We start from the raw sequence: 71,381 nt of genomic DNA, 5'->3' as shown, positions 1-71,381 counted from the left end.
GTCCCCCACGGCTGGGGTAGACCTGTTGTCCCTCCGGATTCTGGGTAGACCTGGTGTCCCTCTGGAGCTGGGGTAGACCTAGTGTTTCTACAGAGCCAGGTTAGACCTGTTGCCCCTCCAGATTCCGGGTAGACCTGTTGTCCCGCCAGAGCTGGGGTAGACCTGTTGTTTTGTTTGAGTGCTCAATTGTGCCAAAGTCTCCTGTCACATGAATCATCTGCTGCAAGCATGGGGTACAGGTGCAGAGCCTGAAAGGCCAAGAGGGACAGGAGAGCTACTTGATGCCCTTGAGCATGCTGAGGGGGAGCCCAGAGACACTGCCATGTGGATCTTAGCATCCAAGCAAGAGTGGCTGAGTGGGGAACTTTGCCCTCAGTGCTGTCCTGAATCCAAGTGTCCCAGGTGAACTGTGGCACTGGGGCACACCCAGGAAACACTGCCGGGCCCCCCAGAGCCCCAGTGAGGCAAGGGAGCCTGGCCTGCCCCATGGCATGTGCCCAGGCAGTTGAGATGCTGAGGATCAGGGTGCACTTCAGCCCAGCCTTTGGTGCCAGGGCAACAGCTGCCAGTGCCAGGAGAGCCTCCTGCTCCTCTCCTGGCCCAGCATGATGGAAAAGGGAGAGTGGTGCTGCCAGAACTAATGCACAGCCCCAGCAGGGGGTGCCCACAGGGCATGGGTCTGTGCAGGACCTGGGGCAGCTGCAGACTGTCTCCCTCTCACTTTCTCCTTCCAGGCAGTGCATCCAGCTCCTAAGCAGGAACATGCACTCATGCTGAGTGATTCCCTCCCTGCACCGCCAGTGCCCATCGGCTTTGGGCCAAGGCTGCCCAGCTGCCAACACCATGACATGGAAAGGTTCAACAGACAGAATCTGGCTTGGCTCTAAGGGCCTATTCTGCTCCAAACTTCCCCTCTCCAGAATGTCCCTTTTACCACAACAGCTTCTGTTCCTTCACTTACCAATCCTCCATGCTTCCAAAAGTCTCACCAAGATATGATAGGGTAGGTGGTCATCACTCTCTTCCTCCTGGCTGCAAGGACCTCTTTGTTGCTGAGGGAAATGTTGCAGTCTGTTGTAAACTTCCTTCTCCAGGTGTGCCAATACCTCTCTTCCCCTTCCCCCCTCGCCCCCTGCTGGGCTGTCAATCAGATTTAACATTCCAGCAAGACGTCGTGTGGTTGGTCAAGTTCAAAGGATGCCCCTCAGGCCCAGGGGCCATTGGCCTGTCTAGGTGTCATCCCCCCCTGAGACCCTGCCCCTCTCACCTGGTTGGGTGGCTCACCTGTTCCCTCCCCTTCCCCTGTCCCTGAGCTTAAAAAGGTGATCAGGCCATGCGGTCAGGATTCTGTTGGAGCAGTTGCTCACATTCAGACCTTTGTAACCATGGAATAAACCTCTGGATATAAACCCTCCAGCAGAATCCATCTCCTTTTCCTCCTCACCATTTGCCTGAAGCCTTTCTCCTGACGTAAACGGAGTTCCTAACTTGTTCCTAAGTTCCTAAGCCTGGACTTGTTCAGTGCCCAGCTGCAACCTCCAGCAAGCTAAAGGTATCTCTGGGGTGATATACCGCAGTTGCTGCCTTTGGCCCAGCAGCAAGGGTCAGACTGGCCCAGGCACAATCTAACTGGTAATATTGGGATTCATATTCCAATATTTTGGCATCCCTGGGGTTGGTTAAGCGACTCTGCAGCCCGAGAACGGACTCTCAGTACCTCGGAGAAGCTTCTGGCAGCCGTGCACCCAGCTGAAAAGGGCTTTGGTTGCATTGCCCTCAGCTAGAGACTTTGGGAATATTCCCAGAAGAAGTTTCGTGGACTGTTCAGTGCCTCTGGAAAGCCCAGCTCCTTTGTAGTGAGCAGATTTTCCAGAGGGAGGACAGGGTAGCCTCTTTCGCCCACAGAGAGGTCCTGTTCCAGTAAAGAGACTCGCCTGTACCCAGCCAGCTACAGCTTCCATTTCGAGTGAGTATCTCTGCTCTCAGTGGAGCAGAAGCTCAAAAACAGACTCTGCCGTGAGTTCTGTTCCTTTTTTGCCTTTGCAAATTTGGCTTCCCCACAGACCGGAATTCATTGTGTTCTAGCTCTTAGCTTTCTGCTGCATGTGTTACTCTCTTTTGGAATGCGCGCCGGAGCGGTAGTGCTCTGCCCTTCCCCCCGGCTCTGCAGCGCAGCGTGCTCGGCTCTCTCCACGTGGTCAAGGGATATCTGTCTCTCTCTCTCTCTGTGCGGGGGGGGGTGTTTTCTGCACGCGCGGCGCGGGGGGCCCCGGTTTCGGCTTGCCACGTGGCGTGGCTGCTCTCTCTGCTCCGCGGGGGGGCTGCATTCCACGGTGGGGGAGGCTTTGTTTCTGCCTTGGCTCGGCAGGGCGTGCCCTGCTGCTGCTGCCCGGGAATTTTAAAAGCAGTATATACAGCTGCATTGTGAAGCTTTTGTCTGCTCATTATCGCTTTCCTATTTGTGTTTTTTTTTAGAAATGGGTAGCTGATTTTGGCTTTGTTTTTGGTCAAGCGGGATTAGGTACTTTGCCTTTTACATCTAACAAGGGTTCCAAACTCAGCATTGTACAAAAAGGAGTGTTTTATAATATTGTTAGCATTTTAGACAGTGGTAATGTGAAGTTCTCAAAAGGAAAATTGAAACAGTTTATAAGATGGCTTTTCCTGCACTTCCCGAAAATGTCCCCTGAAGAAATCCACAATATTCAATTCTGGGATAAATTTGGAAATGAATTGATAACCTTAGGATAATCTGGCAATGCACCCTCAGCTAAATTTGTGTTTTGGAGTTTACAAATTCGAACAGCATTGCTCAAACAAAAGGAAATGGAGAAAAAGCCAAATGTAAAACCATGTACCTCTGCTCTCCCTGTTTCTCCCTCTCCTAGCTCTAAAACCCCTAAACGTCTTACCCCAAAACTTGGTATTTTAAAGAGAGTGCACTCCTTGGGAAGTTGACTCCCAGAGTCTGTTAAAATGCCTGAGTTGCCCTGTCCACAAGGCCCTGGCGAGGCTGCGTGGAACCTTCCCCAATCCCCTGTGTCCCCTCCTCTGAAACCCACAGTATGTGTCACCTTTCCAGAGAGCAGTGATGCCCAAAATGGCCCCCAGTCCCTAGGGGGTCCACAAGATGGTGGATGCCACGTGGCATCTTCCCAAACCTGGTCTTCTTCTTCCCAAAATCCTCTTAAGCATCCCAAAACTCCAGCCCCATGCCCCTCTCCTCCTGTTCCTTGTGATACCTTCCCCCCTCCCCCTCCCTTTCCTGCAATACCCTCAGCTCCACCCCTCTACTCCTCCCAGGGGGTGTCTGCTGACGTGATGTCACCAGGCATCCCCGCCCCCTGCTCCCCCTTGATCCCGCCCCCTGTTCCTAGGGTGTCCCCGCCCCTTGCCAGCCCCCTGTCCCCACCCCCTGTACCCGTTGCATCCCCGCCCCCTCCCTAGGTTCCTACAGGTGGGACACACTCACTGCCTGTCCCCAAACCTGTATCTGTGATCCCAATGCTTCCAATTCAAGTGATACAGAGCTGGGAACAGCAGACCAAATGCATAATCCCATGTTGTCACTGGCTCCTGTTACCTTTCAGCCTGCAGCTCAGGGAGCAGCCCCAACTGCTAATTGGAGTTCTTTTGGATGACAATTGATTAAGGACATCTGTAAATTTCATAAAGAATACGGTCCACACAGTCCATATTTCCGTGGCCTTTTAAGTTCTGAATTGAGTAGGACTGTAGTGATTCCACATGATTTAAAACAGCTTTTTTCCTGTCTCATGACCTCCACGGAATTCAAATTATGGGAATTAGCATGGAAACAACTGCTAAAAGATGCTCTCCCAGGCTTGCATGCTGATCCAAACACAGCCAAAGACAACAGGGGTAACCCTATCACCATCAAGCACCTCTGTGGTGAGGGCCAATGGTCTTCTCCCTCAATCCAAGCTACTGCAATTCCTGCAGAAACACTCGAGAAAGTAAAAGAAGCAGCTGAAAAAGCATTCTTTTCCCTACAACCTGAGGGGCCTTTTGAACCCTATAGTAAAATTAAACAGCTACCATCAGAGCCTTTTTTGAAATTTGTAGAAAGGTTAACTAGAGCTATTGAAATACAAGTTAAAAAAGAGAATGCTAGGGAAGCAATTTTAGAGGAAATGGCATTTACTAATGCAAATGAACAGTGTCAAGCGGCAATCCTGGGCCTTCCTATCGAACCTCCTGCAACCTTAAAAGATATGCTTCTAGTGTGTAACAGGAAAGTGCCTCTGATGAGTGTGGCTGAAGACACCAGACCAAGGCTGCTGCCAAGACCACCTCAGCGTGTTGCCGTTGCCAGCCCTGCACCTTTTCCCTCAGCACAGCAGTACCCTGGGCAGCAGCGGAGACCAGCAATGGCTGAGCCCACAAAACCATGCCTGCTTTGTAACAACCTAGGGCACTGGAGTAACCAGTGCCCCCTGAAAAGGGAATTTGATGAATTTAGAAATGGCAGGGGAGGAGAACTACAAGCCCTCCCTGGGGGTCAACAACAACAAAAAAACTGAAAAGAGAGCGCCCGCCTGCCAGGCGTGCAGACACAAAAAAGAGCAGGCCAAGGGAATAAGGGTAGCAAAACAAATCAAGCGCGCGATAATATTAATGTTTGTGTAAGTGAAGCACGTGCTTCAAAGACTGTGTATGATTTAGGTGATCCTGTGTTAACCACGTCTTCTGTCAATGAGCCTTACAGGTTGCAGCTGACAGAGTCACTCCACCTGAAGGACACTGACTTGCATTTTGTCTCTGTAAATCCTGAACAGAAGGGTCCTGGACCAGCAACAACAGGTTCTGAAGGTGGAACCTCCCCACATCCGGTTATCCAGGGCGCTATTCACAATCAATTTTCTGAATTGTTCTTTTGACAGCCTGAACCCACCCATCCTATGCCACTTTGGGGGGAGCAATCATAGGTTAATGAAAGAAAAACCTCCAGTTTTATTAAAGGACCCTGAGACTTGGAAAATGGTGGGACCTTACAAATTGGTTACTTGGGGACGTGGATATGCCTGTGTGTCCACCCCCTCTGGTTTAAGGTGGGTTCCTTCCAAATCGGTAAAACCCTATGTTCCCAAGGTCTCAGAGAAATCTACAGAAGCACCCCAGGTTGCTCATGCTGCCTGGAGAAGAAAACGCCGCACGTGTTCTCTGGAGGAAATTCCATTTAAGCCTCCTATCTGGAATAGTTTATAATATATGTTTGTTTCAAGTTTTTGTACCAGTTTAGATCCCACTGTTCATGTGTAGCCTCGAGACGCCATGAGACCAAGCCTGCTTCTCGTCCTACTCGTGATCATCCCACCTGTGACCTCCTGCATAGTGCCGCAGCCCAAACCACATATGGACTACCTCGACAAAGGCTCTCGGACATCAACAGAGAAACTGACAACTGGCTGAATGGACTGTTCAAAGGCTTGGGACTCTTGGGCTGGTTGGGATCTATTCTGAAAACTGTGTTTTTAGCGCTGTTTATTTTAGTTAGTGTAGTTGTTAGCATTGTTTTTGGACTAATCAAACGCATGGTCCTCAAGTTAATTTCAAGCTCATCTCCCCCTCCTGAGGCCTACCATTTGGAAGCCCTCAGTGCTCCAATGGATGACCTGGAAGCCTCAGTGGAAAACACTGACCCTCCTGTAGAGGAAGAACTGATTTACCAACCATGGTTTGGCAATCATTCTGCACCACAAACACAGTCCTCTTCTTTTTAAACAAAACTAGGGGGAGATGTTGTGGTGTGCAGTAATGTCCCATTTTGTCCTTCCAGATCACTTTCCCAGGTGTGCCTATACGTCTCTCCCTTCCCCCTTGCCCCCATGCTGAGTGAGTCCTGTCAATCAGGCTTAACATTCCAGCAAGGCATTGTGTAGTTGGTCAACTTCAAAGGATGCCCCTATGCCCAAAGGTCATTGGCCTATCTGGGTGTCATCTTCCCCTGAGACCCTGCCCCTCCCACCTGGTTGGTGGCTCACCTGTACCTCCCCTCCCCCTGTCCCTGAGCTTAAAAAGTTAATGAGACCATGCGGCCGGTGGTTCTGTTGGAGCAGTTTCTCACGTTCAGACCTCTGTAACCATGGAATAAACCTCTGGACATTAAACCCTCCAGCAGAATCCTCTCCTTTTTCTCTTCACCATCGCCTGAAGCTATTCCTCCTGAGGTAAACGGGGTTCCTAAGAAGCCTGGACTTGTTCAGTGCCCAGCTGCAACCACCAGCAAGCCAAGGTATCTCTGGGGTGATACACCGCAGTTGCTGCCTTTGGCCCAGCAGCGAGGGTCAGACCGGCCCAGGCACAATCTAACTGGTAATATTGGGAGCCTTTTTTCCAATAGAGAACCTAACCCTATCCCACCTGTTTCATCTGTCCCTATCCCATTACCTGCTCCTCACCCACCTACCCCTGAACCTGTCTCATCTAATACACCTTTCCCTCTTTATCCTCCTTTCCCATCATCGCCTGATCCCTCTTCCTCGGAAGATGAGCAAAACCTAACTGTGATAGAATGGGGAAAGAGGTATGCGAGTAAAAAAGATAGCAATGGTAATGAATCAGTGACCCCAATAGCCCATAGAACCCGGGCTCGGGCAAAGCTTGCTCCAGTTGTGCATAGAGATGGCATAAGAAAACAAAAACAGACTGTGATTGCCCCCTTGCGACAAGGTGTCGGAGTGGAAGGGCCAGTATTTGTAAAAGTGCCTTTTTCCCCAGCAGACTTAGTTATTTGGAAACAGTCAGCCGGAACTTATAGAGAAAATCCTGATGTGTAGTAAAAATGGTTATGAAAATGCAAAATCCTGACTGGGATGACATACAAGTAATATTAGATACTCTGATGGATTCTACTGAAAAAGAAATGGTACTTAAGGCAGCCAAATAGAGGGCAAGAGAAGATATTAGAAATGGGCTGGTAACAGGGAATTTAGATGTGAATTTCCCAATTGAGGATCCAAATTGGGACCCTGATTTATTGTGCGATATGAGGAGATTACGGAAGTACCAAGAGTGGATCCAAACAGGAGTTCAGAATGCTGTGCCCAAAACTATAAATTGGTCCAATCTATATGAGGTTCGACAGGAAAAGAAGGAATCTCCCACTGCGTTTTTGGAGAGGCTTAAGGAGGTAGCAAGGAAATATACAGACCTCCAAATGGATACAGAGCAAGCAAAGGTTCAGCTCGCTCTCATATTCTTGGGCCAATCACAGGATGACATTTGTAGAAAATTGCAAAAATTAGAAGGGGAAGAATTAAGGAATTTGGATAAGTTACTCGAGGTCGCTTGGAAGGTATATAACAATTGGGAAAAAGAAGCTAGGAAAAGGCAGCAGCAGAATCTTTTGGCAGTAATACAGGGGAGAGGGAACCCAAATTTCAGGGGACATAACAGGAATGGTCAGGGTAGGAGACCAGTTACCCAGGGGTTAAGCCTGAATCAATGTGCATATTGTAAGCAGGAGGGGCATTGGAAGCGAAATTGCCCAAGTTTGAATAACCAGTTTGACCAGGGCAATCAGTTCCAGCAGGCTACCAAGGAGATGGTCCTGGGGGAGTATACCAGCTGACTAGACGTAGAACCAGTAGAACAAGTTAAGGAACCTGTTGTAAATATACAGTTAGGGCATAAAGAGGTCAGATTTCTAATAGATACGGGAGCTAGTTTTTCTGTATTGAATGATTTGGAAGGACAAATTGGGGACAAGGAAACGACAATAGTCGGTGCTACAGGGAAAGAGGAAAAACAGCCTTTCCTGCAACCCCTAGATTTGTGTTTTGGAAACAAGGTTTTAGCACACGAATTTTTATATGTACCTGAGTGTCCAATTCCGATTTTAGGGAGAGATTTGCTAGCTAAACTTGATGCAGTAATAACCTTTGAAAATGGAGAGCTTATAATGAAAATACCTGAATCAAAAACGGGACAGATATTAATGATCAAAGAAAAACCTGTCCCCTCTATCCCTAGGGAGGGAGAAGATGCAGTGATTCCCTCTGTATGGGAGACGGATATACCAGGGAAATCTAAATTGGCACAACCAGTGCATGTAGAGTTAAAAGAAGGGGCAAGGGCTGTACAAGTCAAACAATATCCCATAAAACCAGAAGCACAGCAAGGAATAGTAGATTATTGAGAAATTCTTGAAATACCAAATTTTAGAAGAATGTGAATCAGAATTTAATACACCAATATTTCCAGTAAAGAAGCCAAATGGTGAATATAGATTAGTGCAGGATTTGAGAGCAATAAATAAAATAACAAAGGACATTTATCCAGTGGTAACAAATCCTTATACATTGCTAACATCCATAAAGGAGATATATAAATGGTCTACTGTAATTGATTTAAAAGATGCCTTTTTCTGCATCCCCCTTGACAAAGAAAGTAGGAAACTGTTTGCCTTTGAGTGGGAAAACCCAGGGAACGGAAGAAAGACCCAGCTCACCTGGACACGATTACCACAAGCATACAAGAACAGTCCCACCCTATTCGGAAACCAACTGGCAAAGGAACTGGAGATTTGGACTGAAAATGGGCAAGTACCAAGAGACCAATACTTATTGTTGCAGTATGTTGATGATATACTAATAGCTACAGAAGAAAAAGCAACCTGTATAAAGGTAACCATTGAGATTTTAAATTCACTGGGAATGGGAGGCTATAAAGTATCCAGAGGAAAGGCACAAATCGCACAACAGACTGTGATTTACCTGGGATGTGAAATTTCACAAGGGCAATGAAAACTAGGTACTAACCGTATCCAAGCTATTTGTGCTATTCCAGAGCCCCAGAATTTACATGAGCTGCGAGTCTTCCTCGGGATGGCAGGATGGTGTTGCTTGTGGATCATGGACTATGGACTGATTGCGAAACCCTGTATGAAGCTCAGAGGACGCATTCACCTGGGGCAAACCACAGAAAGAAGCCTTCCTAAAATTAAAGGAAGCACTGACAACTGCTCCAGCATTAGGGTTACCTGATCTGTCTAAAGATTTTCAGCTGTTTGTACATGAAAGGCTGCGCCTAGCACTAGGAGTCCTGACCCAACGTCTGGGAAGCTGGAAAAGGCTGGTGGGCTACTTTTCCAAACAACTCGACAACATAAGTGCTGGGTGGCCCTCATGTCTGCGGGCAGTCGCAGCTACTGTGATCCTGATACAAGAAGCCAGGAAACTTACTATGGGAAGGCACATAGATGTCTATGTACCACACATGGTAACCACTGTCTTAGAACAAAAGGGGGGCCATTGGCTATCTCCCAGCAGGATGATGAAATTCCAGGTAGTCTTGACTGAGCAGGATGATGTCACATTAAAAACAACTAACCTTTTGAATCCAGCTTTGTTCCTAGGTACCACAACTGAAGAAGGCCCATTAGAACACGACTGTGTAGAAGTAATAGAGTACACCTATTCAGCAAGAGAATACCTGAAAGACATCCCACTAGAGCAGCCGGAGTGTGAGCTGTTTACAGATGGGAGCAGCTTCGTGGAAAACGGAACCAGATATGCTGGATATGCGGTAACAACAGTCAATACAGTAGCGGAGGCAAAGGCATTACCACCAAATACATCTGCCCAGAGGGCAGAACTGGTTGCTTTAACCAGGGCACTAGAATTAAGTGAAGGGATAAAGGTAAATATCTGGACTGACTCAAAATATGCCTTTGGAGTGGTGCATGTACACGGAGCACTGTGGAAAGAAAGAGGACTGTTATCTTCTCGGGGTATGCACATTAAACATCAGGATGCAGTCCTGCAATTGATAAAGGCAGTACAAAAACCTGAACAAGCGGCAATCATACACTGCAAAGCACACCAATCAGGAAACTCCAAAATCTGTGAGGGAAATTGAAAGGCAGACTGGGCAGCATGACAGGTTGCTCGAGAGGTACAAACAACAATGGCATTGATACCTTTGAAGCTTAATGTATCCCAATTCAATTTGCCTCCAAAACCAAAATATTCAGTAGAAAATGAGAGACTGGCACGTTTGCTAAACGCACAAAAGAATTCAGAAGGATGATATGTAACCGCACAAGTACAAATAGTGGTACCCCCTTGATAATGAGAGAAGTCCTACAAATTAAACATAATGAATGTCACTGGGGAGCAGAGGCATAGGTAAAATTACTAAAGCATAGTTTAATTTCAGTACGGATGTTAACAATGGCAAAATCAGTAATGTCAAAATGTGATATCTGCTTGAAATACAACCCAGTGGCCAGGTGACAGGCACAGCTAGGAAGAATTCAGATAGGAATAGAGCCAGAAGACTATTGGCAGGTAGATTTTGTAGAGTTACCAAGAACTCGAGGATATAAATACCTGTTAGTGGGGGTTGACACATTCTCTGGGTGGCCAGAAGCCCTTCCCTGTCGCACGAACCAAGCAAAGGAAACAGTTAAGTGGTTACTACAGGAGATTATTCCCAGATTCGGGGTACCCCTAGGGGTATCATCAGATAGGGGACCCCATTTCATAGCTACAGTAGTAAGAGAGGTAAGTAGATTGCTGGGGATAAATTGGGACCTCCACACACCGTGGAGACCCCAGTCAAGTGGACAGGTAGAGAGGATGAATCAGACACTAAAAAAGCAAATCAGTAAAATATGCCAAGAAGCCAAATTGCAGTGGCCCCAGGCTTTGCCAATAGCACTGTTGAGGATTCGGATAAAGCCTAGGAGTGGGATGTCAGTCAGTCCTTATGAGATATTGTATGGGAAACCATATGAATCTCCTGAGCCTAACCCTAATGTACATGTCACAGGAAAGCAGGAAGTGTATAATTATGTTCTGTCTCTTGGGAAAACTTTAGCTCAGCTCTGGAGTATCCTCGTGTGGAATAGACCACTGACTCTTGAGAACCCAGTCCATAACATACATCCAGGAGACAAGGTGTACATCAAGAACTGGAACGAGGAACCGCTGAAAGAAAAGTGGAGTGGACCCCATCAGGTACTACTGACCACCTTTACAGCAGTCAAAGTAGCCGGCGTGGAACCCTGGATCCACTATACCCGAGTGAAGAAAGTCCATCGAGGATCACAGACTGTATAAACTCTGGAATGAACAAAGGCTGCAGATAAGACATGTTTAATTGCTTTCAGAATGCTATCAGTAATTGTGCTAACGTTATGGTTATTAATATCTTTGGGATGTGGAATGCAAAATGGTCAACTAACCACTCTTCATTCTAGAATGAAGAGAGAGGTACAAACGGAAACACAGGTGATAAAGGTTTCTAATGCAGTTCGGGCTGAGAATATAATGATTGGATTAGTCAAAGATTTTGCCAAAATGCAAAACACCAGCCGAATAACTGCCTGCCTGCCAATACCAAAGGCAGCAGGAGACCCAGTAAATTGGGGAATCATAACATCAAAACTACCTGAAATACAAAAGAACAAAATAATTACATGTAAACTGGTACCCGAATCGAGGCAAGTTACAGAAACAACTCTGGTATGGGAATGTGAGGCCAAGGATAAGAAAGATCAGATAGAACCATGGGAAAGTGCATGGTCTGTGAGTATTCTTCAAAGATTCCAATATACGGCAAACACCCCTTGGTGTATTAAGTGGGAAGGCCCCGAGAACGCAACAGATCCAGCAATAACGAACACTGACACTAGTAGCAGAACGAGGGCAGACAAAGTAAGTTGGTGGGCATGTAATAAAACTATGACTGTACTTCAGATGATGAAGAGATAAAACAGATGCCACCCCTGGCAATAGCCCTACAAATTGGTTGTGCTTGCAGAGGGATCAAACACAAACAAGGCAGAGTGAATTATAAAGTAATTATAGGGTGTACCAGGATTACAATCCGAGGTCCAGGACAATTTGTATGGGCAGCAAGTGATGGTACCTGGACAACACATCTGCCTGTAGACAGGAAAGTAAAGGAGATTACTTTAGGCCTGCCAACCTTATGTCCAATTTGGAAAAAGTCCCCATTTAATGGAAAACATGAACTTCTGCAGATAAGAGCAAGACGAGAAGTTCTAGATGATGAAAATCCAGATGACACTTGGCAAGAACCCTCTAGTGGAGTGAAATTTGGATGGGCCCTAGAGTCATTGCTTGGTCCTATAGCAAACTATAAGAGCAGAGAGATGCTGTACAAACTTACAGGTCAGGTAGGTAGACTGGCAAGAGTTACCCGGGAAGGATTTAAAGAATTAAATATACAATTACAAACCACCACAAAAATGACTTTACAAGATTGATTGGCCCTAGATATGTTACTCCTGAAAGAGCATGGAGTATGTGGATTTTTAAAGGGACAAGTTGATCATTGCTGCATTCCTATCCCAAATGTAACTGCAGATGTAGAATATGACATCAATCAGTTGAAACAAATAGATCATGAAGCACAAGAAGAGCAAAAGGATTTGACTACAAGCTGATTAGGAAAAATCTTTAAAGGATTAGGGGGGAATGTGAGTTCATGGATTAAATGTATCATTGAGAATGTGATAATCTTACCAATTGTATTCTTAGCAATTTGGTTAGTTTACAGCATCTTAAAGGGAGAGATACAGAAGAAAACATCCTGGAACCAGAGGATAATAAAGGCACTAACACGAGATCCACGCCCACCATCTTCTGGTTCTCCAGTTCGTAACAGCATCCACGACAACGTTTACATCAACCCTGGATTTGAAGAACCAAGTACGAACTGAGGAATAAAGGACTGTATCAAGTGAAAACATTTACACCTATAGTGAAGTGAAAATGCTTTCAAAGGGGGGAGAATGATAGTGGAACCCTGGAAAAAGTTAGAGATAGAATCTAAAATGTTAGGCTTTGTGCTTTCCCAGATCAACTACACCTGCGTACGCAGTATGATAAATTATATAATTGTTAGATGTGATGATTGTTTAGTAATACATGTAATTATTATATAACCATAAGAAGAATAGTGAGAAACGATTTGGAAATTCAGAGAGGGTCTAAATTTATGTATACAATAGAACAATATAAGTTTAATAATTAACATGAAAGTTATGTAACGATAGAGTATAAAACATGATCATTTCGGATGTATGGTCAGAGTCAGATTTGGGTTGAATATACCCCGATTCCCAGAGCTCCTAATAAAAAGCACCGCATATAATCCCCCATGATTATGTATTTTTGAATGCTAACAGCCTCAGAGGAGGGACCCATGCTGTTTGTCAACGGTACTTGGGGTCAGAGAACAGTGCCAAAACTCACTGTGCCAAAATAATTTCACAGTCTGGTTAGTCTGGTTAAGAAAATTGTTAGAGAGATTCCTCTCCCCAGTTAAGGTGATAATGAAATCAAATTCAAAATGAATTTTATTGAACAGTAAATGGGAGAGAAAAGGGGGGGACAGGAAGGGAATGACAGGAAAAAGAGCCCTCCCCTGGAGCAGGGTAAGTGTGATATTGTCAACCTGTGTGCCTGGCCTTCCCAGAGTGGAGATTTTACAGCTGAGCCAGTTTGGGTAAGGGGGGTGGTGTTCACCCCCTGAGCAGGGATTACCCCACTGTTTCAGGTTGCCATGCAAGATGTAACCAAATGCATGTTTTTAATCCCCATCTTCATCAACTGTTATAAACAGGTGGGGCAGTGTTTTTTACCTCTTCCATGACTCAGCCCTGATAACGCCCTCCAGGGGAGATATCTCCTGTGAATGGGCCATTGTGTGACACTGCAGGACTGATAAAATTCCATCATCCCATTGTGGGATGCTCCGCCCAGGGGGAGGATCCAAGCATTCCTACCTGGATATAAGCTGACACTTTGATACACCAGGAGCAGCTTGCCTACTGGATTGCCAGAGGACAAGAGCTCCAGAACCACCACTGGGCCTTCAGAGGAAGACCAGACCCTTCTACAGGATCACTGCTTTGACAGAATCATGTTCATCTCTCCAACAGGACTGCAGCCACCATTTAATTACACTTCAGTCACCACCCTCACCAGCAGGTTATATCCCGACCCTGTCAGTTTAAGGCAGTATCATTGCCTTGATCTTAATTTTCCTCTTAAATTGTAATTCCAGCTTAGACCCTTCCCCAGGTTTGCCTTCCAGTACAAAACTAAATGTGCTCATCTGTTGTTTTCCTCCAAAAACAGGATTTCCCATTTCCAAACCTTTGCCAGATGGAAGAGGAGGCTGCAAGGAAAAGGAACATGCCCCAGGACACCCAGGCAGGTGAGGAGGAAGTCAGTGCCCCTTTCCCTCTCTCTCCTGTTCCATCTCCCAGCCCAGGTCGGCTCCCAGCTGCAGGACAACCCTGCTGCCAATGCCATCCTGCCAGAGATGCACTAGGGGGATCTCCTTCCCCTTCCCTGTGGCACGGAGGCAAATCCCATCCTTTCCTTGTCCTTCCTCTCCCAAGGAAGGAGCTCAGGATGGAGACCAGAGAGGACAAATCCCCACAACAGAAGCTCATGGAAGCGGCTGTTTTGAGTGGCTTCATGGCACAGGAATCCAACGGGGAGGAAAATCCCCAGAGATCCCACAAGAGGAGGGGCTCCAAAGCCAGCCAAGGGTGCTCTGAGGAGGAAAGACCCACCCTGTGCCAAGAAGGTGGACAGAGGTTGATCCAGAGCTCGGAACTGGTGGTCCATGAGCAGCTTCATGATGGGGAGAAGCCACACAAGTGCTTGGAGTGTGGGAAGAGCTTCAGGCAGAGCAACCACATGATCAGCCACCAGATGATCCACACCAGGGAATGGGCCTACGAGTGTGGGGAGTGTGGGAAGGGCTTCAGCTACAGATCCGCCCTTGCCATCCACCAACACATCCATATTAGGGAGAGGCTCTATGAGAGACCCATGTGTCAGGAGAGGTTCAGATCAGCTCCCATCTCATCCACCACCAGCAGATTCACCGAGGAGAGGCCCTTCTGCTGCCCTGACTGCGGGAAGGGCTTCAAGCACAACTCCACCCTTGTCAACCATCGGCACATCCATACCAGCAAGAGGCCCTATGAGTTTGGGGAATGTGGGATAAGCTTCAGCTGCAGCTTCCACTTGATCCACCACCAGAGAATCCACACTGGGGAAAGTCTATACAGTGGTGGGGAATGTGGGATGACCTTCAGTCGGAGGTCCCAGCTGATCATCCACCAAATGATCCACAGTGGGAAGAGGCCATACAAGTGCCGTGAGTGTCAGAAGAGGTTTCAGACCAGCTCCAATCTCCTCAAGCACCAGTGGATTCACACAGAGGAGAGGCCCTTCCGCTGCCCCAGCTGTGGGAAGGGCTTCAAGGACAACTCCCACCTCATCACCCACTGGTGCATCCACACTCGGGAGAGGCCCTACAAGAGTCCCCAGTGTGGAGAAAGCATCTCCATGAGCTGTCACTTTACCAGACACCAATGGACACACTGGTAAGGGAAACCCTGCAAATGCCCCAACTGCTGGAAGAGCTTCGTGCACTGCTCCAGCTTCAACACCCTGGGAGGATCCACGCTGGGCAGAGCCATGGTAACTCACATTCAGTGATCTGTGCTGGGAGGACACCTGGCTTGCTATCCTTTTGGTTTGGTCCCAATTTCCTCTTGATTTTTCTTTATCGCTTAAAAACATCTGAAATGGGATTAAAAAGAAAGAAATTTATCAAAGATGTCGAAAGTTCCATCAGTTAACAGTTACTTGAGAAGGCATTTATAGTTTGGGGACATATTCTGGAAGATTTGTGGGTTCTTGGGGCATTTCAGGAAGTGTTCTCCATATATTTGCACTCCAAAAGTAAAGAGAAATTGATCTGTCACCCCAAAATGACTCAGTCCCACTGAAAACACCACAATCTGACCCCAAAGGGCTCAATCCAACCTCAAATTGCCTTGTTCCCACCTCAAAAAAAGTCAGTCCTATGCTAAAATTACTGAATTCCACAGCCTCCAGGGTGAGATGGGATTGGCTACAGACTGGGAGAAGTGGGATCCAAATTTGAGGGTGTGGGATTGGGATTGTGGGACCTGGGTGTGTGGGATGCATTTTGATAGTAAATAAAATTTTCAGAACTATTAGTTTCTGTCCCATTAATTTTCCATCATTTCCAGTTTGTTTTTCAGAGTGCCACCTTCTCAGCTGATTGTGTTTGTGCCCTCCTTTCCCTCCTGCCTCTCTTTCCCTGCTCTGTTTCTCTCTCAGTGTCTCCCTTGACCCAGGGCAGCTCCCACCACAGACCCTGCCCTGATTTAATTCCCAATCCACGAGCTACAACAACCATGGGGGAAGTTATGAGGGCTGGCAGTGAAATGTCACTGTAGGATCTTGCTGCGCTTGGCTTTTATCTCCTTTTAAGGTCTTTGCATCCCAGGGCAGGAACACCTTTTCCTGGCTGTAAACTGGAATTCCAGCCCCTGGGAGTGTGTTCCATGGATCCCAGAGGGGCATTCCCAGGGTTCCCAGGGTGCTGCTCCTGCCGTGCCTCCCAAGGCAGGGAGTGCAGGGCCAGGGTACAAGGTCCAGCAGCTCCAAGTGCAGGGCCAGGGTACAAGGTCCAGCAGCTCTCTTGGTTCTGCAGTACCACAAGGGCCCCGGGTCCATGAGTTTCCCTACTGCCAACAGCGGTTCCTTGGTTCCCATGATGCCCTGCTGTGTCACCATGGATATTTGGTTCCATGAGGTTCTTCTGTGTCACAATGGCCTCCCTCACTCCATGAGCTTCCACAGTGTCACAATGGCCTCCTTGGAGGGGCAGTGTCACCATGGACTATTGGCTCCATGCAGCCCTGCTGGGTCACCATGGACTCCTTGGTTCCATGAGGTTCTGGGGGTGTCTCCATGGTCTCCATGGATCCACAGTGTCACAACGGACCACTGGATCCACCTGGCCCTGCTGTGTCACCATGGCCCCTTGGTTCCATGGGACCCCAGGGTCACAATTGACTCCTTGCTTCCACATCAACCCCTTGGTCCCAAAATGGCCCCTTCATTCCATAAGGAAGACAAAATTTTTGTAGAAACATTGAGTAAATCCTGCTTAACACGCCTGGGAACATCTGTTGTAATTCAAGAGAGAGGTTAAAGGTGAGGATGGCACCAGCAGCTTCCATCTGCAACAGAGATCCAGGGAAAAGACAGGGACAGAGAATTCAGCTGGGAGACTCAGAGAATTCTGCTTCCAGAGATCACTTCTCCTCACACTGTCCCTTGGAGAAAGGTGACACCTTTCCAGGGCAGCCTGGCCTGAGCAGGTGGTTCCTGAGTGGGGTTTGTTGTTTCGGAAACCTGCTCAGGCTTTTCCATTTTTTCCTTCCCAGAAGGAAAACTTCTCCTGGGCCTGTGTGCAGGCAGAGCCCTGAGGAGAGCAGGTGGGACATGGTGCAATGGGCTGGGATATGGAGCTGCAGAGCTCAGGGGACAAGGTTCTGCTGCAGGGCACAGGGATGTCAGTGCCAGGTGGGCCATGTCAGACATGGTGAGGCTGGGGGTGAGGAACAGCTTATCCAAACAGGGTCAGCCCTCAAGGGGCTCATTCTTCTCTGTGCCCAGACCTCCTAAGCATCAAGATCACCTGGGAATGCTTCTATCAGCTCTTTTTGTAACTGGAAAATAAAAAATTACTCACTTGATTAATGAAAATGTCATGAGGTGCACTTTGAAATCTTCCTCCTTAAAGATGCTCTAAACAGACTCCAGTGTGCTGCACAAGGCCTGGAGACATGAAGACCACTGAACGAAGGGAAAGAGCTTCTGAGGGCTTTCTGCATTTTAATCAGCCCTTACATGGGTTGAGACTGAGTCCAGGACCCTCAGGCACTGAGAGAAGGATGAAGAAGCTGCTGAAGGAGTCAGAAGCAAAACTCCAAGTCCCTTGGAGCATCACTGGGCCCTAACGAGGGTAGGAAGTGCCAAAGGCTCCCCAGGGACTGATGAGGGCAGATCCTTGAGGCCAGGATTGCAGGGAGTCAAAGGCTCTGAGCAGGGAACTGCAATGTTGAGCAAGGCCTGGGCTGACTGTGGGAAGCAGAAAGGCCAAGCCCTGAGCGCAGACTGGTCCAGCAGGGCCTGTCCCTCAAGGATGGCTCAAGGTTGTTTGTGGGGCAGGGGGATGTGAGGGCAAGAAAGGACAAATGTAATAAACCTTTGTGACACTGCAGATCCTCACGGAACCAAGGGGCCAGTGGGACACTGTGGGGACTCATGGAAACAAGAGGCCACTGTAAGCCTGCAGGGCTGGAACACCCTATAACACTGAAATGCTGGGAGTAACCAAAGGTTCATTTACTCGAGTTTTGGTGCACAGGAGAAACATCAAACAGATAGTCTCAAAATGGACAGATACAAAGAGTATTATTGGTAGGAAGGGGCCACAAGGATCATCAAGTCCGGATCTTAAGTGAATGGCCCACACAGGGATTGAACCCACAGCCTCAGTGATGCCAGCACCATGCTCTAACCAACTGAGGTAAGATGTCAAAATAACACAAAATTTTACTGACAAAATATAGACAGTCGAGGAACTTTGGCAAATTTTTTAATACAACATCCACTTCAACATAAATCTCTCATCATAGCTTTAACTTCATTAAACTTAGCCCATTTAACCTCAAAACCTTTAACCCGTATGATATTAAGTTACCCAAAATAATTTCAGGTAAGTAGGATTAGAAGGAGAAAAAATAGAAAATAACAGAAAGACAGAAGATGCTTAGAAAGACACGCACATATAGAAAGGCACCAGCTACTCAGGTTCCAGCATCACCAACACAGGAACCCCAGGAGAAGGCAGGATCCACACCATGAGCTGGCTTCGTGCTCTGGCTTTTAACCCCCTGGGCCTTCATGGGCCTGCCCCTGGGGTGGGACTTCCAGTTGCTTGTCCAATCAGAGTCAGGGCAGGCACCAGCTGCTCCTGGTGTGTGATTGATTGACAGCTCAACCAATCAGAGCTGGGTTAACATCACCCCCTGCTGTGTGATTGACAGCTCTGCCAGGCCAGAGCTGGGGGCGGGGCTCTGTCCCACCACAAAGCAAGGCCTGACCTAGCCCTGGCCCCACACGGGCATTCTGAGCATCCCAAGGTGTCTCGGGACATTGATCTCATCCAGCCTCTGACAACAACCACGGTGACACTACGGAACCTCATGGGGCCAAGGGGCTGTTGTGACACTGTGGTGCCTCATGGGATCAAGGAGACCATTGTGAAACTCGGAGGCCCCAAGAAACCAAGCGTCCATGATGACCTTGTGCAGCCCATAGTGTAACAGACGAGCCACTGTGACATAGCAAGGGCGCATGGAGCTGAGGGGCCACGGTGACACATCGAGGCTTTGTGGAACCACGAAGCCATTGTGACATTGCAAGGTCCCATAGAAGCATGGGGCCACTGTGACACTACAGAAGCAAGGGGAACATTGTGACACTGCAGAGCCTCATGGAACCAAGGAGAGACCATTGTGACACTGTAGGGTCCCACCAAACCAAGGGAACATGGAACAGATCTGGCTGGCTGGGCCTCCTGGGGACCACCCGACAAGTCCAGCTGACCTTGGCATGTTGAGGGCTGCTTCTCATCTACCCCTGGAGCACTGGGGCTCTGGGCTTTACTTCCTATGGGAGAGAACTGTCCTTCTCCTCCAGTGGCCCATGGCCAAATTGTGATTCCTTCTCTAAATTTCCTTATATGCACAGATTGTTCCCAGATGAAATCTGCCAGGAGAGACAGATCTGGCTGCCTTGGCCACCCAAGGGCCACCTCTCATCTGCCTTTCAAAAGCTGAGACCAGGGGGTTTTCTTTCTTATGGGAAAAAAACATCCATCTCAACCAGGCACTCATGGCCAAAACTGGGCAACTGCCTCTAGAATTCCCTATATCCAAGGATAGCTCCCAGACAAAAGCTGCCAGGACTAAAAAGTCTGGCTGGCCTTGGCTTGCTGAGGGCTGGCCCTCATCTGCCTCTGAAACACTGGGGCTCTGTGCTTTCCTTCCTAATGAAAAGAACTCTTCTTCCTGTCCAGGCACCCACGGCCAAAACTGAGATTCCACCTCCAAAATGCCCTATCCCCAAGGATAGCCCCTAGACAAAAGGTGCCAGGAGAGACAGGTGTGGCTGGCTTGGCCTGAGGGTGGCCACCTCTCACCTGCTTCCAAAACACTTGGACTTTGTGCTTTTGTTTGCTGTGGGAAAAAAACACCCATCTTCACCAGGTGCCCATGGCCAAAACTGGGATTCCACCTCCAAAACTCCTCACATCCAAGGACTGCTCCCAGGTGAAAGCTTCCAGGACAGACAGGTCTGGCTGCCCTTGGCCTCTTGGGAGCTGCCTCTCACCTACTTTCCAGAAACTGGGGATTGGTGCTTTCCTTCCAATGGAAAAGAACCATCCTTCTTCTTATGTCACTTGGGTGAGAAATTGAGATTCCTCCTCCCAAATTCCATATATCCAAGGATTCTTCCATGAGAAAAGCTGCCAGGGCAAAGAGATCGGGCTGGCTTGGCATCCAAGGAGCCACCTCTCTCCTCATCTGCCTTTGAAACACTTGGGCTTGGTGCTTTCCTTCCTTTGGAGAAGAACCGTCCTTCTTATCTACACAGAAATGGCCAAAACTGGGGCTCCCCCACCCAAAATTCTGTATATCCAAGGGTTGCTTTCAGACGAAAGCTACCAGGACAGAAAGTCTGGCTGGCCTAGGCCTCTGATGGCCACCTTTCATCTGCCTCTCAAACACCGGTGTTCCGTGCTTTCCTTCCTATGGAAAAAAACCATCCTTCTCCTCTGGGTGTCCATGTCTGAAATTGGGATTCCATCTCTAAAATTCTGAATATCCAAGGGTTGCTCCCAGGCAAAATCTGCCAGTACCATCAAGTCTGGCTGGCCTTGCCCTCTGGTGGCTGCCGCTGCAACACTGGGGCAGGGTTCTTTCCTCCCCATGGAGATCCCTGGGACACTGTAGGGCCTCATGGAACCAAGGGGATCATTGTGGCACCACTGGAGCCCATGGAACCAAGGGGCCATGGTGACACAGAAAGGCTCCATGGACCAAGAGACCATTATGACTCTTTGGGGCCTGATGGAACTATGGAGACCATTGTGACCCTTCAGGCCCTCGTGTCACCAAGGGGGCATTATGGCACCTCAGGGCCTCATGGAAACAAGGGACCATTGGGACACTGTGGGGCCCCATGGAACCAAGGGAACATGGAGCAGGTCTGGCTGCAAGTACTGAGCCCAGCTGGGGTCACGGAACAATCAGCAGGCCCCAGGTGAGATATTAACTCTTTCAGTGCTTCCATCCTCCCTCAAGTGAGAGAAAAGGACAAAGTGCAGTCCTACAGAGGAGCAACATGAAGACACCAAGGTCAGTGAAGGGGAAGTTGAGTCCCAGATGGGAGGGATGAGGAGATGCCTTGATCTTGGGGCTGAAATCCTCTTGTAAAGCAATAGAGAAGGATGTAACTGATACATCAGACTCTCTTTTTCCCTGTATCGCATTGAAAATTATGGGGAACTGACTTGTTCAGCAAAGACCTCCATGCTAAAGTAAGCAAACGTTGAAGTAGCTGTGATCTCATGAGAAGTTAGAACATTGAAAAATGGAAGAGTGATGAGATCCTGTGCCTTCACTGAGAGAAGAAAAATATCTCTGTTCTCAGAGATGAAGATTACTTCAGAAATAGATGAGGAGATAATTTGCTCTTAAACAGCTCATCTTTAAACTAATACCCCACCAAGTTGACATGGCTTATAAACACAACTGTAAAAGAGCTTTGAAAAACTGGGAGGGGTGTCACAGTTGCAGATTTTTCTGGGCAGTTGCTATTCATGGAAATTGAGAGCCACAAGAGAAGTGTTTCTTCTGGAGAAGTCTCCATAGCATGAAAGAGAGACTCCTCTCCCTAAGTGAACTCAAGAAAGACTATTCTAGTTGGGGTAAACTGACTGAAAATTCTAGGTTTGTCTCTTTATATTGTCAGTAAGAAAGAAAAGGTTGTAGGGAGACGAGAAGTGTTCTGAAAGTTTTGTTCTTCTTACTCTTTCTTTTAGTTGCTCTTAATGAACTTTTCCTTATACCCTCTTAAAGTTTTGAGCCTGCTTTGCCGTTCTCCTAATCTTATCACACAGGAGGAAATGAGTACGTATATTCTCGTGAGTGTACTGGTAATTAGCCAACACTGAACCCACTACAATAATTGCTGCATTCTCCAAGAAATCTCAAATTGGTGAACGAAAACCACTACAGAAATATTTCTGAGGAGCTGCACTGCAGCAGAGGGAAATCAAGGCAGAGCCATGGTTTGTCAAGACTTGTTTGATCCTAATGAGCTACGTGGTGCATTTGGAGCTGAGCCTTGGAATCTCACGGCCTGAGAGGAGATTCCACAAACCTTTCCAGGAGTCAAAGTCAGAAGAAAACCCCAAAGTGTCTCAAAGCATGGATGGGTCCCACTGAGGTCCATCCCCTACACAGGCTCCTCATGGACTCCTTGGAGGAGAGAACTGGAGGCCAGGATGGCACAAAAACTTCTAAGAGATTCAGTGTGGAAGGGAAAATCCAAAGTACTTTAAAAACCTTGAGTATCGCAAAGTATTAATGAGCACCACTGAGTATCAGTACAAAGCTCTCAAGGGATTCGTTAAAACAGATAATTGGGGCTATGATTGCACAAACCTCTCAGAGAGTCTGTATCAAAAGGGAAACACCAATTACCTTAAAATAACTGAAGTACCTGAAAGCATTAATGAGCCCCACTGAGTGTTGTTACTGACAAAGCCTCTCCAGGGACTAATTACAGCAGATAATTGGAGGCCATGATTGCAGAAACTTCTCAGAGACTGCCAGGCAAAAGCCAAACCCAAAATCCTTTGAAAAACCTGCAGTCCCTTCAGGGAGCATGAAGGAGCCCCAGGGCCATTCCTGATCAATGCTCCCCACGGACTCTTTCCAGCAGATCCTTGAGGCCACTGGGATGTGGGCTAGGGGGGATGCTGAGGGCAGGACAAGGGGCTGACAGTGCCCAGCCTGGCTGGGGCTGTGCCAGGAGGCCCCAGGGCCTCAGGACAAGGTGTGTCCTCCCAGCCCTTGGTGGCACAGACCCTGCTGTGCCCCAGGGCACCAAGGCTTGGCTTCTCTTTGTCCCCACCTGTCATCACTGCCTCCAGTTCTCTGCTCTGCCTGGGGCCTGGGGACACTTTCTCAGTCGTGTCCCTCAGTGGGAGCCATTAAAACTTCAAGAAACTTTGGAGTTGGATTCTGACTGGAGTTCTGGAGAGGTTTCTTCAGCTCCCTCTCAGGGACTGATGCTCAGAGCCTGAGCAAAAAGCCCCAGAGGTTCATTCAAGTTCTTGTGCTGTGCCTGTGCTGCTGAGCTGGCCTGGGCTCCTGGCACAGACTCAGCTCCTGGTAATCAAGAAGAGCTTCAAAAGCACATTTCTCTTGATGAGCAGCTCTTCTGCCAGCCCAGCAGGGCTGGGGCACTGCCTGCAGCCACCCCGGGCACAACACAGAGGCACAGAGAGCTTCAATCAGGCAGGGTTGGGAAGGTGCTGAGAAGTGCCTGAGGCAGAATCACTGCCAGTCCTTGGCACAGGAACCTCTGGCTGCAGGACAATGCAGCTGCAGCTCCTGGAGCCATCTCCTAAACCTGGAACATCCCAGTGCCTACAGACCCTGTGAGTACATTCTCTGATTGTCTTTCGTGCAGAGCAGCCAGAGGTGCCCAGGGATGTCCTGCAGCCCAGGGCGCTGTGCTGTGGCAGGGACTCTGCTGCCTGCCAGGGACAGCTCTCAGTCAGCCCTGACAGCTTCTCCCAGCGCTGGGGAGAAGCTGTGGGGGGAAGGAGCCACCCTGAGCAGGGCAGTGGCTGCTGCTGAGAGGGGCTGGATGGGGCAGGCTGCTCTCAGCTCCAGACCAGCATGCATACAGCTCCAGAGCACACTTCCCAAAGAAGGTAAGCCTGGGATTGCTGTAAAGATCAGGAGCTTTCCTGAGAGTGTTTTCAATTTCTTGCTTGGAGAAGGATGGGAATGTTGGGGTGAGGACAAAAAGATTTTTTCATTTTATGCATTTTTCATATATTTGTAGCTCTATAAATTACTTTTACATAGTTATAAATCTATAATCCTTATTTAAGTCTGTTAATCTCTTAATGAACTTTATTACTATTATATACTTCTATAACTATCATCCTGTATTTTCTATTATTTTCCCTAAGCTTTTTCTATGATTTTAGAAAAATAAGCTGATTTTCTAAATACATTCCTGAAATACATATAGTATACAATACATATAGTATCCTGTATAGTCTTATTATCAGGAAGAGGACCTACAAGAACATTTTGATTTTTGACCAGAATGTGAGCAGTCATAACAAAAATAGAAGGCAAAGAAGCCCTTGGACTTACTTCAATGGATTGAGCCAGGGGTGTGCAACTGGGGTAAGTGAATCTCCTGTTGGATGTTCCTGTAAATTTTCTTTATTAATCAACCTTAATAAATTGTGTAAATGAGGGCCCGGGTGTTCCCCATCCCCACTGGGACACCTGGAAGCTTCCAATAAGTGTCTGGTTTTTACTTTACTGTTCTAACACTGTTGCAAGGGTTTTTTGATTTTTTTTCTCTTCTGATTATAAAAAACAAGGGGATGAGAGAAAAAGAACAGGAATTGTAATCCCAGAATCCCAGGACATTCTGAGTTGAAAGGGACACACTGGATCATCCAAGGAATGTTTGCACATTTACAGAGACTCCAGAACTCTAACTTTGGATGGTCTGTCTCTATGCTGGGAGCCTCCCAAAGGGCCCTCAGCCACTCCTCAGCCCTGGGCAGCAGCAGCATCACCTCTGCAGGGCCCAGCAGGGCTCTCCTCAGCTGCCCTTGCCCAGCTGCACACAGCGCCTGCCCCAGCCAGGGCCCTGAACACAGGCAGGCTTCTGTAGGGCCCCAACCAGGGCACACAGGCAGGGATGGGCTCTGTGAGCGCTGGCAGGGACAAGGCTCCTCTCAGGAGGGAATGTGCAGGCCCAGGGAGATGCTCAGGGAGGGAGAGGGGGCTGAAGAGAGCAGTGCTGGGGGCAGGAGGGCACTGTTGGTGTGTGGGAGGTGCTGGGCACAGCTGGGCACAGGAACACTGTCCTGAGTGCCCGGCTGTCTCTGCCCTGCCTTTTCAGGCACAGCACCACAACATCTCTTGGTTCTGCCCTGCCCTGATATTGTCACTATTATCTGCTGCTCCCAGGGAGGCTCTGGCATTTGCAGCAGCTGAGTCAGGCACTGCCCTTGGCATTCCTGCCAGGCAGGGCTGTCCATGGGAATGGGGTGTCCAAGCTTCCCTGGCACCTGTGGGGCTGTGGGCAAAGCAGTCCATGGGAAAGGGGAATGAGCTGAGCCCCCTCCCTGAGATCCCAGAGATCCCAAGCCTGGGCCACTGCCTTTCTCTATTCACTGCTGCACACGGCCAATACATTTTCCCTGCCCCTGTGCAATGGCAATGCCTTGGATCAGTTCTTCTGTGAAATCCCTCAGATCCTTAAGCTCTCCTGCTCTAAATCTTATCTCAGGGAACTCGGGGTCATTGCAGTTAGTGTTTGTTTGGTATTTGGCTGTTTTGTGTTCATTGTTTTTTCCTATGTGCAGATCTTCAGGGCTGTGCTGAGGATCCCCTCTGAGCAGGGACGACACAAAGCCTTTTCCACCTGCCTCCCTCATCTCACTGAGGTCTCTCTGTTGGTCAGCACTGTAGCAGTTGCCTACCTGAAGCCCCCCTCCATGTCCTCTCAATCCCTGGATCTGGCCCTGTCAGTTCTGTACTCAGTGGTGCCTCCTGCCCTGAACCCCCTCATCTACAGCCTGAGGAACCAGGAGCTCAAGGCTGAAGTGTGGAGACTGATGACTGGATGCTTTCAGGAACATTAAACTGATGGCCAATTTCTGCAAATCACTTCTAATGAAATCATCTTTGATACTTCTTATTGGCTTCAGTGTGGAAGTTTGTTATCTTTGCTCTATTTTTTCATACTATCCACAAAGAGGTGTCATTCTTTCTGCCATTTCTCATTTTGTTTCTCTCCACCTTCCCTGTGGCCACAGACTGTGTCAATGAGGGGCTATGCTCTTGGTGCCTTTAAATGAACTAAAAGATTCTCCCAGGAGAGTTTTCTGCAGAGATGCCCTTTTGTTGCCTTCTCTGGAGCTGCCGCAGCAATGTCTGTGTGCAGAGCTGGGGGCAGATCAGTGCTGGCACAGCAGCTGTGCCCAGCAGCAGCAGCACTTTGTGTTGCCAGTGCTGCTGCCCTGGCCCTGCCCCGCTGCCCTGGTAGCCCTGGTGTTGCTGCAGGGCCTGAGTGCTCTCGGGGCTGGGCACAGCCCTGGGGGTGGCAGTGCTGGGGCTGCAGCAGGGACAGGCCATGGGCACTGCTGGGCAGCGCTGACACCTCAGGCCAGGACCTGGGGGCTCCAGGCTCCTTGCCCAGACTCTCTCAAGAACACAGGCAGGCCAATGCTCAGCACAGAAAACCCCCGTGAGCAGCCCAGGCTGGCCGTGGGCAGGCTGGGGGCAAACAGCATGGCTGGGGCTCTGCAAGGGCCCTGGGGGAGATGGGAAGGAGCAGCAGAGCAGGGGCTGATCCATCCCCAGTGCGCTGCACAGCCCAGGGCAGCGTCCCAGAGCGTCCTCATGGAGCCGCCAACAACATCCCCCCTCTGCAGCCCTGGCCTCTCCCCCAGCTCACACAGGTGCCCCATCCTTGCAGGCACGGACACGGCAGCACTGCCTCAAGAGCCCCCGTTTGCATTGCACACAGCAGGTGGGAGCACCCCCAAGCTGCTGCTGTGGGGACATGAACCTGAGGGAGCACAAATGCCATCAGCCCCTGAGGCCAGCAAGGGCTGGGGACACCAGGGAAAGCACTCAGCTTTGTCCTGGCGTCTGCAGTCAGCCAGCAAGTTTGTTCCCATCAGCTTGGAGTTTCCTGTCCCACTGCAGACGCTGTTGCTCAGAGCCAGGGCTGCCTGGCAGCCACCCCCAAACTGCCCTGAGCATTTCCTTTGCTTCACCTTTGCTTTCTTTACTCTTCCTGTTACAAATTTCTTCCTATTACCCATGCCTACTCCCTCTCCTGCAAACAGCCCATCCCTGTTTGCCCTTTCCTCTCTGGCCCCACTCCCCATTGCAGTTCCTGACTTGGCCCCATGGGAACGTCCCTTGGGCAGCGGGATCATCCTGCAAGTGCTGCAGGAATTGTCTGCAGGCTCCTGCAGTGCCTGGGGCTGCTCCCTTGCCAGAGGCACCCCAGGCCAGGGGGGCACATCTGGGCTGCTGTGTCTGGCTATGGGGCTCCCTGTTCTGGGCAGTGAGGAGGAGCTGCAGAGGCTCTGCAGGACTGACAGGATGGGCTTTGGGGCTGGCAGGAGAAGCTGAGGGACCTGGGCTGCTGGAGCTCCTGAAGAGGAGGCCCAGGGCTCCTCCTGCAACTGTTCCAAGGGTGCTTTCAGAGAATCCCAGAATCAGGAAGGTTGGAAAAGTCCTTGGAGATCATCCAGTCCAACCTGTGCCCTGACACCGCCTTGTCTCCCCTGAGCCTCCTTTTCTCTAGCATAAACAACCCGAGCTCCCTCAGCCACTCCTCCCAGGACTTGTGTTCCAGACCCCTCCTCAGCCTTACTGTCCTGCTCTGGACACGCTCCAGCCCCTCGATGTCCTTCCTAAATTGGGGGCCCCAGAACTGCAAAGAGCACTCAAGGTGCTGCCCAACCAGTGCCACGCACAGAGGAAAATTGGGTGCTCTGCTCCTGCTGGCCACACCATTTCTCATCCATAGGTGTCCCAGGGCTTTCATGAGGGAAATGGTGGGGAGGAGGTAGGAACAAAGTAGGATTGGTTGTCAGCAGCCATGAAGGATCTTCGTTTTCATCTCTGTCCAGACTGCATTAGAAGGTGCTGGGGGTCAATATCAATTGTAAATTGTAGATATGAACCAATAAAGAGGAAAAGGAAAGAGGAAAAAACATTTCTCTCTGATTTTTTTTTAAAGATAGCAGATAAACTTTTACTATATTTTAGAAATGTGTACACCACAGAAAAATTGAAAATCTAAGTTATTCCCAAGAGCTTTCCTTGTTCAGGTCCTTTGAGCAAATACTTATCAGTTTTTGTCACTGAATTCCTGAACTGAGGAGATCCAGAAAGAAGAGGCCTCTGGAGTAGTAAAATTCATCAGCAACCTCCAAATGGCTGAGGATCCATCCCCATCAGAGCAGCAATTAGTAGAATTGGGCACAGCTTTGTGGCTGCCCCAGCTCTGGCATGGGCCCTGGGCCTGGAGCAGGAGCAGCTCTTGAGGGCCCCAAGGCTGCGGCTCTTGTGCTGCCCTGGGTAGATGGGATGGCAGCAGGGGCTGAAGAGCTCTCAGCACCTCAGCCTGAGGGGAGCAAGGCAGGCAGGGAGCCCCCTTTGGCCTTGGCCAAGCACCTTCCCCCATGGCTGGGGCTGAGTCCTGTGGCAGCTGCAGCTGCTGCTGTGCCCTTGCCAGGGGCTGAGGCCGTGGGGCAGTGCCCAGAGCAGCCTGGCCTGAGCAGAGCTGTGGGGCCAGAGCCGGCTGGGCTGGGCTGGGGAGAGGCCCTTGGTGCTGCCCAGAGCTCAGGGCAGCTGGCAGAGCTTGCAGGGAGCTGGGCTGGGCTCAGAGAGCCTGGCCCAGAAACCATCAGTGTCCATCTCAGCCTGGCTGAGTGTGCAGGGGCAGGACTCAGGCCAGGCCTTGTGGGGCAGGGCCAGTGCCTGTGCAAGGCATTGCAAACAGGCAAGCGGCCCAGAGAGGAGGCTGCTCTGTGCCTTTGGTAGCATGGACAGAGCAGGGAGGGGGCCCAGGACATTTGTCAGTGCCAGTCTCTGTGCCCAGCCCTTGGCAGCCGTGGCTGCTGAGCCCAGCTTTGTCCTGGGCTGAGTTTGGCTGTGGCCCAGCTCCATCCTCCTGCGGGGCTCAAGGCCTGTTCCCGGCCATGGCCAGCCCTGGCTGCCTCTCTGCTGGCCCAGAGGAGGGCAGAGCCCGGGGCAGGGCTGTCTGTGCAGCCCCACAGGTGCCACGGGCTCTGCAGGAGCTGGCAGAGGCTGCCCAGCAGGGAGGCCATGGGGCACAGAGCCCCAAGGCTGCTGTGGGCACCACGGCACAGGGGCCATTCCCAGCCGCAATGCTCCTGGCCTGGGCTGGGCCTGCACAGGGGCTGGGCCACCATGGCTGGGCCAGCACAGGGCCACAAAGGGGCCACGCAGCCGCTGCCAGGGCTGACAGCAAGGCCAGGCACACACAAGCAATTGCTGAGCATGGGCTGCATTGGCCAGGCCTGACTGTGCCTAAGGCAGAGCTCAGCTGTCCTTGGGGGCTGCAGGAACAGTCCAGAGCCCAAAGAGCCTCCATGGCTGTGTTGGAGATCAAGGCTGCAGGAGGGAAATGCAGGGCTGCTGCGAGATGGGGAGGGCATTCAATTCCAGCACACACCTCCGCTCTCTGGGATCCCAGCACCATGCTGGGCCCTGTTTCAGACTGGAGCAGAGTAGATGTTGATGGGACAGGAGCCCTGCGGGGCTGTCACGGACCTGCAGCTTGCAAGGCGCTCTGCTCTCCCTCAGGTGCTCTTGGAGAGATCCATTCGAAGTTGGGCACCTCAGGTCACAAGTGGCACTGCCTGTTCATGGGCGCACAACTGATGTCTGCCTGGAAAGGGGCTCAGGTTTTAATACCTGTTAGTTTCATCATATACAAACAAATCTTTATTATCTGGGTCATTTGAGTACTTTTAAGAAATGGCACAATTTTCCCACCAGGAACAGGAATTTCCTGGAAGTGTACTGATGGCAGGAGGAGAAATACTGATCTTCCCTTCTACTGGTGTGACCAATATTTTGTTTATTACTTCCTCTCCCTTTTCCTTCAGGTGTTTTCAGCTCCTCTGTTGAAATGGCAATGTCTAAGGACATCTCTTCTATTACAGCAGGTGGATCTATGTACTTCTACTGCTCTCTGATTTCCTCCTCTAGATGCTCTCTGGTCATTCAAGTGCCCCTCAACTGGCTGGCTTCATGTTTTGAGCTGGAAAAAATTGCCCAATATTTCTGAAGTTCAAATAAATATATAATAAATATCCTTTTAATTGTGTTTTTATCTATCACAGAATTACCTTATGTCTTTGTCTAAAATTGTTCATGTACAAAAATCCCTGGGGGACGGGGCACATGTCAGATGCTGCTGGGACAACACAGAGAGCTAAGGAAAGAGCTGTGATGGTTATTAAACTGTTCAAATGTTCAAATTGTGTTTGTTGGCATGAAACCTTTCCGTGCCTCTGAGTGTCACCAGTCCCTGAGCCCAAAGGACACAAACCTGATGAGTTGTGGTTCCCACTGCAGGGGCTGCACTTGGACCTTGGCTCTGCACAGGACAGCTCTTCATCCCCTTTCTCTCTTTTCCTTCCTCTGGGCATGGAGGGAGCTCCTGACTTCAGCCTGTGACTCGTGTGTGCAAAGAGCAAATCTGGGCAGAATCGGGGCAGGGAAGGTTTGGGGAAACATTTGGATCTGTGCTGGGCACAGAAGGTGTTTTCCATTGCTCTGAGACTGTCAGCTGTGGAAAGTAGATTTAATATACAGCAGAGAAATGATGTTTGCCTTTGATGGAGCTGTACCTTCCCCCGACTTTGTTGGCTGACAAGAAATGAACATCCCTCTGTGTCTTGGACAGCTCCTTCTCCAAGGAAAGCAGGTGGGAGTTGGAGCCAAGGATCTGAAAGCTGCAGGTGCGGCCTGGGCTGGAGGGAGCTCAGATTTGCACAAGGCTGTTCTGAGTGCCAGGGCTTGAATGGGGAATTGGTGGGGTGGGGGTAGGGACAGAGTCTGATTGATTGTCAGCCATGGAGGGTCTTGATTTTCATATCCATTCAAACTGCATGAGGAGGTACTTGGATTCAGTGACAATTGGAGATTGCACATATCAATTTATGAACAGGAAAAAATCCTATACAGGATGTAAAAAATATTTTCTCACTGTATGTTTAAATATAATGCATTCACTTTGAACACACTACTGAAATCTGTCAAATTAACCGCAAATGATTTGAACATTAAATTGAATTTTCCCCTGAGGCTTGGCTTGTTAAGGTGTTCTGAATGTCAATGAGCCCTGGGACACTGAATTCCTGCACCGAAGAGCTGAAGGCTGAACAAGCCTCTGCAGCAGAAAAATTCAGCAGCAGCCTCCAAGGTGCTGAGGATGTCAGCAGCCCCCACTGAGGCCATCCCTGCCCAGAGACCGTGGGGGAATGGGCAGACAAGGAGAGCGTCCCTGGGGCAGCACAACTCAGAGGCAGCAGCGGCTCCAGCTGGGAAATGGAGTGTGGAACGTGGCTGGGAAAGCCCTGCCTGGGCTGTGCCAAGCAGGACAGACAAGCCCTTACTGCCATTCCCCAAAAAACTCCCTCAATGAGACATTTAAAAGGAATTACAGTTGTTTCTGTACTCTTAGTTGGATGTACCGGAGAAATACCAACAAGAAATTCTTAGGAGCTCCAAACAACTAAACAGTCTTTATTGCGAACTTTAGAAAAGCAGAAAAACTTTGGCAAAGGTTTATTACAACATCCAGTCAACAAAAAACACTCCTGAAAGCATTACCTTGGCCCATTCAACTTCACAAACTACAAGACTGTTCAATGTAATGTTAATCAAAATTTGCAAGAGGGAATTTGAAAGAGAGAAAGACAAAAAAGATACAGAGGAGTACACACAGAGCTACAAACTCCTGGATTCCAACACTGTTCAGATGGAAATTCCAGGAGGAGGCAGGGTCAAGATGTGTGCTTGCCTTGTGGTCAGCCTTCTGTACCCCTTGGTCTTCCTGGGCCCTTCCTCCAGGTGGGACTTGGGGTCATTTGGTCCCTCAGGAGCTGGGCTGGGGCTCCAGAGGTGGCTGTGGAGCATTGTCTGTGCTGTGCCAGGGACTGACAGAAACTCCTGGGCTGGGATAGAGGCTCTGGGGGGATTGGGGTTCCAGGGCAGGGAGGGGCTGGGGTTCCAGGGCAGGGCAGGGCTGGGCTTACAGAGCAGGGCAAGGCTGGACCTCGTCCTTCCTCCCCTGTGACCCCCCTCCCAACAAAATGTTTTGAGCCAGCAATCTCCTCCAGTCTCTCACAACAGGGAATGTTGTAGGTGATATCCCAATCTTGGCCATGGGCACCTGGACTAGAAGGACAGCTCTTTCCCATAGGAAGGAAAGCATAGAGCCTTCACCAGTTTTTTGGGGACAGATGAAAGGTGACCCTTGTGAAACCATTGCCAGCCAGACTTGTCCTGGCAATCTTCCTATTGGAACAATCCCTGGATATATGGAATTTTTGGAGGTGAAATCCCAATTCTGGCCATGGGGGCCTGGAGGACAAGTCCAGTTATTTTCCATGGGAAGAAAAGCATGGAGCCCCAGTGTTTCAATAGCAGATGAGGAGACTCTCAATGTGTCAGGGAAAGCTGGACCAGTCAGCCAGACTTGTGGTGAAGCCAGACCTGTTCTATGTTCTGCTAGTTTTGTGGGACCCCACAGTGTCACAATAGCCTGTTGAATTCAAGAAGACCTGCAGTGTCACAACGGACCCTTGGTTCAATGGGTCCAACAGTGTCACAATGATCCCAATGATTCCATGAAACCTTGATGTGTCACAATGGTCTCCGTGGTTCCCCAGGCCCCACAATGTCACGTAACTCCGCTGTTCCATGATCCTGCAATGTCACAATGGACCTTGCACCCTGGGGCTTTGTGTTGTCACAATGGTCTCCATTGGCTCCACAGTGTCACAATGGACCATTGTGACAGAGGGGCCCCTGTGTCACCCTGGAGCTTTGGTTCCATGCAGCCTTGCAGTGTCACAATGAACTCTTGGTTTCACAAGGCCCCAGAGTATTACAATGGTCCTCTTGGTTCTGTAGGGAGCCCCAGGGTCACAATGAGGCCTCATGAGCCCTCACAGTGTCACAATGCTTTGCTTATTCCCTGAGGCCTCATAGTGTCACAATGGTGTCCGTGATTTCATGAGTCTTCTCAGTATCACAATGGTCTCCTTGGTGCCATGGTGCCCTACAGTGTAACAATGGCCCCTTGGTTCCATGAGGCTGTGAAGTGTCCTAATGGTCTCTCCTTTAGATTCCATGAGGCTTCTCAGTGTTACAATGGTCCTTGGTTTGATGGGGCCTCTCAGTGTCACAATGTTCCCTACCTTGCATGGAAGCACACAGTGTTAGTACAGTCCTCTTGGTTCCATGAAGCCCCACAATGTCACAGTGGTCTCCATGATTCCATGATTCCCCACAGTGTCACAATGGTCCCTTGGTCTCACAAGGCCCCACAGTGTCACAATGGTCCCTTGGTTCCATGGCCCTGTGCTGCTGCATTCCCCCTCCCCTTCTCAGGCCGCCCCGCCAGCTGAGAAATGCTCCTTGGGCCTTGGCCAACAGCCCCGGGGCTCAGCTCCTCTGCAGCACATCACAAACACTGTCTGCTCCAGGCACTGCTGCTGCCCAACCAGCTCCTGGTTCCTTTAGGAGCAGCCCTGGGAACTGTTTTTGTTTCCTCGGTGACACAAGATCCCTGTTCTCACACTGCCAAAGAAAGCTGTTGGTGCCAAGTGCGGCCAGGATGAACCATTGCTGGGACTGCAGCCCCTCTCTTGGAGACCTGCAAACAGCGCTCCAAAAGGGCTCTTGGAGCTCTCCTGGGCCAGCGACTCCCTCTGAGTGGGGCCTCTCCCAGCCGGGAACTCTCCCATTTGCTGCACTTGGGGATCCTGAACAACAACGGAGCCTGGGCCAATCCCCCCACTCCTCCAGGCTCAGCCCTTTTCCCTTTGCTGGGGAGATGCCAAAGGATCCACAGGGAGCATTTCCTGCCCTCAGGGGAATTGCTCACAGGCGCCTTGCACTGACTCTTTGTGTCTGTGTGCACACAGGAGTGCCTGTGCTGGGGAAATGTGTCAGAAATGCTGCTCTCTGAGGGGCTTGAGTGCCTTGGATAGCTGAGTCAGTCAGATATCCAGATATCAATAAGTAAGGTTAAGTCAGGAGGTCTATGCAAAGTTAAATGCTGCTAAGAGTTGTTCTTTTGGTAAGTTGTTAAGTTTAATTTAGGTTATTAACTAAGTTTTGTTAAGTGGTATTCCTCTGTTTAATTGTAAAGTCATAGGTTATAAGTTAGCCTAAATACTGTTAAGTGCTGTTCTTTTGCCAAATTGTGAAGTTGAAGGTATCAGTAAAGGGTAAGGTATCAGTTAAGTCCTGTTAAGTTTGAGCTCTGTTAAGCTTTTAGGCTGTATTCCTTTGATCCTTGCCCTCACTGTCCTTGTGTCACACACACACACACACACACACACACACACACACACACACACACACAGAGGGACAGACAGTTCTGGGTTAATTTCTGGTTTGATTGCCTGGATTCTGTTTGGTTTTCTTGTTGCTTTGTTTCCCTGGTATGCCTGAAGTGTCCAGTCAGGGGCAGAGTGATTCTTGACAAAGAACTTTGTGCTGCTGTCCTTTAATATTCAATCTGGTTTTTGCTGCTCCCTTGCCAGAGATTTTTTCAGCGCTCTCAAGGCCTCATTGGTAGCAGGGTGAAGGAGCCCTGGCTCAGGCTCTGGCCCTGGGGAAAATGGGGACATTGCCGGGGGGTCCCTGTCCCCCTGTGCCACCCCCAGGGCCCCGGCCCCTCGTCCCCGTGTCAGGCTCTGAGGTCGATCTCGTGGAACATCCTCTGGGGGAGGCTGCGGGGCTGGGGGCGGGGGGAGCCGGGGGGACAGGGGACCCCGCTGTACACGAGCAGGGTTGGACTGCTCTGGGGGGAGCTGTGAGGGGGGCCGGGGCAGAGTGACCTCCCCAGTGACCTCACACAGCCCCTGTGAAGTCACACAGTCTGCTGTGATGTCACAAAGCCCCCCTGTGATGTGACAGAGTCCCTGTTGTGCATCACAGCCACCGATGAAGTCACAGACCCACCTGTGATGTCACAGCCCACTCTGGGATGTCCCTCAGAGTGATGTCACAACACCCTTGTGATGTCAAAGAGCCAGCTCATTGATGTCACACTGGAATGTTATGCAGCTGCACTGTTATGTCACAAATTCACCATGTGATGTCACAGTCTGTTCTGTGATGTCACTGCCTGATCTATGATGTTACACAGTCACCTGGTGATGTCACAACCCACTCTCTGATGTCACAGAACCACCCTCTATGATAGCAGGATCTGCATAATGGCCATACACCCTATTCTATGATATCACAGACAGCTGTGTGATGTCACAATCCTCTCAGTGATGTCACCAAACCCTCTTTGTGATGTCATACTTCCATTCTGTAATGTCACAGCACACACTTTCACATCACACCCTGCTCTATGATGTAATACATCTATGCCATGATGTCACAGCCTGCTCTGTGATGTCACAGAATCCCCTCTATGATGCTCTATCTGCTCAGTGATCTCACACAACAAACTCTGTGATGTCACAGCCCAACTGGTGATCTCACACAGCGCACTCTGTGCTGTCACACAGCCCCTTGCTGACATCCCAGCTGCTCTGAGCCTCTGTGACACAGCCACAGAGGTGCTGCTGTGACACAGCCCCCTCTGGGCCATCCCACAGCCCCTGCCAGTGCTGAACCCCTGTGAGCTCTGTCTGTGCCCTGCTGGTGTCTCTGAGGGGCCCTGGCAGTGCCCCAGCCCTGCTGGGCTGTGCACAGGAGCTGCTCCTGGCCAGAGCTGTCTCTCTGCAGCGCTGCCCTTGCCAGGAGCTGCCTCTGGGCCAGGAGCCCGGCCCAGCTCAGCGGCACAGACACAGCACAGGGACTTTAATGACCCTCTGGGGCTTTGGTGCTCTTTGCATCAGACTCAGTCCCATAGAGTGTGCCAAAAAATTCTCAGGGACTCAAAAGGGAGTGAAACTTAAGTTTCTCATACTTTAAATAGATCCATCTGAGGGACAGGCCTGGGAAAGTGTCCCCAGGTGTTCCAGGTACAGCAGAACACAAGTGGCAGGGATGACAGATGGGGACAAGCAAGGGAAAGGTGTCTCTGGTGCTGAGCAAAGCTGCGCCTCTGTCCCACCCCAGCAGTGGCTGCCAGTCCCTGGCACAGCACAGGCAATGCTCCACAGCCACCTCTGGAGCCCCCAGCCCAGCTCCTGAGGGACCAAATGAGCCCAAGTCCCACCTGGGGGAAGGGCCCAGGAAGACCAAGGGGTACAGAAGGCTGACCACAAGGCAAGCACACATCTTGACCCTACCTCCTCTTGGAATTTCCATCTGAACACTGCTGGAATCCAGGAGTTGGTAGCTGTGTGTGTGCTCCTCTGTATTTTCTTTTATTACTTTCTCTCTTTCTGTGTTTTCTTTTCCTTCTTCTAATTCCCTCTTCTTGCCAATTTTGAGTAACTTAAAATTGAACACGCTTACAGTTTCTGAAGGGGAAGGGGACAAGTTAATGCTTTGAGAAGTGTTTTGTGTTGATTGACTGCCATATTAAACCTTTTGCCAAAGTTTCTCTGATTTTCTAAAGTTTCCAGTAAAAGCTGTTTTGTTGTTTTGAGCTAAGAATCTTTTGTTGATATTTCTCCAGTGAGTCCAACTCAGAGTACGCAAAGAATTGTAATTAATTTTAAATTGCTCTTTGAGAGAGTTGTTTAGTGGATGGGAGTCAGGGCTTGTCTGTCCTGCTTGGCCCAGCCCAGACAGGGCTTTCCCAGCCACATTCCACACTCCATTTGCCAGCTGGAGCCACTGGTGCTTCTGAGTTGTGCTGCCCCAGCCCCAGGGACGCTCTCCTTGTCTGCCCATTCCCCCACGGTCTCTGGGCAGGGGTGGCCTCAGTGGGGGCTGCTGCCATCCTCAGCAACTTGGAGGCTGCTGCTGAATTTTCCTGCTCCAGAGGCTTGTTCAGCCTTCAGCTCTTCAGTGCAGGAATTCGGTGTCCAAGGGCTCATTGACATTCAGAACAGCTTAACAAGCCAAGCCTCTGGGAATAATTTGATTTCAGTTTTCAAATCACCTGTGGTTAATTTGACCCATTTCAGTAGTGTGTTCAAACGGAATATATTTTATTTACAAAGATAATGAGAAAACATTTTTTAGGTCCTGCTTGGGTTTTTTTTCCTGTTCATAAATCAATACGTGTGATCTCCAACTGACATTGAATCCAAGTACCTCCTCACCTCCTCATGCAGTTTGAATAGAGATGAAAATCAAGTCCCTTCATGGCTGACAATCAATCAGACTTTGTCCCTGCCCTCACCCCACCATTTCCCCCACCCCAGCCCTGGAACTCAGAACAGCCTTGTGCAAATCTGAGCTCCCTGAAGCCCAGGCTACACCTGCAGCTTTCAGCTCCTTGGCTCCAACTCCCACCTGCTTTCCTTGGAGAAGGAGCTGCCCGAGACACAGAGGGATGTTCATTTCTTGTCAGCCAACAAAGCCAGGGGAAGGCACAGCTCTATCAAATGCAAAAGTCATTCATCTGCTGGATATTAAATCCACTTAGCACAGCAGAAAGCCTCAGAACAATGGAAAGCACCTTCTGTGCCCAGCACAGATCCCAAGGTCCCCCCCAAACACTCTCTGCCCCAATTCTGCCCAGATTTGCTCTTTGCACACATGAGTCACAGGCTGAAGTCAGGAGCTCCCTCCATGCCCAGAGGAAGGAAAAGAGAGAAAGGGGATGATGAGGTCTCCTGTGCAGAGCCAAGGTCCATGTGCAGCCCCTGCAGTGGGAACCACAACTCATCAGGTTTGTGTCCTTTGGGCTCAGGGACTGGTGACACTCAGAGGCACGGAAAGGTTTCTTGCCAACAAACACAAATTGAATATTTGAACAGTTTAATAACCATCACAGCTCTTCTCTCAGCTCTCTGTGTTGTCCCAGCAGCATCTGACATGTCCACCATCCCCAATAGATTTTTATGCAGGAACAGTTTTAGACATAGATATAAGAAAAGGTAATTCTGTGATAGATATAAAGACAATTAAGATGTTGCCTTATGTGATATTTATTTAAATTTCAGAAAGTTTGGGCAACTCCCTGAAGCTCAAAGCATGAAACCAGTCAGTTATGAGGCACTTGAATGACCACAGAGCATCTGGTGGAGGAAATCTGGGACCAATGGGAAGAAGAAATATCCAGCTGGTCTGGTGAAGAGATGTCCTTAGACATGGCCATTTAACCAAGAGAGATGGAAGCACTTGATGAAAAAGAGAGGGATTAAATATTAGACTGATTATTTGTGGCACAAGTAGATGGGAAGATCAGTAGTTCTTCTCTTGCCATCAGTACGCTTCCAGGAAATCCCCGTTTCTGGTGGGAAAAGGTTGCCATTCCTTAAGAGTACTCAAATTGCACAGATAATCAATATTTGCTTGTATATTATGGAACTAACAGGTATTAAAACCTGAGCCCCTTTCCAGGCAGACATCAGTTGTGTGCCCATGAACAGGCAGTGCCACTTGTGACCTGAGGTGCCCAACTTCGAATGGATCTCTCCAAGAGCACCTGAGGGAGAGCAGAGCGCCTTGCAAGCTGCAGGTCCGTGACAGCCCCGCAGGGCTCCTGTCCCATCAACATCTACTCTGCTCCAGTCTGAAACAGGGCCCAGCATGGTGCTGGGATCCCAGAGAGCGGAGGTGTGTGCTGGAATTGAATGCCCTCCCCATCCCACAGCAGCCCTGCATTTCCCTGCTGCAGCCTTGGTCTCCAGCACAGCCATGGAGGCTCTTTGGGCTCTGGACTGTTCCTGTAGCCCCCAGGGCAGCTGAGCTCTGCCTTAGGCACAGTCAGGCCTGGCCAGTGCAGGCCATGCTCAGCAATTGCTTGTGTGTGCCTGGCCTTGCTGTCAGCCCCAGCAGCGGCTGTGTGGACCCTTTGTGGCCCTGTGCTGGCCCAGCCATGGTGGCCCAGCCCCTGTGCAGGCCCAGCCCAGGCCAGGAGCATTGCGGCTGGGAACGGCCCCTGTGCCGTGGTGCCCACAGCAGCCTTGGGGCTCTGTGCCCCATGGCCTCCCTGCTGGGCAGCCTCTGCCAGCTCCTGCAGAGCCCGTGGCACCTGTGGGGCTGCACAGACAGCCCTGCCCCAGGCTGTGCCGGCCTCTGGGCCAGCAGAGAGGCAGCCACGGCTGGCCATGGCTGGGAACAGGCCCTGAGCCCCGCAGGAGGATGGAGCTGGGCCACAGCCAAACTCAGCCCAGGACAAAGCTGGGCTCAGCAGCCAGGGCTGCCAAGGGCTGGGCACAGAGGCTGGTGCTGACAAATGTCCTGGGCCCCCTCCCTGCTCTGTCCATGCCTCCAAGGGCACAGAGCAGCCTCCTCTCTGGGCCACTTGCCTGTTTGCAATGCCTTGCACAGGCGTGGCCCTGCCCCACAAGGCCTGGCCTGAGTCCTGCTGGGGCAGCCACAAAGCTGTGCCCATTTCTGTCCATTGCTGCTCGGATGGCGATGGATTGTCAGCCACTTGGAGGTTGATGATGAATTTTATTTCTCCAGAGGCCTCTTTTTTCTTGAGGTCTTCTGTTCAGAAATTCAATGTTAAAGGCTAATAAATATTTGTTCCAAACACACCTGAACAAGAAAAGCCCTTGGGAATAATCTAAGTTTTCAAGTGTTCTTTGGTCAATTAGACAGATTTCAGAAGTCTATTTAAAGTGAATATACTGTATTTAAAACAATGCAGAGAGAATTGTTTTTTCCTGTTTTCTTATTTTGTTCATAGATTGATATCAGCAATGTCCAATTGATATTGACCCCCAGCACCTCTTCATGCAGTTTGAACAGATATGAAAATCCAGACCCTTCATGGCTGACAATCAATCACACTTCGTCTCTATCTCCTCCCCAGTATTTCCCTCATCCAACCCCGGGCACTCAGAGCAGCTGAGGAATGCAGTCACATCCAGGGCTGTCCCCAGGGCTCAGAATTGGGGCCAGGTCAGTGAAATCTCTTTATTGCTGATCTGGATGAGGCCATTGAGAGTACCCTCAGTCAGTTCCCAGGTGAGCCCAAGCTGGGTGGCTGTGTGGCTGTGCTGGAGGGCAGGAAGCTCTGCAGAGGGATCTGGACAGGATGGAGCCATGGGCCCAGGACAATTCGATGAGGTTCACCACAGCCAAGGGCCAGGTCCTGTCCTGGGCTCACAACCACCCCAAATCCCTGGCTGTGCCCTGCCCCTGATCCCCACAGCCTGTCCTTTTTCCTTCATCCCTGCATTGCCAGGGACTTTACTGGATAAGGGAGCTCTGCTGTGGCTATGGAGGGAGGTCCAAGTGCTACCACTGGAGTGGGAACCACAACTCATCCCGTTTGTGTCTTTTGGGGGGTGTGGAACTGGTGTCACTCAGAGGCACAGAAAATTTCTCTTCATGGCAAACAGGCCCCAGTTGAACAGGACACCATATCATAACAATCACGCTCTTCCCTGAGCTATTTGCAACATCCCAGCAGCATCTGATGAGTCCACCATTCACAGGTGATTTCCATACTAAAATTAATTTCAGACAAAAGAACAATTAAGTTCTTGTATCAGGATGCTTGTCCTGGAGTGGGTGCAAAGCAGATCCAACAATTCCTGATTTGCAAAGCTGTCAGTGGTGGATGGAGATGGGAGGTCAGGCTGCTCTTGGTGTTGAGGAAAAGCTGAAAGCAGCCTGACTCATTTCATCTCCTCATACCTTGGCTGACATCTCCTCTTTCCCCTTCCACCCATTGGCTTTTGTCTCCCCTCAGGCCCCCCTGTGAAGAGCCTGGCTCTGTGTTCTCCATCCCCTCCTCACTGGCACTGCCAGGCTGGCATGAGGAGCCCCTCAGCTTTCCCTGCTCCAAGCTGGACCAGCCCAGTTCCTTCAGCCTCTGCTCACAGCCCAAGGGCTCCAGCCCCACCTTGGAGGCCCTTCCCAGACCCTGCTCCAGCTGCCAGACATCTTTCCTGCCCTAGGGAACCAAATCTAGGCCACGGTGACCTGGATAATCCCAGTTCTTGCTGTCCTGGTCACACAGCCCTGGCCCCTTGTCCCCTGTCAGTCTCTGGGGTGGATCCTGTGGAACATCCTTTGGTGGAGGCTGTGGCTCCAGGTGGGCTGGGGGGATCCCGGGGGACAGGGACCCTGCTGGGCATGGACAGCATTGGACTTGTTGGGAGAAACTGTGAGGGGGAGCTGGGGCAGAGTGACCAACCCAGTGACCTGACACAGCCCTGCTGGGATGTCACACAGCCCCTCTAGGATGTCACACAGTCCCTCTGTGATGTCACAGCCCATTCTCTGATGTCACACAGCTGGTCTCTGATGTTACAGCCAAATCTGTGATGTCATAGTCTGCTGTGTGATGTCTGACATCTGCCCTGTGATATCACAGCGGGCTCTGTGATGTCACAGAGGCAGTCTATTATGTCATAGCTCTCAATGACCCCACATAACCCACTCTGTGATGTCACAGCCCACCCTTGACCTCATGTTATGAGATGATAAATTGTCACCACCAGCTGAGCTGACACCTGGAACTTGTTCTCCACAACCCCAGGCCTGTGGAAACCACACAGTGCCCATTGTGTGAGAAGGGGAACTGGAAGTTCAGCAGCCTCAGTGTCCTGCCAGCTCAGCCAGGCCCACTGGAACATCGGGGTCCACTACCACCAGGGACCACCAGAGAGACCCCCAGGAGAACAGGGATGGGGAAATATATTAATGATTTGGGGAAAATTATTATCAGATGTATATCTAGTCTGGGACAATCAATGAATATGTATGCAAAATACAGAATATAAACAGAGATTTTCCTGCTCTCAGCCTGCAGGGCTTTGGGAGGAGCTCTCCCCCATGCATCCAGCTGAATAAAGAATGATGCTTCTTAATGCTACATTGGAGCTAAGGAGTTTTCTATTTTACTGAATTTTTGGTAACACTCCCACTGCCAAGGAAAGCTCTGTCTCCTGCTGTTCACAAACAGAGAAGGGCTGGTGGGAGATGTGGGGCTCAGAGGTTGCCTGGAGCACAGTGACCGTGAAATAATCAAGCTTTCAATGTTCTGGGAAAGAAGGAGGGGCAGCAACAAAACTTCTACACTGGAATTAGGAAGGGCAGACTTTGGCCTATTTAGGATGCAGATTTGGGGAGTACTGAATCAGGCACTGTTTTTTTTTAAGGAAAACATCCCTTAAAAACAAAGGGGTCCAGGAAGGATGGACACATTTCAAGAAAGTAATCATAAGGTGGAAGGAGCAGGCTCTCCCAGTGTGGCAAAAGATGAGCTAGTGAGGAAAATGACTGGCCTGGCTGGGCATGGAGATTTTGTGGGAACTCAAGGGTAACAAGAGGTGCATCAACTTTGGACAGAAGGTCAAGCAGCTTAGGAAATGTTTAAAGATGTTGTAAAGTCGTGCAGAAAAAAAAGTTAAGAGGTGAAAGCTCAATTAGAGTTTAACCTGACCACTTCTGTGAAAAAAAAATAGACAATGTTTCCACAATTAAATTAATAGCAAAACATGGGATAAGGAGAACCTCTACTCTTTATTGGATGCAGTGGGGAATATAGAAACTAAAGATAAGGAGAAGGCCGAGCTACTTAACATCTTGTTTGTCTCAATTTTCAATATTAGGACAGGCTGTCCTCAGGACAAGTGCTCTCCTCAGCTGGTAAATGGACACAGGGAGCAGAAAAGCCCCTGTAATCCAGGAGGAAGCAGCTGGTGAACTGCTGAGCCACTCAGATGCTCACAGGTGTGGGATCAGATGGGATCCATCCCAGGGGGATGAGGGAGCTGGTGGATGAGCTCCCCAAGCTGCTCTCCATCATTTACCATCAGTGCTGGCTCAGCACGGAGGTCCCAGAGCACTGGAGATGCCAATGTGAGCCCATCCCCAAAAAGGGCTGGAAGGAGGAGCTGGGGAACTCCAGGCCTGTCAGCCTGACCTGGGTGCCCGGCAAGGTTATGGAACAGATCACCCTGAGTGCCATCCCAGGGCACCCACAGGATGGCCGAGGGGTCAGAGCCAGCCAGCATGGATTTCAATGTCTGCACTGATGATCTGCATGTGGGGACTGAGTCCAGCATCAGCAAATTTGCAGAAGACACAAAGCTGGGTGTGAGTGTGGATCTGCTGGAGGGAAGGAGGGCTCTGCAGAGGGCCCTGGACAGGCTGGATGCACGGCCCAAATCCAACAAGGTGAGATTGAAAAAATCCAAGTGCCAGGCCCTGCATATTAGCCACAACAACCCCTGCAGCTCTACAGGCTGGGACAGAGGGGCTGCACAGCAGCCAGGCAGAAAGGGACCTGAGGGCACTGATGAACAGCAGGCTGGACATGAGCCAGCAGTGTGCCCAGGTGGGCAAGGAGGCCAATGGCTCCTGGCCTGGATCAGGAAAGGTGTGGCCAGCAGGAGCAGGGCAGGGATTCTTCCCCTGTGCTCAGCAATGCTTGGGCAGCACCTTGAGTGCTGTTTGCAGTTCTGGGGCCCCCAATTTAGGAAGGACATGGAGGGGCTGGAGCGTGTCCAGAGAAAGGAAACAAGGCTGAGGAGGGGTCTGGAGCACACGTCCTGTGAGGAGCAGCTGAGGGAGCTGGGGTTGTTTATCCTGGAGAAGAGGAGGCTCAGGAGAGACAAGGCAATATCAGGGCACACGTTGGACTTGATCTCCAAAGCCTTTTCCAACATAGCTGATTCTGGATTTCTCTGAAACCACCCTTGGAGCAGTTGCTGGATGAGCCCTGGGCCTCCTCTTCTGAAGCTCCAGCAGCCCAGGTCCCTCAGCTTCTCCTGCAAGCCCCAAAGCCCATCCTGTCAGTCCTGCAGAGCCTCTGCAGCTCCTCCTCACTGCCCAGAACAGGGAGCCCCATAGCCAGACACAGCAGCCCAGATGTGTCCCCCTGGCCTGGGGTGCCTCTGGCAAGGGAGCAGCCCCAGGCACTGCAGGAGCCTGCAGACAATTCCTGCAGCACTTGTAGGATGATCCTGCTGCCCAAGGGACGTTCCCATGGGGCCAAGTCAGGAACTGCAATGGGGAGTGGGGCCAGAGAGGAAAGGGCAACCAGGGATGGGCTGTGTGCAGGAGAGGGAGCAGGGTTGGGCAATAGGGAGAAAACTGTATCAGGAAAGAGGAAAGAAAGTAAAGGTGAAGGCAGGGAAATCCTGAGGGCAGTTTGGGGGTGGCTGCCAGGCAGCCCTGTCTCTGAGCAACAGTGTCTGCAGTGGGACAGGAAACTCCCAGCTGATGGGAACAAACTTTCTGGCTGACTGCACAGGCCATGACAAAGCTGAGTGTTTTCCCTTGTGTCCCCCAGCCCTTGCTGGCCCCAGGGGCTGATGGCATTTGTGCTGCCTCAGGTTCATGTCCCCACACCAACAGCATAGGGGTTCTCCCCCTGCTCTGTGCAATGCAAACAGGGGCTGCTGAGCCAGTGCTTCCATGTCTGTGCCTGCAAGGATGGGGCACCTGTGTGAGCTGGGGGAGAGGCCAGGGCTGCAGAGGGGGGATGTTGTTGGCAGCTCCATGAGGACACTCTGGGACGCTGCCCTGGGCTGTGCAGCGCACTGGGGATGGATCAGCCCCTGCTCTGCTGCTCCTTCCCATCTCCCCCAGGGCCCTTGCAGAGCCCCAGCCATGCTGTTTGCCCCCAGCCTGCCCACGGCCAGCCTGGGGCTGCTCACAGGACTTTTCTGTGCTGAGCATTGGCCTGGGGGAGTTCTTGGGAGAGCCTGGGCAAGGAGCCTGGAGCCCCCAGGTCCTGGCCTGAGGCGTCAGCGCTGCCCCAGCAGTGCCCATGGCCTGTCCCTGCTGCAGCCCTGGCACTGCCACCCCCAGGGCTGTGCCCGGCCCCGAGAGCACTCAGGCCCTACAGCAACACCAGGGCCACCAGGGCAGCGGGACAGGGCCAGGGCAGCAGCACTGGCAACACAAAGTGCTGCTGCTGCTGGGCACAGCTGCTGGGCCAGCACTGATCTGCCCCCAGCTCTGCACACAGACATTGCTGCGGCAGCTCCAGAGGAGGCAACAGAAGGGGGAACTCTCATGAAAACTGTGCTGGGAAATCCTTTCTCTAATTTATAGCTTCTGAAAGCACAGCTCCTAATTGACACAGTCTGGGACCACAATGAGGGTGGAGAGAAACAGAACAAGAAATGGCACAAAAAATGAAGTTTGTTTGTGAATAGTATTAAAAACTGAAAGAAAGGAAAGAAAAGTACAAACCAACCACCAAAACCAAGCAGAACTATCAAAGATTACTTTTATTACAAGTGATTTGCAAAAACGGGGCAGCACTTTATTGTCTCTGATACCATCTAGTCATCAGTGTCCACACTGCAGCCTTGAGCTCCTGGTTCCTCAGGCTGTAGATGAGGGGGTTCAGGGCTGAAGGCACCACTGAGTACAGAACGGACACTGCCAGATCCAGGGATTGAGAGGACATGGAGGGGGGCTTCAAGTAGGCAAATGTGCCAGTGCTGACAAACAGGGAGACCACAGTCAGGTGAGGGAGGCAGGTGGAAAAGGCTTTGTGGCGTCCCTGCTCAGAGGGGATCCCCAGCACAGCCCTGAAGATCTGCACATAGGAAAAAACAATGAACACAAAACAACCAAAAGCTAAAGAGATGGAAAACACAAGAAACCCAAGTTCCCTGGGCTTGGAGTGTGAGCAGGAGAGCTTGAGGATCTGTGGGATTTCACAGAAGAACTGATCCAAGGCATTGCCATGGCACAGGGGCAGGGAAAATGTATTGGCCGTGTGCAGCAGAGCATGGAGAAAGGCACTGGCCCAGGCAGCTGCTGCCATGTGGTCACAAGCTCTGCTGCCCAGGAAGGTCCCGTAGTGCAGGGGTTTGCAGATGGACACATAGCGGTCGTAGCACATGACAGTCAGGAGAGAAAACTCTGTTCCAATGAAGAAGACATACAGAAATAGCTGTGCTGCGCATCCAGAGTAGGAGATGGTGCTGGTGTCCCAGAGGGAATTGTGCATGGCTTTGGGGACAGTGGTGCAGATGGAGCCCAGGTCGCTGAGGGCCAGGTGGAGCAGGAAGAAGAACATGGGTGTGTGCAGGTGGTGGCTGCAGGCTACGGCGCTGATGATGAGGCCGTTGCCCAGGAGGGCAGCCAGGGAGATGCCCAGCAAGAGGCAGAAGAGCAGGAGCTGCAGCTGCCGCATGTCTGCCAATGCCAGCAGGAGGAAGTGCCTGATGGAGCTGCTGTTGGACATTTTTTCACTCTGGGCATTGTGGACTGTTGAAGGAAGACATTGACAAGGTGTGACCAAATTTTTTGAGTCAATTCTATATTTTTTTTTTAATCTCTGCAAAATCATTTCTCTTCCTGTGAGGAAATTTGGCTAAACTTTCTTTGATTTTGAGCTTGTGCAACTGAGTACCCGCCTCATCTTTAGCACTGCTCTCAGGCGGAACACTGCAGAGCCCAGAGGGAAAACAGGGCTTCCCGTGCCCCAGTTCAGACAGTGCTAGTCCCCACCCAGGACTCCTTTGATAATTAAAACTCCTCTGTTTGAAGGTGCCTGCACTTAAAAATTTATTGAAAAATAAATTGGACTTTTTGAACACTCCAGTTTAAAAATAATATTCTCTGAAATCTTCTCTCTTTCCCTATGCAGCTGGACAGGAATGGATACCAAGGGTTGGTCTGGCTCTCTGCTGCCTGGAGTTGTGCCTACTGGGAGCTGTTTCTCTCTATCCAAGCCTTGTCCCTGCCAGTGCTGCCCAAGCCCGGCCCAGCCCCGGGGGCTCAGCTCTGCCCTGCAGACCCCTCCCAGCACAGGGCACTGCCCAGGGGCATCTCCCTGGCAGCAAGGCCTTAAGAGCAGGGCAGAAAAACAGAGATGCTGCAAGCCAAGGTGCTGCTGCTGCTGGCTGTAGGGAGAAGAGGCTGAGGAGGCACTTTCTGAGGGAGATCTGAGGCCCATCTGGTGATGCCCAGGGTGACAGTGCAGGAGTCTCAGTGACACAGAGAAAGCTGACAGCCCCTTTCCCTTCCCTTGAGGAGAAAGCTGAGAGCAGCCCTGGCCATGCAGCACCATCTCCAGAGCAGGAGGAATCTGCCCTGATGGGGCTGGCTCCTTCCACCTCCAACTTCTCCCCAGCAGTGTCCATGGGGCGCTGCCAGGCAGGCTGAGAGCTGCCCCTGGCAGGTGGCACATGCCCTGGGCTGGCCAAGAGCCCTGAGGGCTGCAGGAGCTGCTCTGCAGGACAGTCCTGGGCAGCCCTGGCTGCAGCCCCAGCTTCACCCCCGGCAGCCATCCCTGGCAGCAGGAGCCGTCCTGCCCTGTCCCTCTGACAGTGCCCAGGGCAGGCCCTCTCTGCAGCACATCCTCTCACTCCTCCTCCTCCTGTGCCACAGAGAAACTGGGAGAGTCCTCCTGACACATCCCCCAGGCTGTGGGGTGCGCTGACTTCAGGGGATCCCTCCAGGAGCACGGGGGACATTGCCCTGCACCCACACACTCACCATGCACAGGGCTGTGAAGATGTTTCCCCAAGTGAAGTCTCAGCTCAATGTCTTCCCAATCCTGATTGCCTTCAGCCTGTCTCTGCCTGGCTCCTGTCCTCTCAGTGCTTTCTGGCAGAGCCCTCAGCCCTGCTGGGCTGGGACAGGAGCTGATACTGGGAAGAGCTGTTCCTTTAAAGCTCAGCAGCACAGACACAGCACAAGGACTTCAATGAGCCTCTTGAGATTTGGTGTTGTTTACATCAGACTCAATCCCTTAGAGAGTCTTCAAAAAACTTCTCAAGAACTCAAAATTAAATTTAGACTCCAAAGTTTCTTGAAGTTTTAATGGGTCCCCTTAAAGAACACAATTGAGGAAGTGTCCCCAGGTTCCAGTTAGAGCAGAACCCTCGAGGCAGTGATGACAGCAGGGGACAAACAAGGCCAAGGTGTCTCTGGTGCTGAGCAAAGCTGGATGTGTTTGAGGAATGCAAAGGGCCAAGGCCTGGGCCCCAGCCCCTGGCCAGGCAGATCCTGTCCCTCCCTCCTTGCTCAGGGCTCTTCCCGGGATGGGCACTGGCATGTGGGGATGTGCAATGGCAAGGGCAGGAGCATGGGGTAGCCCCTGCCAAGCTGCTGAGCAGGGACAAGGAGGCAATGAGGCCCCAGGCCTGCAAGGGTCACTTGTCTCCTGCTCCTGCCTCAGGCCCAGGGCCAGCAGCCACGGCCAAAGTGCTGCCCAAGTTGGCTCTGGCAGGGCTGTCTTGCAGCTGCTGCCCATCCCTGTGCCCAGTGCAGCCCAGGCTGTCCCACGGTGTCCCTGCCCTGCGCCTCTGTCCCTGCAGGCTGTCGGCATCCCCTGGCTGCCCCACCTGGCTGGGCCCTTCCTTTGCTGACAGCTCTGCCTCCTGCCTGCCTCTGCCTGCCCACACAGAGCCTGGGGCTGACCCAGACTCCTTCTGGGGGAAGTGTTGCACCACAGTCCTGCCCTAGGAAGGAAATCCCTTTCTCTTTGTTCCCAGTCTGGGCCTCCCCAGCTAGCTTAATCATTGATTTTTTCTTTCTCTGGCTGTTGTCTACTATGTCAGAAGGATGGACCATCTCTGAAACCACCCTTGAATCCCTCCCAGGGTTCTCCTCTGCTGTCTTCAGTCTCCATCCCACTGAGCACAGAGCTCCTCTGTCCCTGTACAGTGCTCATGTGCTTGAGGCCATGGGTGCCTGGACAAGAAGGATGGTTCTTTTCTACAGGAAGGAAATCACAGAGCCCTAGGACTTTGAAGGCAGATTAGAGGCACTCACCAGAGGCTAAGGCCAGCCAGACCTGTCTGTCCTTGCAGCTTTTGTCTGAAATCAGCCCTCGGATATTTGGGGAGTTTTGGAGGTGGAATTCCATTTCAGCCATGGGTGACTGGACCAGAATGACAGTTCTTCTCCACAGGAAGGAAAGGGCAGAGCCCCAGTGTTTTAAAGGCTGATTAGAGGCAGCCCCAAGGAGGCCAAGGCCAGCCAGACCTGTTTCCCTTGGGAATATTTGTCTCGGAGCAATCCTTGGATAGAGGGAATTTGGGAGGCCAAATCCCAGTTTTTACCGTGGGCATCTGGACAAGAAAGACAGTTCTTTTCCATAGGAAGGAAAGTACAGGGCCCCAGTGTTTCACAGACAGATGAGAGCTTGCCCTGAGGAAGGCAAGGGAATGTAGACAGTCCTGTCAGCTTTTGTATGGGAGCTATCATTGGATATAAGGAATTTTGGAGGCAGTTTCCAAATTTTAGCTATGGATATCTGCTCTTGAGAGATCATTTTTCCCTGGAAAGAATAGCACAGACCCCCAGTGTTTTGAAAGCAGATGAGAGGTGACCCCCAAGGTTCCAAGGCCACCCAGAACTGTCTGTTCTGGCAGATTTCATACGGAATCATCCTTTGATATAATTTAATTTGGACGTTGTCCTGGGGTGACGTTATGATGCTTGCATCCCCATTCATATGTTCTGTGCCTTTAAGACTGTTTCTGAAGAGTGAAAGTTTTCTTTGGGTTTCTCTTATCAGGGACACAGAGACTGGCAGTAATAGGGCTGTTTTCGCTTCTTGCTTTATGCTTTCTGCTTTGCTTGCTCTCTCTCTGCTCTCTCTTTTGCTTGCTTTTGCTTCTGCTTATTTGCTAGTTCTACCTAAACAGTCCAAATTCCTTCCTGGACTGTTTCTCCTCTCCTGTTTCTGTGAACATCTCGAACCTGCTCCGGACTGGGACCTGGGAACACCGAGGGTTTGCACCGTTTGGCTGCAGCAGCTGCTCCAGCGCCGGAGGGCCTAAGAGAGTAACCACCCCTGCAAGAGACTTTCTGATTTTGTCACGTTTTTCAGAGTGATGTCATCTGGTATTGTTCATTTTGTGTGCTGGGGGGTGCTGTGTCTGTCAAATCAACAGGTTCTTTCCACTTCTCTCTGAGGAATTCTTCCCGAACCAGTTGGGGGGAGGGGCCGTGTGGGTTTGCATTCTGGGGGGAGCCCTCCTTTGCAGATTCTCTGCCAAATTTGCCCTAAACCAGGACAAAATATCAGTGCCCATCCTGGGGGCTCGAGAGAGTGGAAAACCCTGTTTTGACTGCATTTTGGTTGCCATTACTCTGTGTTTATTTAAATCAGCTCATAGCCATACTTTTTGAATTCATCATGTCTGTTGGGGTGAAGGCTTGCATGCACTTCTGGTCCCTTGGGATTTTTGAGATTTTAATACCTCTCTGGTCCCTAGGTTTATTTTCTTATCCAGAAATAGCTTTAGTATTGCCCCTAATACGTAGTTTTTACATCAGAGGGGCAGTGACCAGAGTAGCTATCCTGCTGGGCTTGGTGGCAATGATGTGCAAGAAGTTTATAAACATGCTGGGGTCTGCTCCAGGTATGAATGGTTCATGGCTATGGTTATGCATCCAGTTTGTCAGAGGAGGAGCCGAGAATAAGACTTTCCAGCCTTCCCTTTCCTTCTTCTCCTTTGGATTGGTTATATCACTTTTTGAGAATGTTCAGTTTCCCCTGAATGTTAAAGAGACCATCTTTCTGGTATTTAATCTGGTAAGCTTCCTCTATATGGTCTGCAGCTTCTCTAGAATGAGGGCTGAGATATCCAGAGGAGCTGGTGAGACCCCTGACCCAGAAGCAGAGGCAGGCGTGAAAAATCCTGAGTGATGTGGAGAATGGGAAAATATAGGCCAAACCTTGAAGGAATTTTCTGATCCTGTAGACTGGGATTTTCCACAGGAACAAATTCAGAACCCAGCTGAAGTGGGCAAATACCTAAAAGAGAAGTGCCATGACGATTCTAAGGAGAAAAGGCTAATTGCAAATAAGCTGGGCCCTAGCCTATGCTTATTACACTTTTTTAGATAGTGTAGGGCAGCAGACAGAGGCAGGGGGGCAGGGAGATAAATCAGCTATCCCAGTCACTCAAGCTGTAGCCAACAGCCCAGGCTCGAAGCCAGCAGCCAAACCAGATAGTGAGCCTAAGCCAGCATCTAAACCCATGGCTGTTGCTACCAGCACTAGAAGTGGGAAATGCAGGACAAGACCAATCGACCAGTGGATGATGATGATGATGATGATGAAGGAGAAGGAACCTCAATGCCTCCTGACATAAAATCAGGAGTCAAAGCAGCAGGTGCAAGATCAGATGCAAATATTGAGTCCTTTTCCCTGAAGGACCTTGATGGCCTAAGGAAGGATTACACCCGACGACCTGATGAATCCATAATTAGTTGGCTGGTCCTTCTCTGGGATGCTGCAGGTGAGGCTACATTTCTGTATGGCACTGAAGCCAGGCATTTGGGATCCCTGTCACAGGATCCTGTCATTGATCAAGAAATGATGAGGGGGGCTAATCCACACAGCCACTGGGCATGGGTCTTGGACAATGTTGCACGAAGATACCTGTGTGCAGATGATCTCTATATACAACAAACTCAGTGGAAGATCATAGAGCAAGGGATCCAACGTCTGAGAGAAATGGCAGTGGCAGAGATTATCTTCTCAGATGATGTAACAACTAGGAACCCAACTTAGTACCACGCACGTCTGTGATGTGGCAAAAATGTGTACGACTTGGGCCATGTGAATATGCTTCTGCCTTAGCCATAATGAAGAGGGATGAGAGGGTTGAGACTGTGCTTGACATGGCAAGGAAGCTCCGAGCATATGCAGATGCTGTGCATGGCCCAACACATGCCAGAATTGCAGCAGTAAAAACACGTCTGGAGAAATTAGAGGATAAGATAGAGGAGAATCATAAGAAGCTTAGAGAGGAGATTAAAGAAGACCTTCTCCAAATTTCAGCAGTACAGATCAGAGGTTCTGGTATCCAAGGCGGACGTTTCCCAGATGGAGAGAGAAGGTACAACCCACAAGCTGAGCTGTGGTTTTACTTGCGTGATTGTGGGGAAACCATGAGAAGGTGGGATAGGAAACCTACTGCTGTTCTGGCACGACGGGTGCGTGAACTGAAGGAAGCCACCAGAAGGAAAGCAGCTCCAGTTGCCCGTAGCCGAATGGCCAGGTATGATGATGATGACATGTCCGATCCCCTTGAAGGAACATCCAAAACATATGCCCAGGGAAAGAAGGATAACCAGGCTTAGAGGGGCCCTGCCTCTAATCAGGTGGAGGCTAGGGAAAATCATGTTTTCTGGTCTGTGTGGATTCGTTGGCCTGGCACATCGGAACCACAAGAGTATAAAGGTTTGGTTGATACTGGTGCGCAGTGCACATTAATCCCATCAAGACATGTGGGGACAGTCCGTTTCTATTGCTGGTGTGACAGGGGGATCCCAGGATTTCACTTTGGTGGAGGCTGATGTGAGCCTAACGGGAAATGAGTGGAAGAAGCATCCTATTGTGACTGGCACAGAGGCCCCATGTATTTTGGGCATAGACTACCTTCGAAGTGGGTATTTCAAAGACCCAAAGGGACTCAGATGGGCATTCGGGATAGCAGCTGTAGTGACAGAGGGCATCCAGCAATTGAACACCTTGCCTGGGTTGTCTGAGAATCCATCTGCAGTAGGAGGCCTGATGAGAGAAGAGCAACAGGTGCCAATTGCCACTTTCATAGTGCATCGATGACAGCATAGAACCACTCAAGATGCTGTGATCCCCATCCATAAGATGATCCGAGAGCTGGAGAGCCAAGGGGTGGTCAGCAAGACCCACTCACCCTTCAACAGCCCCATTTGGCCTGTGCGAAAATCTGAAGGAGAATGGAGATTGACTGTGGACTACCGTGCATTGAATGAAGTGACTCCACCACTGAGTGCTGCCGTGCCAGACATATTAGAGCTCCAGTATGAGCTTGAGTCCAAGGCAGCAAAGTGGTATGCCAGTGAAGACATTGCCAATGCATTTTTCTCCATTCCTCTGGCAGCAGAATGCAGGCCTCAGTTTGCCTTCACATGGAGGGGAGTGCAGTACACCTGGAACCGACTGCCCCAGGGGTGGAAGCACAGCCCCACCATCCCACCATCTGCCATGGACTGCTCCAGACTGCATTAGAAAGGGGTGAGGCTCCAGAACATCTGCAGTATATTGATGACATCATTGTGTGGGGGAACACAGATGCTGAAGTGTTTGAGAAAGGGAAGGAAATCATCCAGATCCTCCTGGGAGCTGGTTTCGCCATTAAAAAGAGCAAAGTAAAGGGACCAGCTCGTGAGATTCAATTCCTGGGAGTGAAGTGGCAAGATGGACGGCATCAGATTCCTACAGATGTCATCAACAAGATCACAGCAATGTCTCCACCCACCAATAAAAAAGAGACACAAGCTTTCTTGGGTGCAATAGGTTTTTGGAGGATGCATATTCCTGAGTACAGTCAGATCGTGAGCCCTCTTTACCTGGTCACCCGCAAGAAGAACAATTTCCAGTGGGGCCCTGATCAGCAGCAAGCCTTTGTCCAGATCAAGCAGGAGATTGCCCATGCAGTAGCCCTTGGCCCGGTCAGAACAGGACCAGAGGTAAAGGACCTGCTCTACTCTGCAGCCGGGAACCATGGCTTGTCCTGGAGCATTTGGCAGAAGGTGCCTGAGGAGACTCGGGGTCAACCACTGGGATTTTGGAGTCGAAGCTACAGAGGGTCTGAAGCCAACTATACTCCCACAGAGAAGGAAATCCTGGCTGCCTATGAAGGAGTCCAGGCTGCCTCGGAGGTAATAGGCACTGAAGCACAACTCCTCCTGGCACCCTGACTACCAGTGCTGGGGTGGATGTTCAAAGGCAAGGTTCCTTCCACTCACCATGCCACCAGTGCTACATGGAGCAAGTGGATTGCTCTCATCACTCAGCGTGCCCGTATAGGTAATACTGAATTGCCCTGGGATTTTGGAGGTAATTACAAATTGGCCCGAAGGTGAGAATTTTGGTGTCACAGATGAAGAGGAAAAAGAACCAGTGACACGTGCTGAAGAGGCTCCTCCCTATAACCAACTGCCACCAGAGGAAGCACGCTACAGTCTTTTCACTGACGGTTCCTGTCACATCGTAGGGATGAACCAGAAGTGGAAAGCAGCCGTATGGAGCCCCACACAACAAGCTGCACAAGCTACTGAAGGAGAAGGTGGATCAAGCCAACTTGCTGAACTCAGAGCTGTTCAACAGGCCCTGGACATTGCTGAGAGAGAGAAGTGGCCAAAGCTCTACCTCTACACTGACGCATGGATGGTAGCCAATGCTCTGTGGGGATGGCTGGAGAGGTAGAAAAAGGCTAACTGGCAACGTAGAGGGAAACCAATTTGGGCTGTTGATGAGTGGAAAGACATTGCTACCAGGGTAGGGAGGCTACCTGTGAAAGTCCGCCATGTAGATGCCCATGTACCCAAGAGTAGAGCCAATGAGAAGCACCAAAACAATGAGCAGGTAGACCAAGCTGTAAAGATAGGAGTGTCCAAAATAGACCTAGATTGGGAACATAAGGGAGAGTTATTCCTAGCTCGATGGGTCCATGATGCCTCAGGCCACCAGGGCAGAGATGCCGCCTATAAATGGGCACGAGACCAAGGAGTGGATTTAACCATGGACAGTATTTCTCAGGTTATCCATGACTGTGAGACGTGTGCTGCCATCAAGCAGGCCAAGCGAGTGAAGCCCCTCTGGTACGGTGGGCGGTGGTCCAAGTACAAGTATGGGAAGGCCTGGCAGATTGATTACATCACACTGCCCCAGACACGCCAGGGCGAGCGCTACGTGCTGACCATGGTGGAAGCCACCACTGGATGATTGGAAACCTACCCTGTGTCTCATGCTACAGCCCGAAACACCATCCTGGGCCTTGAAAAGCAAGTTCTGTAGAGACATGGCACCCCTGAGAGGATCAAATCAGACAACGAGACTCATTTAAAGAACAGCCTTATCAACACCTGGGCAAGGGAACATGGCATTGAGTGGGTGTACCATATCCCCTACCATGCACCAGCTGCAGGAAAAGTGGAGAGGTACAATGGACTACTAAAAACCCAGTTGAAAGCTTTGGGTGGGGGATCTTTCAAGAATTGGGAGCAGCATTTAGCAAAGGCCACCTGGTTAGTTAACACCCGAGGTTCCACCAACCGAGCAGATCCTGCCCAGTCTGAGTCCCTGAATGTAATAGAAGGAGACAAAGTCCCAGTGGTACATATCAGAGGTTTGTTAGGGAAGACTGTGTGGATCAATTCTGCCTCGAGTACAGACAAACCCATTTGTGGGGTTGTCTTTGCTCAGGGACCAGGTTGCACGTGGTGGATAATGCAAAGAGATGGAACAACACGATGTGTACCTCAGGGAGATCTGATTGTGGGATTAGAATGATATGCAATATCACTGTTCATTGGATGTTACTGCCATTGTCTGTACATTAAACCATAGAGACATGAGACAGAAGGAAATGTGTAAGAGTTGAAGGTCTGGGCAAGTGGAAGATGGAGAAGGAAATGTGTAAGTGTTGAAGGTCTGAGCAAGCAATAGATGGAGCTTTAAGTGAGTAAAGTGAAAAGGGGGAATCCTGCAGCTCTGTAATATAGGGCCTGGATTCAGTGATCCAGTGTGGGGATGTGATGAAGGCATGATGGGTATTGCTTGTAATTTTGGGGGAACAGATGGAAATTTTGTATGAATAATGCATGATGTGTTGTAGTATGTTGATGATATGGGGATAAGGGGTGGAATGTCCTGGGGTGACGTTATGATGCTTGTATCCCCATTCATCTGTTCTGTGCCTTTAAGACTGGCTCTGAAGAGTGGAAGTTTTGTTTGGGTTTCTCTTATCAGGGACACAGAGACGGCAGTACATAGGGCTGTTTTTCACTTCTTGCTTGCAGCTTGCTGCTTTGCTTGCTCGCTTTTCTGCTCTTGCTTCTGCTCTCGCTTTTGCTTCTGCTTATTAGCTAGTTCTAGCTAAACAGTCCACATCCATTCCTGGACTGTTTCTCCTCTCTGTCGGTTTCTCGGCTGTTTAGGTGGCCTGGAAAGGCCCCGGGTGGCCTTGGACAGTCCGGCGCTTCAAAGGACGAGAAGAGACTTCTGATCTTTTCTCGGTCTCGGTGTTTATTAATTGTTTATCTAAAAGATTTTCTTTCAGCCCAACAGAGGTCTGCACAGCAAGCCAGCCATGAGCACACTGAGAGCCCCCGGGGTGGTCACTTATCTTTATACTCGAAATTACGTATACAATATTTATAATTTTTTCCCCAATACCTTCTACCCTTATTAACCGGTGCACTTCTAGTAATAACCAATCCCGAAGTGCCAACATCACCACAGAAGATGGAGGCCAAGAAGAAGAAGAAGAAGAACAGGACACGCCCCAATTCCTCCATCTTACTTCTTTAGACCCCCCTGTACAGAAATCCTAAACTCTGTGTTTCACACTAATTAACTTATCCCTCCACCATTCACCCCAGTGAAATCCTCCTATCCTCATACAGGTGTCGTCTCCTGTGTAGGATCAAAGTCCAGCCACCAGACACTTCTGGCAACATTCCAGGACTCCTGAGCCCCCCAAGGGTGTTCTCGGCCACTCTGCACCTCCGTCCTGAGGTGCTGAGATCCCACACCTCTCCTGTTCCTGTGACCATCTTGAACCTGCTCCAGACTGGGACCCGGGAACACTGAAGGTTTGGCTGCAGCAGCTGCCCAGTGCCGGAGGGACTGAGAACAGAGCAACCACCCCCGAAAGAGACTTTCTGATTTTGTCATCTTCCTCAGAGCGGTGTCAGCTGGTATTGTTCATTTTGTGTGGTGGGGGTGATGTGTCTGGTAAATAAACAGGTTCTTTCCACCTCTCTCCAAGGAATTTTTTCCCGAACCGGTTGGGGGGAGGGGCTGTGTGGGTTTTGCTTTCTGGAGGGGCCCCCTTTGGAGATTCTTTAACAAATTTAACCCTAAACCCTAACCCTTTAACCCTAAACCAGGACACCAATATTCTGTGAAAGAAGGAGGGGCAGCAACAAAACTTCATCACTGGATTTACGCAGGGCAGACCTTGGATTCAGGATGCAGATTTGGAGAGTACTGAATCAGGTACTGATTTTTTAAGGGAAAGACACTTAAAAACGAAAGTGTCCAGGAAGGATGGACACACCTCAAGAAAGGAATTTTAAGGGGGAAGAAGCAGCCTGTCCCTTTGTGCCAAAGTTCAGCCTGAGAGGAAAATGACTGTCCTGGCTGGACATGGATCTTTTGTGGGAACTCAGGAAAAAAGAGAGTGCATCACCATTGGATAAATCAGGCATCTCAGGAGGTGTTTAAGGATGTTGTTAGGTTGTGCAGAAGGAAAAGTAGAGTGGTGAAAGTTCAATTAGATCTTAACCTGGCCATTTCTGTGAAAAATAATAAAAAATTATTTTAAAAATAAACTAATAGCAAAAGGACAGATAAGTAGAACATCTACTCTTTATAGGATGCAGTGAGGAATAGAGTAACTAAAGATAAGGAAAAGCAGAGCTGCTTAACACCTTCTTTCCCCCAGTTTTCAACATTAGGACAGGTTGTCCTCAGGACAAGTGCTCTCCTGAGCTTGTGGATGGGCACAGGGAGCAGAACAGCCTCCCTGTAATCCAGAAGGAAGCAGCTGGGAACCTGCTAAACCAGGTGGGCAAGAAGGCCAATGGCTCCTGGCTTGGATCAGGAATGGTGTGGCCAGCAGGAGCAGGGCAGGGATTCTTCCCCTGTGCTCAGTACTGGTGAAGCCACACCTGAGTGCTGAGTCCAGTTCTGGGCCCCCAATTTAGGAAGGACAAAGAGGGGCTGGAGCATGTCCAGAGAAGAGCAACAAAGCTGGGGAGGGATCTGGAAAGCAAGTCCTGTGAGGAGTGGCTGAGTGGGCTGGGGTTGTTTATCCTGGAGAAGAGGAGGCTCAGGGGAGACCTCATCACTCTCTGCAACTCCCTGACAGGAGGGTGCAGTTGGGGGGAGTCGGGGTCTTTTCCCAGGGAACAGTGACAAGACAAGAGGACACAGCTTAACATGTGCCAAGGGAGGGTTAGACTGGACTTTTGGAACAGGTTCTTCACAGAAAGTTCGATTGGGCATTGGAAGGGGCTGCCCAGGGAGGTGGTGGAGTCACTGTCCCTGGAGGTGTTTAAGGAAAGACTGAACGTGGCACTGAGTGCCATGGTCTGGGTGACAAGGTGATGTTGAGTCACAGGTTGGAGTTGCTGATCTCCACGGTCTTTTCCAGCCTGGTTAATTCTGTGATTGTGTGATGATTGTGACACTGTGTGGCATCATAAACCCAAGGGTTTCTTCTAACAGTGCAGGGCTAAATCGAACCAAGGAGTCCATTTTGGGACTCTGGCACCTCATGGAATTCAGAAGACTGTTGTAATACTGTGTGGTTTTGTGGAAATGAGGAGACTGTTGTGACACTGTGTGGCTTTCTGGAAATGAGGAGACTGTTGTGACACTGTGCAGCCTTGTGTGACAATGGGGCCATTCTGACAATGCAGGGCCCAATGGAACCAAGGGGCCATTTTTGCACTGAGGACACTCGTGGAATGAAGGAAACATGTTTGACACCGTGGTGCCTCTTGGGACTAAAAGGCCATTGTGACACTGCGGGGCCCAGGTAGAACAGAGGACACTGTGAAACTGAGGGGCCCTATAGAACCAAGAGACCATTGTGACTCGGTGGAGCCTCATGCAATCATGGAGGCCATTGTGACACTCTAGGGCTCCATGAAGCAAAAGATATCCAAAGGTGAGTGTGAGTGTAGATCTGCTGGATGGTAGGAGGGCTCTGCAGAGGGCCCTGGACAGGCTGGATGCAGGGCCCAAATCCAACAAGGTGAGCTTGAACAAGACCAAGTGCTGGGTCCTGCTCTTTGGCCACAACAACCGCTGCAGTGCTACAGGATGGGGATAGAGTGGCTGGACAGCAGCCAGGCAGAAAGGGACCTGAAGGGACTGATGGACAGCAGGCTGGACATGAGCCAGCAGTGTGCCCAGGTGGGCAAGAAGGCCAATGGCTCCTGGCCTGGCTCAGGAATGGTGTGGCCAGCAGGAACAGAGCTGCTTTGCAGCCCCTGACATACCCCACCCCTGCACACAGACATTGCTGCTGCAGCTCCAGAGAAGGCAGCAAAAGGAGAATTGCCAGGGAAGACTTTGCTAGGAGATGCTTTAGGTCACTTAAAACCACTGAGAGCAGAGATCTTCATGGACAGAGTCTGGGGCCCCAGCAGATATGGAGAGAATAAAAATGAAATATGGCCCAAACAATGCCATTTGTTCGGGACAATATTAAAAGATTAAGACAAAGGAAAGACAAGAATAAATCAAATACCAAACCCAAGTATTATCAAATACAAAATTTATTACAAGTGACTTGCGGAAACTGGCAAGCAGTTTAGGTTACTGAAACCGTCCATTCATCAGTCTCCACACTGCAGCCTTGAGCTCCTGGTTCCTCAGACTGTACATGAGGGGGTTCAGGGCTGGAGGCACCACATAGTACAGAACTGACAGGGCCACATCCAGAGATGGGGAAGAGATGGAGAGGGGCTTCAGGTGAGCAAACATGATACTGCTGAGGAACAGGGAGAGCACGGCCAGGTGAGGGAGGCAGGTGGAAAAGGCTTTGTGCCGTCCCTGCTCAGAGGGGATCCTCAGCACAGCCCTGAAGATCTGCACATAGGAGAAAACAATGAACACAAAATAGCCAGAAACAACACAGACAGTAACAGCAATAAACCTGAGTTCCCTGAGGTAGGATTTGTAGCAGGAGAGCTTGAGGATCTGAGGAATTTCACAGAAGAACTGGCCCAGGGCATTGCCATGGCACAGGGGCAGGGAGAATGTATTGGCTGTGTGCAGCAGGGAATTGAGAAAGCCACTGGCCCAGGCAGCTGCTGCCATGTGGGCACAAGCTCTGCTGCCCAGGAGGGTCCTGTAGTGCAGGGGTTTGCAGATGGACATGTAGCGGTCATAGCACATGATGGTCAGGAGAGAATACTCTGCTCCCACAAAGAAGAGAAAGAAGAAAACTTGTGCAGCACATCCTGTGTAGGAGATGTTCCTGGTGTCCCAGAGGGAATTGTGCATGGCTTTGGGGACAGTGGTGCAGATGGAGCCCAGGTCACTGAGGGCCAGGTTAAGCAGGAAGAAGAACATGGGCGTGTGCAGGTGGTGGCCGCAGGCTACGGCGCTGATGATGAGGCCGTTGCCCAGGAGGGCAGCCAGGGAGATGCCCAGCAAGAGGCAGAAGTGCAGGAGCTGCAGCTGCCGCGTGTCTGCCAATGCCAGCCGGTGGAAGTGGCTGATGGAGCTGCTGTTGGACATTTGCTGGGGCTCGAATTGGGGATCTGTAGAATAAGTATTATTCTGTATTCTACTTATCTGTAGAAAAAGTATTATTATCTGTAGAATAAGTATAATGGAATACTTTGGTTTGTGGAGAATTTTAAATATCCCAGCACAGCTTGGGGGCACTTTCCCCCCACTGCCTGCCCAGGGCTCTGCTGCCTGGAGCAGTCCCTGCCAGCAGCTGCTTCCCTGTGCCCAGGGCTGGGCCCTGCCAGTGCTGCCAGAGCCCAGCCCAGCCCTGGGGGCTCAGCTCTGCCCTGCAGACCCCTCACAGTTCTGGCACTGCCCATGGGGCAGTTCTGGCTCTGCAGACTGATGGCAAAGTTAGAGCAACCCTGAGGAGGCTGGAAAAATCATACTGATGCAGCTTTTAAGAGGTCCTGCATTGATTGCTGTTGCTGCCTGCTTTACTCAGGTCTGAGATATTTTTTTTTATTTTTTTCAACCTTAATTGAGAGATGAATATCTAAGGGGAATTTCCAGGGCAGAGCAGTAGATTATAAAAGCAGAATTGTCCCTTCTGTGCAGCCCCTACCTTGCTCTGCTCCCTGTATAATCTACTTGGAAATGTTCTGCAATTAAATGTAATGCTGGCAGCAGTCTTGAACAATGCAGCATCCTCACCACAAGGAGAACACTTCCAAGCTGTACCAGCTGTCTCCTCCCACCCAGATCTTGTCCCCCAGTGCTGGGAGCAGCTGCCAGGGCTGGCTGAGAGCTCTCCCTGGCAGGCAGCAGAGTCCCTGCCCCAGCACAGCACCCTGGGCTCTGCAGGACCCTGCTCTGCATGACAGCCCTGGGCACCCCTGGCTGCTCTGCACAAGAGACAATCAGAGAATGTACTCACAGGGTCTATAGGCATTGGGATGTTCCAGCTTTAGGAGAAGGCTTCAGGAGCTGCAGCTGCATTGTCCTGCAGCCAGAGGTTCCTGTTCCAAGGGCTGGCAGTGATTCTGCCTCAGGCACTTCTCAGCACCTTCCCAGCCCTGACAGATTGAAGCTCTCTGTGCCTCTGTGCTGTGCCCAGGGTGGTTGCAGGCAGTGTCCCAGCCCTGCTGGGCTGGCAGAAGAGCTGCTCATCAAGAGAAATGTGCTTTTGAAGCTCTACTTGGTTACCAGGAGCTGAGTCTGTGCCAGGAGCCCAGGCCAGCTCAACAGCACAGTCACAGCACAAGGACTTTAATGAGCCTCTGGGGCTTTGTGCTTAGGTCCTGAACATCAGTCCCTGAGAGGGAGCTGAAGAAACCTCTCTAGAACTCCAAGTCAGAATCCAACTCCAATGTTTCTTGGACTTTTAATGGATCCCACTGAGGGACACGACTGAGAAAGTGTCCCCAGGCCCCAGGCAGAGCAGAGAACTGGAGGCAGTGATGACAGGTGGGGACAAAGAAAAGCCAAGCCTTGATGCCCTGGGGCACAGCAGGGTCTGTGCCACCAAGGGCTGGGAGGAGACACCTTGTCCTGAGGCCCTGGGGCCTCCTGGCAAAGCCCCAGCCAGGCTGGGCACTGTCAGCCCCTTGTCCTGCCCTCAGAATCCCCCCTAGCCCACATCCCAGTGGCCTCAAGGATCTGCTGGAAGGAGTCCCTGGGGAGCCTTGCTCAGGAATGGCTCTGGGAGCTCCTTAATGCTCACAGAGTTTTTCAAAGGACTTTGGGTTTGGCTTTTGCTTTGGAGTCTCTGGGAAGTTTGAGCAAACATGGCCTCCAATTATCTGCTTTAATGAGTCCCTTGAGAGCCTTTGTCAGTAAAAACACTCAGTGGGCTCATTAATGCTTCAAGGTACATCAGTTATTTTAAGGTACTCTGTTTTTCACTTTTCATACAAATTCTATGAGAAGTTTGTGCAATCATAGCCCCAGTTATCCGCTTTAATAATTCCCTTGAGAGCTTTGTACTGATACTCTGTGGGCCTCATCAGTACTTTGAGATACTCAAGGTTTTTAAGGTACTTTGGATTTTCCGTTCCACACTGAGTCTCTGAGAAGTTTTTGTGCCATCCTGGTCTCCAGTTCTCCAAGGAGTCCATGAAGAGCCTTTGTTGGGATGTACCTCAGTGGGACCCATTCATGCTTTGAGGCACTTTGAGTTGTTCCTCTGACTTTTACTCCTGGAAAGTTTTGTGCAATCTCCTCTCAGGCCCTGAGGTTCCAGGGTTCACTTCCAAATGCACCGTGGGGCTCATTAGGATCAAGCAAGTCCTGACAAACCATGGCTCTGCCTTGATTTCCATCTTCTGTTGTGCAAATCACTAGTAATTTCTTCTTATATAGTTATGGAGAAATATTTCAAAGAGCTTCTAATAAATCCACATTCCTGTTTTAAAGGTATGTTGTTCTCCTTAGAGCAGAGGTAATCGCAGCATTCAGTGACTGATAGTGATGCAGGGACTCTCCACAAGTGGTCTGGCCTGATCAGAGAAGCTGTGCCTTGAGGTCTGACCCTGTGTGGACCACCTTTCTCCACATTCGCCAACCCCATCCTCTCCCTCCTCTGTCACTTGAGGCCAGCTTAGCTTGGCGAACTGGCTGCACTCAGGCAAAGAGGGGTTTTCTTTTTTTATTTTAGTATTCTAAAACTCCTGAGTTCTCCACTGAATACAGACACCCTCCTCACGTGTTTGCCAAGCCCACGTGCCACCAAGATCACTCCTGATGCCGAATTTTGCCCCAAAAGGCGAGAATAACTGCTTAAGAGACTCAGTCTAAGTCAGATAAGCAGGAGGTATTTTATTACGACGCGTCGGAGAAATCACAAAATGGATTTCTAAATTATGTACAGCAAAAGCGGGTTTTTATACAATTTTAAACAGGGATTACATCATTTATTACATGCATATTCATAGGCAGGCAGGGTCTTCCGTGAATTCCTGGTCTTCCTTAGTTAAATTTTAAGCTTTTCCTAATTTGGACTTCTTCCTGTTATCTTTGGCATGTTTTTCCATGGCTTGGCTGAAGTTACTGTTGTACTTGGCTTGATCCTAACGGCTTGACAGGTCACTTTAACTTATTGGGTTGATTCTAACGGCTTGGCAGGTCACTTTAACTTATTGGCTTCCACTTCTGTTTCTTCAAATATTCTAATTCCAAAGTTTCTTCTGTGAGTGTATTTTAGATTATTTATTAACTTCTGCGATTCCCTTGATATACTTTTAAGTGTCTTTTAATTCTTTTAAAACTATATTTCATTATAATAAATGGCTTCACTCCAGACCTGCCCTGGGCCAGCTGTGAGGGTGTGTGGGTGCCCAGAGGCCTACCATCAAAGTCTCAATCCCCCAGACATGGAGGACTGGTTCCAGATAAGAGGAATAGGCTTTCAGGTTAGGGTGAGATGCTTTCTTCTCCCATAGATCTTTGCAGGCACATGCTGATTTATGTCATGTTATGTTACCCCATTGGTCCATTGGCATAATTACCCTAGTTCAGCTCCTATTGCTCATGTTTTTTTAGTCCTAGAATGTTCTTCTCTCTCTGTCCCTCCATGGGCCCTAGTTGGCTGCATTCCTTCACCCTTCTTTCCCTATTGGCTTACCTGACCTCTGACCTCTTGTCTGCACCATTTTCCCCCATATCCATTGGACCCTGACCCTCAGTTCCACCCTCACAACCCCATATAAGGCCCCATTCCCTCAGCCTACACCCTGTCTTCATCCCTGGAGCCTGTTCAGCTGTGTAGCCTGTTCCTGTACCAATAAACCCAGTTTGCTAGAGATCATATGAAGACCCATTCTGCCTATTCTGTCAGCTTTCTAAGGTAGCAGTGAGCTTTGGGCTCATGAGTGCTGGACGCTACAAGGGGCCTCAGTAGAGCCATGATGCTACACATGGCACCCAAACAGGGACCTGATTTGTTGAGTTCCCTGTGAGCGTCTCCAGCGGTGATCCTGCCAGCCAGATGTCACTGGAAGCTGTACGCCTTTGGGTCAGCTGCAACACTGAAGTGAAGTGAAACTTCAGTTTTATCGAATCTCACTGAAGAAGAAGTTAACAATCCCTTCAACATCTGTGGGACCAACTTCACTGACAGCCCCAGAAGCCCCACTTTGGCTGAAGATTCTGCCTGTGAGACTGAGAGTGAGTGACTGAGTGGCAGAGAGCTCCCAGCGGTTCAGGCTTTTGATTTTCTTCTCCTGTGAGTGGGAATTCCCTCCTCCATTGGGGGCAGCTATGAGAAATAATCAGTCCCAAGCCGAAAAGGATGTCTTTGTTAAATTTTGGAGAGTTTTAAACTTAGAGGGGAGTTCATTTTCTGAGGAGAGTTAAAAATGTTTTGTTCACTGGTTGTTTAAGGAGTTTCCTGATATCTCTGTTGATCCTATCTTTCAGTTATCATTTTGGGATGTTGTTGGGGAAAATCTTTATATTTTAAAAACACAAGCAATGTTAAAAGTTGGGAAATTTTATCTGTTGTTTCATTCAATTTATAGGATCGTTTAACAAGTTCATGGTTCCAACCCTTTGTCCAGGTTTATTCAACCCGCCGCCCACGTTTCTGAACCCACGTTCCCTGAGAACAGGATGGGAGATGGAGCCCATCCTTTGGCACAGACAAGCCATCTGCCACCTGCCGTCTTCCCTCCTTTTCTGTCCTCTCCTCAGGGTGGTAGTGGCCATGCTGCCCTGAGATACTCCCTTGACCACATTCCTTCATCCCCTGATCCTAATCACCCTTCCTATAAATCACAAGATGGCAATACTCCTGTTAGGGAGACGTCCATTTCAGATTCCCTCCTGCCTTCATCCCCCTTTCCTGCCTTTTCTCTGGGTACCTCCCCTGTGATGGGTCCCACCTTGACGTCAAATTCCATCCCCGGAACTGGACATGGGGCCAATTGGAAGGAAGCCATTTTGACTACCAAAGGCCTTCAACACTGGGTGTTGCCATTTGGCCGAAAGCCCTGCACCCCTCCCAGCAGACCTGCTTCCTCTACAGAGGAAGAGAGCGATAGGTTATCCAAGAGTGAGGATGAGCCCAAGGATTCTTGGCAGAGGACGCGAAGAAAAGCTGCAAAGGAAGGGGACTGGGATGTGGTATCCAAGATTCAGGTGGCACCTGTGCAGTATAAGGAGGAGCCAAAACCTCCATGGGAATTTATTCCTGTAGGGAAAGGAAGGATTTAGTAAAGGCTGCAAAGGATTATGGGAGGGATTCTACCTATTTTAACCATCTGCTGGACGTGCCATTTACTGCCCACATGATAGTACCATAAAATTTAAAACAGTGTATGAAAATTATATTGTCACCTGACTAATTTATTTTATGGAAAGGAGTTTGGATAAATAAAGTTAATGAGTTACCAAAAGGTTATGTTGAGGAAGAAGGGTGACAACACCTCACAATGGACCGCATTGCCGGGGAAGGAGACTGTACTAGACTGCAATATCAGGCTGAAGCCCTCCCCCAGTCAATACTGGAAGATCTCAAAGGTCCTGCATGGTCCACCCTCCTCCAAACACCTGATGCTTCTACATCCCACATTGACTTCACTGACATTTGCCAGGGCCTGGATGAGAGCTATATCAAGTTTGTCTATCACCTTATGAAAGCACTGGAAAAAAGAGTAGATGATCAAAATGTCCGGGATTATTTTATTAGCAAATTAGCTTTCTGTAATGCCAGTATTGACTGCAGAAAGGTTCTGCACACCCTCACCCTTGACCCTGAGTTGACCAGCGCTCAGATGGTTGATGCTTGCATTTGCCAAGCGGTGTCAGACTGTGACTCCAGCCTAGCCAAGGCCACCAGCCAGGGTGCAATGGAAGCACTGGTTGCAGCAAACGTGCTTCCCCACAATACAAAATGTAATAAAGGAAGTGGAAACTGTTGTAACTGCAGGAAATCTGGACATGTAGCAAAAGACTGTAAATACAAGAATACCAACCGTTCTTGTTTTTTACTAAGCCCTCAGTCCCACAGCCAGTGCCCAAACTGTTCCTCTAGCCAACAGCACTTCCAGCCCTCGGTAAGCTTACAGCAGAGCATGGAACAACCCCATGTGATGAAACAAAATGTGAGGTTGTTCCATCTCACCCTTCCATCGGTGATAGATGTCCTAGGTTACAATATAAAGATGTATTCTATTCCCATCCTCAAGAGCTGCTGAAACCAGGAGGAGCATTGTTTTATTCCTTATCTCCTGTCAATGGGCCCATCAATGCCTTTCTGCATGACTCAGAGATAACTCCCTCCAGGAACCATTTCTGTTTAATGGACCCACCACATGACTCACTGTGGAGAGCCTGCTTCAAGCATGGCTTAAAGAAAGAGGCCATGAAGGTATACAGCTGATGGGAAAGTAAAAGGTAGCTGTAAAGCAGCATTTCCCAGGCTTGATTCTGTAAATAATTAGGTTCTCAAGCAATTCTATAAACAATAAGATTCTCAGACAGTCTTCTCATAACAGGCAAACATTCTGTCCTTGGCTGCTGCTAGGAACAGATAGCTGCTCTGGGAACAGATATGAAAGTTTTGAGAACTTTTCATATCACGGTGAGAACACTGATCCTGGTTTCAATAAACAAACCACAGATATTGTAAACAAAAGGAGTGGTTAGAGTTTTCTCTGTAACCTATCGTGAGCTCGAATTTTGCAATATGCATGAAGTTATTTTACACTGTTATAAAAGGTGGCTGATTTGATCAATAAATCGGAGTCGATGCTCATCAATCGGATGGTCGTCTCCCTTCACTTCAATAACTCACAGAATGCTATCAGTTCAGTGTGAGATGCTCTGCCCAGGGGGGAGGAGCTAGGCATCCCCATCTGGATATAATCTGGGGTTTGGGACAGAACAAGCTGCCTTTCCACTGGATTTCCCACAGGAACAGCTGCCTTTGCCACTGGATCTTCAGAGGAAGACTACACCCTTCTACAGGATTACAGCTCCAGCAGAACCACACTTGCCACTGCAGAAGGACTGCAGCCACCATTCCAACTGGACTGCTACCAACACCCTGACCAACAGGGCATCAGGTTGTATTCTGACTTTGTCAGTGGTTTTTCTATTGTATTATTGCATGTATTTTGTTTTTGTTTTTTTCCTAATAAATTGTATTTATGACTTGGAGTCTTTCACTGGTTTTGCTTTCAAACTAGAACATAAATTTTGGCACCCAACATGAGGCAGGAGCTACTGAGAAAAGTCAGAATTAAAATTTTGTGTAGTAGAAGCCACCTATTCGCTATGATGCTCAACATGATTTTATGGGTCTTGTACCTAGCTCTCTATATTTTTCTCACATGGCAAATTATCTGCCAATTGTAATGCTTCTGTGTAAACCAGGGTATGGTTTACACAGCAAGAAAAATTGCTTTATTGGTCTATTATGTCTATGATAACTTCTGGTGCTATGATAATAATTTGGAATATGTACTCAATTTTGTTTGCTTGTCCTAATCTAGGCAGCTATGTCTGAGGCCTCACCAATCACACCTAGATCCTTGGGGGAGAGGTAAAGAATTACTTTTCCCAGCCTCTCAGGCTTGACACAGCAGTTTTTGAAAATGGTAAGTTCTCTCTGGATGCCAAGGACAGCATAGTGTTGTTAGTTCTGCTTTGTCTTCTCCACACAGCCTGCAACATATTTAGAAACTAAACACTACATGGTGTGGTGCAGTGTCTTGAGGAAGAGGAAAGGAGAAGCAAAGCAACAGCGTCCATGTCCGCACAGAATGCCACAGAGGAGGAAAGAACCAAATGCCAAACAACAGCATCCATGTCTATTCAGACTGTCACAGCAGAGGAAGAAACCAAAAGCAAAGCAACAGTGTCTGTGTCTACACAGACTGTCACAGAGGAGGAAGAAACCAAAAGTGCCATTAGCATCTCCACACACACCATCACGGAACCCGAACAGCCTGAACCAGTAGCAGTTGCCCCTATTCAGAAGAAGAAATCAAAGAGCAAATCAGTCCACATAGTGACTGATGAGGATGTGGCAGGATCCTCACACCCAGTGGAAGAGACAGAGCCAGAAAACATCACTCGCTCTCTATCCCTGGGTGAGCTGTGTGACTTGCGGAGGGAATTCACCTGCCAGATGGACGAGTCCATCCTGACCTGGCTGCTCCCGTCTGATATGCTGCAGCCAACAACACCATTCTGGATGGAAGTGAGGCCAAGCAACTGGGATTGCTGTACCAGGATGTGGTCATTGACCAAGGGATAGGGAGAACCCAAGAAACTCTCAGCCTCTGATGGTGACTGCTGATGAGTGTGAGGGACAGATGCCTTTGTAAAGAAGATTTCTAGGTGCACCGTGGAAAATGGAGTACAATGGAACAAGGTATCTGATGCCTGAGGGAATTGGCTGTGCTGGAGATAATTTTCTCAGGAGACAAGAGATTTCATAAAAGCCCAGATTGTATACAGTGCACATGGCAAATGTGGTTGAGATTTGCACAGCTTGGACCAGAGGTGTACTCCCATTACCTGGCACCACTACAATGGAGGGAAGGCTAGGAGAGGGCAGGTGCCTTGGCCAATAAGCTAAGAATTTATGAGGACACTGTCACCACCTCCTTTCGTACCCATCTCTTGTCCGTGTAAACAAGGCTGGCTGAGCAAGTCCGGAGCTTGGTTGAAGAGGGCCATCAGAAACTAAAAAAGGAACTTAAGGAAGAAGTCTACCATATCTCACCAGAAGCAACAAAAGTCTCTGCCATTAGGAGCCGGCGTTCCCCAGCCAAGGAGAGAGGATACACTCTACAATGTAACCTCTGGTTTTTTCATCAGGAGCATGGAGAAGACATGAGGAAGTGGAATGGAAAACCCACCTCCTCCTTAGCAGCCTGGGTACATGAACTGAAAAGAGTTCACCTTTTCAAGGTGAACACCTAACACAAGAAGCTCATCTAGAGTCAATGCTGCTCCAGTCTTTCGCACACAGAATTCCAGACAATCTATGAATGGTGATATGACTGATTCTCTTGAAGGAACTTCAGAAACCTATTGACAGGAAAAGAGCAATATGGGCCACATCCAGGAATAGAGGGGCCCTGCCTCTAGCCAGGTAGACGACAGGGACAATCGGATCTATTTGACTGTATGGATTTGATGGCCTGGCACATCTGACCCACAAAAATATATGGCTTTGGTTTACACTGGTGCCCAATGTACCCTGATGCCATCAAGGTACATAGGAGCAGAATCCATTTCTATTTCTGGGGTAACAGAAGGATCCCAGCAGCTGACTGTATTGGAGGCCAAAGTGATTTTAACTGGGAATGGGTGGCAGAATCCCCCCATTGTGACTGGCCCAGAGGCCCCATGCATCCTTGGCATAGACTATCTCAGAAATGCTTATTTCAAAGATCCAAAAAGACATCGTTGGGCTTTCAGGATAGCTGCAGTAAAGACAGAAGACATCAGAAAATGGAATACCTTGCCTGGTCTCTCAGACGACCCCTCTGCTGTAGAACTGCTGAGAGTTGAAGAACAACAGGTACCAACAGCAACGGTACACTGTCAGCAATATCGTAGCAACAGAGACTCTGTGATTCCCATGCATGAGATGATTTGTAAACTGGAGAGCCAAGGGGTGGTCAGCAAGGCTCATTCACCTTTCAACAGCCCTATATGGCCAGTGCATAAGTCCAGTGGAGAACGGAGACTGACGGTAGATTACTGTGGCCTGAATGAGGTCACACCACCGCTGAGCACTGCCGTGACAGACATGCTGGAGCTTCAGTACAAGCTGGAGTCCAAGGTAGCAAAGTGGTACACAACCATGGATATTGCCAATGCTTTCTTCTCCATTCCTTTGGCAGCAGAAGGCAGGCCTCAGTTTTCCTTCACCCGGAGGGGAATGCAGTACACCTGGAACTGACTGCCCTGGGGGTGGAAGCACAGCCCCACCATCTGCCATGGACTGATCCAGAGTGCACTGGAAAAAGGCAAGCCCCTCAAACATCCACAGTATATTGATGACATCATTGTATAAAGGAGCACAGCAGGGGAATCTTTGAAAAAGGAGAGAAGATTATCCAGATTCTGCTGGAAGCTGGTTTTGCCATTGCGCTATGTCGCAGTGAGGGAAAACTTGGACGCTCAATATGAGATCAGCAAGCTTCGGTTATTGCAAAGAGCATCAAACTTTTATACACAACAAGTAAAAAGCTCACAAATATTCTGCAAGCCAAGCGACCTATTGGTTATGCTATAACATCAATTCTTCCTCATTCTTTCGGGCCCACATTCCCTTTTCCCATGTCTATCTGTCTACTTGTTATCATACCCAGCTATGCCCAAGGACATGATATCTTGCTGGTGCAGGACTTAGACTAGCTGAATTTGGTACTTTCCCAGCCTTTGGTTGGCTAACAAGCGAATGTCTACGTGATCCCTGTCATGTAGCCATTTCTCCACAGCGCTAAGCAAGGTTAAGGGACCAGCTCAAGAAATTCAGTTTCGAGTAGTCAAGTGGCAACATGGACATTCTCAGATCCTGACTGAGGTAATAAACAAGATCACAGCTATGTCTCCACCTACCAGCAAGAAGGAAACAGAAGCTTTCCTAGGCACCATAGGCTTTTGGAGAATGCACATTCCTGAATACAGTCAGATCGTGAGCCCTCTCTACCTGGACACCTGCAAGAAGAATGATTTCCATTGGGGCCCTGAACAGCAACAAGCCTTTGTCCAGATTAAGCAGGAGATCTCTCATGCACTAGCCCTTGGCCTGGTCAGAACAGGACCAGAGTGAAGAATGTGCTCTACTCTGCAGCCGGGAACCATGGTTTGTCCTGGAGCATTTGGCGGAAGGTGCCAAGTGAGACTTGAGGCCAACAACTGGGACTTTGGAGCCGGAGCTACAGAAGCTCTGTAGCCAACTACACTCCCACAGATAAGGAAATCTTGGCTGCCTATGAAGGAGTCCAAGCTGCCTCAGAAGTAATTGGCACTGAAACGCAGCTGCTTCTCACACCCTGGATACCAGCACTAAGGTGGATGTTTAGAGGAAAGGTTCCTTCCACACATCACGCCACCAACACCAGATAGAGCAAATGGATTGCCCTCATCACCCAGTGCACCCGTATTGGAAATCCAAATCACCCTGTGATTCTGGAAATTATAACAAGCTGGCCTGAAGTGGTGCCT

General features: G+C 49.9%; 1 protein-coding gene across 1 annotated transcript; it reads right to left on the bottom strand.

Moving 5' to 3' along the window:
* Positions 1-45,296: 45,296 nt before the first annotated feature.
* Positions 45,297-46,229, bottom strand: LOC134413988 (olfactory receptor 14C36-like). The gene has a single exon (XM_063147993.1). It carries the CDS (start codon positions 46,227-46,229, stop codon positions 45,297-45,299), a length of 933 nt encoding a protein of 310 aa, XP_063004063.1.
* Between the last annotated feature and the right edge of the window lie 25,152 nt (positions 46,230-71,381).

The sequence above is a fragment of the Melospiza melodia genome, unplaced genomic scaffold (genome assembly GCF_035770615.1).
Source record: "Melospiza melodia melodia isolate bMelMel2 unplaced genomic scaffold, bMelMel2.pri scaffold_70, whole genome shotgun sequence".
Taxonomy (NCBI): Eukaryota; Metazoa; Chordata; class Aves; order Passeriformes; family Passerellidae; genus Melospiza; species Melospiza melodia.
The sequence above is the reverse complement of the archived record's forward strand: the minus strand, read 5'-3'. Positions and strand labels throughout refer to the sequence as shown.

Bases quoted from the DNA above. Each gene is read 5' to 3' on its own strand.
- LOC134413988 (XM_063147993.1), bottom strand. From the start codon at position 46,229: ATGTCCAACAGCAGCTCCATCAGGCACTTCCTCCTGCTGGCATTGGCA.